At 47.7% G+C, this 72,089-nt stretch overlaps 1 protein-coding gene across 1 annotated transcript; it reads left to right on the top strand.

Moving 5' to 3' along the window:
• The first annotated feature begins 15,448 nt into the window (after positions 1–15,448).
• On the top strand, positions 15,449–57,061 carry LOC141271307 (beta-microseminoprotein-like). Its single transcript, XM_073681421.1, has 4 exons — positions 15,449–15,563; positions 41,062–41,170; positions 50,372–50,477; positions 56,566–57,061. Exons 1-4 carry the CDS (start codon positions 15,543–15,545, stop codon positions 56,690–56,692), a joined length of 363 nt encoding a protein of 120 aa, XP_073537522.1. The 5' UTR covers positions 15,449–15,542; the 3' UTR covers positions 56,693–57,061.
• Positions 57,062–72,089: the final 15,028 nt, after the last annotated feature.

Here is a 72,089-nt window from a genome sequence, read left to right as displayed (position 1 = left end):
GTACTGGAAGCACGTCAACAACTGCATCCTCAAACACAACTCTGCCTCTGACCACAAGTTGTGGTGGCTCTTCAGGTCGCATGGGTGCTAAGCCTTGCATAGCCTGGGCATTTTTTCAGATCGATAAAGATGACCCAACTCGTGTTATCTGTAACATTTGTCAGCAAAAGCTAAGTAGAGGCCAAAAAATACATAGTTTGAGTACTTCATGCATGAACCGGCACATGGACATGAAGCATAAGTTGCAGTGGGAAGCTCACTGTGCTACAATGCGGCCTAGCCGGCCGGGCCAACCACCGTCTGCCACATCTTGTGCATCCGCGGCCTCTTCATCCTCTGTGACTGGGGGACAGCAGTCACACCTGTTTTGGGACGCAGACCTGCCACCTCTTTACCTGCAACAGCCAGCGTGATTGGCAAGTCATCATTTTCTTTGGAGGTGGTAACACCAGCTGGTGTTGAGCGCTGTCCGACATCGATAGCACCACCTTTGGATCAAGGCAACCTAACATGTCTGCCTGCATCTTCCTCACAGACCGGCAGTTTGCCGGGGACACCCTTATCAATCCCGTCTAAGCACAACAGCCAGCCCTCGGTCCCTCAGATGTGGACAAGTAAAAGATCATTTCCTCCTAGCCATGAGAAAGCTAAGAGGTTGAATTTCACCATCTGCAAGCTCTTGGCTACAGAAATGCTGCCTTTCCGCCTGGTGGACACAGAGGATTTTCGAGACCTTATGTCTGTCGCAGTGCACCAGTACCAGATGCACATTCGGCACTACTTCTCAAAGAAAGGTGTGCCTGCGCTCCACCAGCATGTCGCACACAACATCACCGCTTCTTTGAGAAACTCTGTGTGTGACAGGGTGCATTTCACCACAGACACTTGGACGAGTAGGCATGGACAGGGGCGTTACATGTCGCTGACTGGACACTGGGTAACTATGGTGACAGCAGGACAAGGGGCTGCCGTCCAAGTCTTACCGTCCCCACGAGTTGTGCGTCAATCCTCTTTATCTCAAAGTTCCTCCACTGCTTCTGCCTCCTCAACCTCCTCTCGGTCCTCCACCTGCACCCAAAGCCTGTCTGGTCATGCCACAAGCTTTCTAACTGCGCAGAAGGGATCCTGCACACCTCCTTACTATGCTGGAAGTAGGGCTCAACGTCATCAGGTGGTTTTTACTTTGAAATGTCTGGGAAATGTGAGTCACACAGCTGAGGAGTTGTGGTCAGCTCTGGAGAACCAATTTCATGAATGGTTGTCTCCACTGGACCTGAAACCAGGGAAGGCCGTGTGCGACAATGCTGCAAACCTGGGTGCGGCCCTTCGCCGGGGCAATGTCACACACGTGCCTTGTATGGCTCACGTGTTGAACCTGGTTGTCCAGCAATTTTTAGCCCACTATCCAGGACTAGATGGCCTTTTGCAGAGGGCACGGTCGCTGTGTGCTCACTTCCGCCGTTCGCATCCCGCAGCTCAGCGACTTACATCTCTACAGAAGTCGTTGGGCCTGCCACTTCACCGGCTAAAATGCGATGTGCCTACCCAGTGGAATTCAACTCTGCACATGTTGCAGCGACTGTGGCAGCACCGACAAGCCCTGGTGCAATACGTTCTGACGTATTGCCTGGGCCAACGAGATCCAGAGGTGGGGCAAATCACGCTGGAGGAGTGGTCTCAGATCAGGGACCTATGCACCCTTCTGCACAGTTTTGAAATGGCGACGAAGATGTTTAGTGCTGACGATGCCATTATCAGCATGACTATTCCGGTGATTTACATGCTGGAGCACATGTTAAACAGAATTCGGAGTCAGGTGGTGGCACAAGAGGAGATGGAGGAAGTAGAGGAGGAGGAGTTGTATGCGGAAGGGCTAACATCTGCAAGGTCCAGACTGTCGGCAGCACCAAGGCGGCAGGCATGTGAGGGTGGGGGAGATGGTTTTACCAGGGTGCATGGTAGCAGCCAAACTAGTGAGGAAGGTGCAGGAGCCCAGGAAGAAGTGGAGGACGAACTGATGGAAGACTCATCAGATGAGGGAGACCTTGATCACATTTCTGTTGTGCGAGGTTGGGGGGAGAGGACAGAGGAAGGAAGCATGATTGTTACCTCGCCACCAACACAACAGGGACTTGGTGCTCCTGGATGCGCAAGACACATGAGTGCCTTCTTGCTGCACTACCTGCAACATGACCCTCAAATTGTGAGAATTAGAAATAATCCTGACTACTGGGTTGCCACACTGTTAGGTCCCCGATACAAAAGTAAATTTGCAGAAATTATTCCTGCCATAGAAAGGGATGCACGCATGCAGGAGTATCAGCAGAGACTGTTGCAGAATCTTACATGTGCACGTGGTGCACGTAGTGAATCTCACAGTTCCAACTTGCCAACCGTGGGACCGTCGAGTGTTCAGCACTCAAACGGTAACAGAAACACAGTATCTGCTGGTAACATCAATTTTGCGGAATCATTTCACCACTTTTTTTAGCCCATCATTTGCAAGGCCACAGGAGACAAGAAGTCTGACACATAGTCAACGCCTAGAGACGATGGTACAGGAGTATCTCCAAGTAAACATTGAAGCCATGACTGTGTCACTGGACCCTTGCTCTTTTTGGGCTTCCAATCTGGATAAATGGCCGGAGCTCGCCACTTACGCCTTGGAGATCTTGTCATGCCCCGCAGCCAGCGTTCTGTCTGAACGTGTGTTCAGCGCTGCTGGTGGTGTGCTGACAGATAAGCGCACGCGGCTCTCCACTGATAATGTAGACAGACTCACGTTCATAAAGATGAACAAATCATGGATCCGAAACGACCTTTCTACCCCTGTGTCATCCTGGGGAGAGTAAAAGCTTGATGATTGGTTAAAATCACCTCACCAACCGTTTTAAGCTTTCAAATTACTAATCATGTTTATCTGTATCTTGGCTGGAAAATTATTTGGGCTTTGTAGCAGTGTGCAGTACTAATTCTATTAGGCCATCTATACTAAGCTCCACCAGATTTAAAATTACTAATCATGTTTATCTGTATCTTGTCTGGAAAATAATTTGGGCTTTGTAGCAGTGTGCAGTAATGATTCTATTAGGCCATCTATACTAAGCTCCACCAGATTTAAAATTACTAATCATGTTTATCTGTATCTTGGCTGGAAAATAATTTGGGCTTTGTAGCAGTGTGCAGTAATGATTCTATTAGGCCATCTATACTAAGCTCCACCAGATTTAAAATTACTAATCATGTTTATCTGTATCTTGGCTGGAAAATTATTTGGACTTTGTAGCAGTGTGCAGTACTGATTCTATTAGGCCATCTATACTAAACTCCACCAGATTTAAAATTAATAATAATTTTTAGCTGCATCTAGCCCGGAAAAGAATTTTGGGGCTCCTAGATGCGCAAGACACATGAGTGCCTTCTTGCTGCACTACCTGCAACATGACCCTCAGATTGTCAGAATTCGAAGTAATCCTGACTACTGGGTTGCCACACTCTTAGATCCCCCACACTCTTCGATCAACCTTTTCATTTTAATAAAGAACAAAAAAATGGTCATTTTTTAAATTATAAGCATTAGCAGGTTATTAGAAACTGAAATCAAACAGTTTTCAACTCAAAACTTTATTCTAGGTGATGTTACATTTGTTCGAAAGGAGCTTCTGAACTCTCTCGTCCATTGAATTTGTAAGGTTTTGGATGGTTTCTGCTTCAATTGTTTGGCATGAGGACAGAATACCCTCCCAGAGCTGTTGCTTAGATGTGAACTGCCTCCCGCCATCATAGACACTCCTTTTGATGATGCTCCAGAGGTTCTGAATGGGGTTGAGGTTAGGGGAGCATGGGGGTCACACCATAAGTTTGTCCCCTTTTATGCCCATATCAGCCAGAGATGCAGATGTGTTATGTACAGCATGAGACGGTGCATTATCATGCATGAAAATGATCTTGCTGTGGAATACACGGTTCTTCTTCTTGAACCATGGCAGGAAGTGCTGTTTGAGAAACTCCACATACATTATGGAGTTCATCTTTACCCCTTCAGGGATCCTAAAGGGGCCGACAATCTCTCTCCCCATGATTCCAGCCCAAAACATTACTCCACCTCCTCCTTGTTGGCGCTGTAGCCGTGTTTGCGTGGGGTGTCCATCAACCAGCCATCCTCCACTGCATCCATCTGGACCATCGAGTGTTGCACGGCACTCATCCGTGAACAAAACAGTTTTGAAGTCAGTCTTCATGTATTGTTTGGCCCACTGGAGCCGTTTCTGCTTGTGTGCAGTGGATAGAGGAGGTCGACAGGATGGCTTACGCACAGCTGCAAACCTCTGAAGGACCCTGCATCTTGTTGTTCGGGGGACGTTGGAGGCACCAGCAGCTTCAAAAACTTGTCTGCTGCTATGACAAGGCTTTTTTGCCGCTGCTCTTTTAACCTGACGTAATTGCCTATAGGAAAGAGTCCTCAATTTGCCCTTATCAGCACGCACACGTGTGTACTGTGAATCAGCTACATACTTCTTGATTGCCAAGACACTTCATCCTGATCATCGCACAATGTTGATTGTAGTCATGCCTTGACCTAAACACTCCACAATTTGTTGCTTCTCAGCAGCCGACACATCCTTTTTCTTTCCCATTTTGGCAGAAAATGTAGGCTGCTTAATAATGTGGGACAGCCTTCTTAAGTAGTCTTGTCTTTCATTGGACACACCTGCCAAGCTAATTAGCACAGGTGTCTGCAATTGCTTACAGTGATATAAAGAGCCCTGACACACATCACCATCAATGAGTTTAACTGACAAACAAACAAATTCTTCCCTTATCACTCTTAAACACTTTTTGCATAATAATTTGGAACACAGTGTACATGTGCTTTTCCACAAAACACCAGTGGTTCACGTAGTGAATCTTACAGTTCTAACTTGCCAACCGTGGTCTGTATGGAGTTGTTCAATAAAGGGCCCAAAATTAAGATAACATAGACGGGAGAGGTCTCTATGAATAGGAATTCCTAAGTATTTGATACCCTGTGAGGGCCAGGCAAAGGGAAAGTTGGACTGGATGGAATCCTGTATGGATTTGGGGAGGGAGACATCGAGTGCCTCAGACTTCGCTGCACTGATTTTAAAATTTGACCATGTAACAAAGTGATCTATTTCAGCCATAACAGCAGGGATGGATATATGTGATTGAGTGATATATACTAGGACATCATCAGCAAATGCAGAGCACTTGTACTCGGTGCCTCCCACCTCAATCCACCTAATATTGGGGTTATGGCGAATTGATGAGAGCAGGTGCTCCGTCACTAGGATGTATAAGAGAGGGGACAGAGGACATCCCTGCCTTGTCCCATTGGTGATTATGAAAGGTGATGAAAATGTTCTGACGCGCCCCCTGGGCCTTGGGACACCCGGAGCCGGACCCTTTTTGGTGGATGCTGGTGGTTGTAGTCTCCGTGGCGGCGACCCGGTTCTGTGGCTCAGGGCGGTCAAACCAGTGGCGGAACTATTTATGTGGTTTTGATGTTTAAATGTCCGACTACGCCTCCCGTAGATTGCGGTCACAGTGAACCGCCGCTGCAGGGCAGACCGCTGAGGCTGGTGTTGTGGGTGCAGCAGAGCGTAGTATAACTCCCCACTGGAGGAGTATAGCCTCAGGGCAGTGTATGCGGAGGATGGGGGTGATGGTGCAGGGCAGCAGCAGTAACGACACGGAGTCAGTGATGCAGTCCAGGGCCTTTACTCACAGTTCTTATTATCCAGACCACTTCTGCAGGTAACGGCTGCCCACGTCGTACTGTGCTCACCAGGTGAGGGGCTCAGACAACTCCCAGATAACTTTGGAGCACTTCACAGGACCCCCTTTGTGTGTCCTTTGTGTGGCCTTTCTTACCAACGCTTCTGTCTGGCTGCCTCGGGCCTCCTCTTGGTAAACTTGGCACCAGTTTCCCTGACCCTATGTGGTGCCTTCCTAGCGGGTGTAGCGAGGGGCTGCGCCACATAAAATGTCACAGCCTCCGGTTTCTAGCTGAGGGTCGTTTCCCGCCTCCACTAGTTTCGGGGACCGGTCTCCCCCTTTGGCCTGACCCCTCCACGCAGGTGGATTCGGGCGTGCGGTGGCGACTCATCCGTCCGCACCCCTGGGATCCCTTCATTCCTCGTTCCTGGAGCCTTCTCCGCTCCTCTTCCTTCCTTCTCCCTCTTCCAGGCCTGGGCCTCTGTTACTAGGCCCGCCTCCGGAGCAGAGCTCATGCAGAGCCCCTGTTCCCTGCCACTTCTGCTCAGACTTCTCTGCACTGAACTAAGATGGTGCCCACCTTTTATACTCCCTTCTCAATGCACCCAGGAACTGCTTCCTCCCTGCTCCTGCACTACAGGGTTCCCCTTCCTCGGTGTTCCCTCCCCCCACTCCAGCCAGGGACAGGGACTGTCGTGCCCATCTCAGGGGCATATTGGTCGCCCTGCCCCACGGCAATGTGGTGTAATGCATGCAGGTGTCGGGGTCCTGATCCACACTCCATCCTTACCTGAGAGTGAGATATCACACCTCTGAGTGAGGTGCAATACCTCTGTAGCAACCAAGCCCTCAGGGTGCTACAGTTCCATTCATCTTCAGCCTAGGTGACGTACTGCGATACAGGGTCGTGATTTTGGCTATAAAAGGGTCCCCTAGACCCCTACCCCAAGCTTTTTAAGAGAATAATATATGGCGTGCCAGGAGACTCTATGGAATGCTTTCTCAGCATCCAACGAGAGTATCTAATTACAAATTTTTAACTGCATCTAGCCCAGGAAATACTTTGTGCCTAGTAGCAGTGTCTGCTAGTCAGCGGATTATCCCAGCTGTTAAGAAAGCTACACCACCTGTAGTTTGGACACTTAATTTTTTCAAAGGAAATGCTTCGGGACCCCGGGATACTCAGTGAAGAGCATCAGGAAGCACCCCAAGGCATAGGGGCTGGGACTGGCGGTAGGACGCCTTTCGGTGGACCGCCGAGCTCGATCCTTATAAAAGTTTTTTAACTGCAGCAGCTTTAGTGGACGCTACTGGAGCTGGAATTACTCGGCTGCTGGCATGAGACTTGCCCTCCAATAGATCCTTGTAAAAGGATTTAAAGTGTATTCATTCAAATTAGAGAGACAATTTAAATTAAAAAGCTTAGAGCTGCCTCCACCACAGGGGGACTCGCTCGACCCACCAGAGGATAGGCACCAGTATTGGGAGAGGGGGGCTGGCCGTCAGGGTCCACTGCGGCTCTGGCACAAACCCGGCGACACGGAGGTGGCACGGGCAGGAACGGACTGGCCGTGTCGGCTTCTCACTTTTTGGATTTTAGAAGGGCATGACATGCCTATATCTGTGTCTCCCCCTCCTTTTACTCCTCCACCTCTTTTCTTTCGGATGACTATATGTACTTGTCACTTTTCCATGTGTTAGTTATGTCTTCTGAGCAGTTTGTCAGCTTTTGGACACCTTTGAAGGTGTTTTCTATGTGTTTCTATGTGTTTTTGTTTGCCTGCCATTGGTTTTAACGGTGTTCGAAGGTGTTCGACGAACAGTTCGGCGAACACAAGGGTGTTCGACGAACCGAACCGAACTCGAACACTACAGGGGTGGCTCAACACTAGTAATGATCCATTGGTGCAGAAAGCAAATTTTCACAATTATGGTACTGTTCACCTCAAATCAGCTGAAGAACACCTGTGACAATATAGAGCTAAATGTTACACACTTAGCCAATGCAGCTGAATTTTCAGTGATTATGCTTATTTTGCATTCATATTGATTTTCAACACGTCTGTATGTTTATTTAGAGCCTGAAACACAATATATATTGGCTGAATCAACATTCCTGTAAAGCTTCATTCAGGTAGTGGTGAACATACAAATGAAAGTGTGGAGATGATCCATCATGCAGATATTACGTTTGGTAGATCTTCCTCTATTTGCGGCATAGGCCGTTCCTATGACAGTATCCTCGGCAGTCCTTGATGTACTCGATATAAGCACATGGATTTTCTGAGGCCCAAATTGTGTCAGAGAATTGATTTTGATTAATATATATATATAAACACATACATCATCATGCTATCAGTGGGAGTTATTTTTGTATTGCAGATGTGCATCCTATACATAGAACATGGTTTAGCAGTCATTCCGATAAAGACGACTTGAGACCACTGATTGGCCAACCCCAAATACATTAAATTTAAATTGTTCAAGCCCACTGACTGGCGGACATAGAATGTGTGGTGGGGCCTCCCAGTTCTCCCCCTTTGGTTCAGGGGAAGATAAGCAACTGTCAGAGGTGTCTCTGACGCGCCCCCTGGGCCAGTGTTGTTTGGGGGATACCCGGAGCCGGATCAGATGGGGGTTGTAGTCTCCGAGTGGCTGTGACCCGGTCCGTGCCCAGGGTGTCAAACTCAGTGTGTGGCAGTCCTACAGATGTTACTAGATGTTCTTTTATGTCGACTACGCCACCCGTTGATTTGCGGTCAAAAGGCCGCCGCTGCAGCAGGGTCCGCTGAGGCTGTTGGTATGTGTGCAGCTTTGGTAGTATAACCCCCAACGGGAGGGGTATAGCCTCAGGGGGTCAGCCGTGGAGGATGGTGGTTGTGAAGGTGCAGCAAGGAGACTCAGAGGCATAAAATGCAGTTCCAGGGTTTTACTTACTGGTGTTGCTCGGGTCACTGTGTACAGCAGTGACCACCCGAGCCGTGCTGCGTCCACCAGGTCCTGGACTCGGTCAACTCCCAGGCAACTCCGGAGTGTGGTCCTGAGCTCCTTTCTGACTCTCCCTTCTTCTGGCCGTTCCCACCAGGGATCCACCTAAGTCCGGCTCCCTCGGGCCTCTTGTTGGTAAACCCTTGTCTTTGGGTTCCCTGACCCTATTCTTGGTCTGCCTTCCGGGTGGATTTAGTGGGTGGTCGTGGCAGATCCTGCCCACGACCTCCGGTCTCTGGCTGAGGATTAGTGCTGTAGCCTCCACCAGCTTGGGATCCGGTACCCTGTTGCCGACCCTTCACCCTATTAGCTCTCTTATGGGCTCTTGGGGTCCCCTCTTCCTGCGCCTCTGGGTCCCTCTTCCTTCTCCTCTGCTCTGCTTCTCAGGCTCTCAGACAGACTGTCTGACTGACTGACTGTCTGACCCTGATCTAAGATGGTGCCCACCTTATATACTCCCTCTATGTGTGAGCTCAGGTGACCAGCACCCAATGAGCTCCTAGCTTTACCCAGGCTGCTCCCCCTATCTGCCCCTACACTACTGGGATGTTCCACCACCCCTCCCACTCCAGCCAAGGACAGACTCGGTCGTACCTGCACATTTATTAAGTGGGAGTACCGTCGGTCTGTCCCCCGGAAATGGGATGTGTGTAGTGCATGCAGCCTACTAGCTCAGTTCCACACTCCATCCTTACCCGGGAGTGGAATACCACACCTCTGGGTTGAGGTGCAATACCCCTGTAGCAGCCGAATCCTCAGGGTGCTACATCTCCAAGTGCCTTTTTCCGCTCTCACCATTGAAAAGATGAATGCCGAGCAAAGGGGAATGTTCAGATGCCTGGGTTAGTCGGGAGAGACAGAGGTCAGACTGTCAGTTCTCATACTTTGCACTGACGATGGCCAACAGCCCGAAACACCGTGTCTGCAAATTGAGATTCTGATTTGACTTTTATCCTAAGTCATATTGCACGGCTCGTTAAAATGTCGAATGCGACTTGAAGGATTACTGCTTCCAATAGGTGGCCCTATAGAGCTCAAGTCCTCTTTTTCTCTGAAGAGGCAATTTGCATATTCATTTTGATTCAACAAGCTATATTCTAATTTGCATTGAATAGATTTGTGTTTCCTACTGGATAATTACATGTATAAACAATTACATGTCTCGACACAGCCATTTTGTTCCCCAAAACCTGTTCCACAAGTGAAGAGTGGGCAAAGATTTGTGTTACTCACTCTGGGCTGAATGTACAGAATGAATATTCAGACCAATCGCTTATGCTAATTTTATTATGTTATATGACTCAGACTTAAAAGCATTCATAGTAAACTTAGATCACATTTATATAATGTGCAAATATGTGTCAAAACTTTCAGCCTAAAGGACCTCATTCAGGGTTAAACTCCGTTAAACCAACACTTGAAGGAGCATTCTGTACAAATGTGGGGAAAGTTTAAAAAAAGGGAATAGCAGCACTCCCATTAAAAAAAAATGGTGGTATTTATTCGCCCAACATAGCAACTTTTCAGTTCATGTTTGAACCGTTCTCAAATATGGAGATAACAACTTCTGGATGTCCTCATATAAATATGTACCTATAACAGTATATGATTGTGTATATACAGCTCCAAATCCACTGCACGGTTATCGAAAGACATTAGAGAATTTGTCTCAGGCACCTATTTTCGGGAGCACATTGCTCCCCTGCCTCCCAGGTTTCTGCTTGCTGCAGGCTCCTGAAGATTAAAAGTTCGGGCTTTGCAGAATGGCTGAACCACTAGCCCAAACTTCAGAGCATTAGAGAAGTGCAGGAGCACAGAAGAAATCTGGGAAGCTTCAGACCAGTGCTTGCAAGTGCGTTCTACTTGCTTACAAAACTGGCCACGTTTGATGGCAGAAGTGTCAGGTAATCTTCTCTGAAAGCTATAAGATATACAGGTACCTCTCACAAAATTAGAATATCATCAAACTTTAATTTATTTAATTTCTTCAATACAAAAAGTGAAACTCGTATATTATATAGAGTCATTACAAACAGAGTGATCTATTTCAAGTGTTTATTTCTGTTAATGTTGATGATTATGGCTAACAGCCAATGAAAACACAAAAGTCATTATCTCAGTAAATTAGAATACTTTATAATACCAGCTTGAAAAATGTTTTTAAAATCCAAAATGTTGGCCTACTGAAATGTATGTTCAGTAAATGCACTTAATACTTGGTCGGGGCTCCTTGTGCATCAATTACTGCATCAATGCGGCGTGGCATGGAGGCGATCAGCCTGTAGCACTGCTGAGGTGTTATGGAAGCCCAGGTTGCTTTGATAGCAGCCTTCAGCTCGTCTGCATTGTTGGGTTTGGTGTCTCTCATCTTCCTCTTGACAATACCCCATAGATTCTCTATGGGGTTAAGGTCATGCGAGTTTGCTGGCCAATCAAGCGCAGTGATACTGTTGTTTATAAACCAGATATTGGTACTTTTGGCAGTGTGGACAGGTGCCAAGTCCTGCTGGAGAATGACATTTCCATCTCCAAAAAGCTTGTCGGCAGAGGGAAGCATGAAGTGCTCTAAAATTTCCTGGTAGACGGCTGCGCTGACTTTGGTCTTGATAAAACACAGTGGACCTACACCAGCAGATGACATGGCTCCCCAAGCCATCACTGATTGTGGAAACTTCACACTAGACCTCAAGCAGCTTGGATTGTGGCCTCTCCACTCTTCCTCCAGACTCTGGGACCTTGATTTCCAAGTGAAATGTAAAATTTACTTTCATCTGAAAACAACACCTTGGACCACTGAGCTACAGTCCAGGTCTTTTTCTCCTTGGCCCAGGTAAGACGCTTCTGGCGCTGTCTATTGGTCATGAGTGGCTTGACACAAGGAATGCGACACTTGTAGCCCATGTCCTGGATACGTCTGTGTGTGGTGGCTCTTGAAGAAATTACTCCAGCAGCAGTCCACTCCTTATGAATCTCCTCCAAATTTTTGGATGGCCTTTTCTTAACAATCCTTTCAAGGCTGCGGTTATCCCGGTTGCGTGTGCACCTTTTTCTACCACACTTTTTCCTTCCACTCAACTTTCCATTAATATGCTTGGATACTGCACTCTGTGAACATCCAGTTTCTTTAGCAATGACTTTTTGTGGCTTACCCTCCATTTGGAGTGTGTCAATGACTGCCTTCTGAGCATCTGTTAAGTCAGCAGTTTTCCCCATGATTGTGGAGCCTACTGAAACAGACTAAGGGACCTTTTTAAATGCTTAGGAAGTCTTTACAGGTGTTTTTTTGTTAATTATTATAATTTACTGAGATAATGACTTTTGTGTTTTCATTGGCTGTAAGCCATAATCATCAACATTAACAGAAATAAACACTTGAAATAGATCGCTCTGTTTGTAATGACTCTATATACTATAGGAGTTTCCCTTTTTGTATTGAAGAACTGAAATAAATTAACTTTTTGGTGATATTTTAATTTTGTGAGAAGCACCTGTAAGCTACATAAATAAAAATCCCCCCATTCTTGAGTGGAAAAGATTTTTATTGAAGGGAAAAATGAAAAGTCGCTTTTCTTTTAAAAGTACTTGCAATTTTATCAATTTAAATAAAAAAAATAGTCAGCAGGTTTTTGCTACCTCATCTGAGAGCAGCATTATGTAGGGCAGCGCCTCCTGTGTGGTTTCACTGATGCGGACCAATGAAAAACAATACAGTATACCACTCACCTCCAGCAGTTGTGCTGTGGGCACGACACCAAACATACACCAAATATCCACAGGGAGTCCTGCATGCACTTCTGCTGCCAATTTCTGAGGTCCAGACTCTTAACAGAGGAAACTCAGAGTTGCGCCTAAAGTTTGTGACTTTTCAAAGTTTTCATGCCAGAATTCTGGTATGAAAGCTTTGATCTATTGGGTCCATGGTTTTTTCTGCTGCAGTTCTAGCAGAGCTGTACATTGTACAGTGACAGAGAGCTGCTAATCAGTGCTGGGGATGTGGTTGAACTAGGAGTCAAAAAGCAGCTTGGTCTGTACTGATAATCTCCTGCTGATAAAACACTATTTGTACAAAAATAGCAAAACACAACCAAGTAAGTGACATATCACTGGAATCAGGGTCTCTGATCCTACATCATGGTGCTCTCAGATTACATAACAAAAACTTGCTGACAAATTCCCTTCAATAATTTTGTTTAAAAGATACTATGCTGGATCACAATCTAAATTTCCTATCAGTGTGTCTTTGGAGTGTGGGAGAAAAACGAAAAAATCCCACGCAAACACAGCGAGAACATACAAACTCCTTGCAGATGTTGTCCTTGGCGACATTTGAATCCAGGACTTGAGCACTGCAAGGCTGCAGTGGTAACCACTGAGCCACTTTGCTGCCATTATGTTACACCTTTTTTTATAGTCATATACTGTAAATTGAAATCCTGGCATTAATGCATTCACTCAGGAGAGGAAACTTGCCATGGCACTTTTAATGTTTAGGCTATGTTCCCATGTCCAGTAATCATCAGTTCGAACAGATCCAACAGCAATCCTTTAGCTAAACAGTTGTGCAGACACAAGTTTTTTGTCCAGCTAAAAAAAAATTTTTTTAACTGGAACTGTTTTTTTTTAAATTGATGTCTATGGAAAACTGATCAATTAAATAGCCATCCATTTTGTTTCATTTGAAACTGATCCAGTAAGCAAAAAACGGATCCTTTTCAAATGAAAGAAAAACGATTGGCTATTTAACTGATTAGTTTTCCATAGACCTCAATGTTAAAAAAAAACGGCTCCAGTTGATATGTTTTTTTTAGCTGGACATAAAGGTTGTGTGTGCACAACTTTTTTGCTAACGGATTGCTGCTGGATTCGTTCTAACTGATGATTACTGGACATACTAAGGGTCAGATCCCCACCGATCACACAGTAATGACCTTTCCTAAGGATAGGCTATCAATGGATATTCCTGGAAAACCTTTTTACATTTTTTCGGTTGGCTTTGATTATTCTTTAATATACACTGCTCAAAAAAATAAAGGGAGCACTCAAATAACACATCCTAGATCTGAATGAATGAAATATTCTCATTGAATACTTTGTTCTGTACAAAGTTGAATGTGCTGACAACAAAATCACACCAAAATCATCAATGGAAATCAAATTTATTAACCAATGGAGGCCATGGATTTGGAGTCACCCCCAAAATTAAAGTGGAAAAACACACTACAGACTGATCCAACTTTTATCTAATGTCCTTAAAACAAGTCAAATGAGGCTCAGTATTGTGTGTGGCCTCCACGTGCCTGTATGACCTCCCTACAATGTGTGGGCATGCTCCTGATGAGGTTGCTGATGGTCTCCTGTGGGATCTCCTCCCAGACCTGGACTAAAGCATCCGCCAACTCCTGGACAGTCTGTGGTGCAATGTGACGTTGGTGGATGGAGCGAGACATGATGTCCCAGATGTGCTCAATCGAATTCAGGTCTGGGAACGGGCGGGCCAGTCCATAGCTTCAATGCCTTCATCTTGCAGGAACTGCTGACACACTCCAGCCACATGAGGTCTGGCATTGTCCTGCATTAGGAGGAACCCAGGGCCAACTGCACCAGCATATGGTCTCACAAGGGGTCTGAGGATCTCATCTCGGTACCTAATGGCAGTGAGGCTACCTCTGGCGAGCACATGGAGGGCTGTGCGGCCCTCCAAAGAAATGCCACCCCACACCATTACTGACCCACTGCCAAACCGGTAATGCTGAAAGATGTTGCAGTCAGCAGATCGCTCTTCACGGCGTCTCCAGACTCTGTCACGTCTGTCACATGTGATTTGTGTGAACCTGCTTTCATCTGTGAAGAGCACAGGGTGCCAGTGGCGACTTTGCCAATCCTTGTGCTCAGTGGCAAATGCCAAGCATCCTGCACGGTGTTGGGCTGTGAGCACAACCCCCATCTGTGGACGTCGGGCCCTCATACCACCCTCATGGAGTCGGTTTCTAACCATTTGTGCAGACACATGCACATTTGTGGCCTGCCGGAGGTCATTTTGCAGGGCTCTGGCAGTGCTCCTCCTGTTCCTCTTTGCACAAAGGCGGAGGTAGCGGTCCTGCTGCTGGGTTGTTGCCCTCCTATGGCCCCCTCCACGTCTCCTGGTGTACTGGCCTATCCCCTGATAGCGCCTCCAGCCTCTGGACACTACACTACAGCAAACCTTCTTTCCACAGCTCACATTGATGTGCCATCCTGGATGAGCTGTACTACCTATGCAACTTCTGTGGGTTGTAGAGTCGATCTCATGCTACCACGAGTGTGAAAGCACAACCAACATTCAAAAGTGACCAAAACATCAGCCAGAAACCATTGGTACGCAGATGTGGTCTGTGGTCCCCACCTGCAGAACCACTCCTTTATTGAGGGTGTCTTGATAATTGCCAATAATTTCCATCTATTGTCTATTCCATTTTCACAACAGCATGTGAAATTGATTGTCAATCAGTGTTGCTTCCCAGGCGGACAGTTTGATTTCACAGAAGTTTGATTCACTTGGAGTTATATTCTGTTGTTTAAGTGTTCCCTTTATTTTTTTGAGCAGTGTACATTAAAGAAAGAAAGCATGACAAGGTCTCTTAAAGATGGCTCTTTCCATGAGTAATACACAAATTATCACCTACCTCTAAGAATCATAGGCGTGCCATAATTCTGCGTCTTAAAGACACACCTTTTATTTGTTGCTCATAATAACATTATAAATACTATTCACAGTGCTTAACTCAAGTACACAAACCCGTTGCCCTTCTGTAGGATCCTAGTGTCGTCTTTTAGTCATGTACCAGAAATTGGCAATGGTAAGTAATTTCTTTTCCTTTTTTTTTCTCCAAGATAAACTAAAATTATAATGTGTAGCTTCATAAAGAAAGTGCATGAAGATTTAAATACCTGGATCAAGACTTTTGATGATCTTGTGATTTATCAATTATGGTCAAAGTTTGGATTAGGATTTGCTTATTGCATTGGTATATAAATGGTGCTAACTGAAAAGCTTCATGATACGGTTGGTGGGACGGCAAATAGCAAATTGTGTATAGGGGTCACTAATGTGAAAGGGCTTATCGAAAATTTAATATGTCCTAAAGAGGGTCTGTCATTGGTGAAATGTGGGAAGTTTGGGCTCTTCTTTTCTGGCTACTTCCCTGAATATGCTGTTTCTTTGCTTCGTTTTGTTTGTTTTTTTTAACTCCACCATACAGTTTCAGAGATATGGGCCTTCATATTTAGTGCTAATTTTATGGTCTTTACAAAGAGGGTGTGGCTCATGGGGTAATTATGCATCCCCAGAGAGTCCTGTGAGACATGCCGCATTATAAAGACCATAAAGATTAGTAGTAAAAAAGGACCATATCTCTAGAAATGCCAGATTTAAAAAATAACAGCAGCAGGAATATAATAAGAGCAAAAACTGGCCACTGTTGACCTGGTGACTAGTGATGGGCGAGCAGTAAAATGCTCGGGTGCTCGTTGCTCGGGTCAAGTACATTGGAATACTCAACCCGAGCAACGAGCCAAATGTAAGTCTATGGGACACTCAAGCATTTTTCAGGCGGCTCCCCCCGGCGGTCTGCAGAGGGCCTAAAAATTGCCCAAATCGATGGGAACGGTGGTCAAATGGCATGGGACCAGCATGGGGAAGACCCCTGGAAGCATTTCTGACTCCCAGGTCACTGCTGTCAACAACGTTGTCAGAGTATTACGCCACTTTTACGGACTCACAATAAAACATACAAAAACAAAACCAAAACCAAAATGCATTTTCCTGGGAAATATGTTAAGGAACATCCTTTCCAGGGTAATGACTTGTATATAATGCAAAATAAAGAACCAAAAACTAAAATACTTCTCCACACCTTGGGCTATGTTCACACGTAGCGTTTTTGATACTTTTTTCACTTTTGCATTGCTTTCAACCGTGACAAATGCATTCAAGAGGAAATGTAATTTTAACATTTTACAACCTTATCTGGCCATGTGGTGTGTGAGACATGATCAGACACTTCCTGTTTCATTTATGAAGGAGGAACTCTGAAAGTCACAAAGCCTATTTTTATAGGGCCATCAGGCGGCCTTTACTAATCTTAAAGGGCCAGCAGTCGGCCCTCGCTATTCTTAGAGAGCCATCAGCCGGCTATGCTTTGTTGTTCCCATTTCTAAAGATTGGGTCTCCTATACTGTTGTTGCGTATACAGTGAGTGGCAGGTCTGCCCAAAATTTGGACGCACCCCAATACCCCTTTGAAAATTTGGACGCACCCCAATACCCCTTTGAAGACATTTAGAGGCGGGCCTCTTGAAAACAGTGTTCCCATTATTGTATGCAAGGGCTGCCAAAAATTTGGAGGCACTCCAATGCCTCTTAGAAGAGATGTGGACATCAGAGGGCCTCCTGAAAACAATGTTCCCATTATTAGGAAGTGGGTCTCCCATAGTGTTGGCCTATGCAGTGAATGCAAGGGCTGCCAAAAATTGGGAGGCACTCCAATGCCCCTTGGAAAAGACGTGGAGGAGGGTCTCATAAAAAAAATATTCCCATTAGAAAGGAGCTGGTCTCCTTTACTTGTAATGTCCATGCACTAAGTGTATGGGCTGACAAACATTTACCCCTGGGGGGTATACATGAACATGCTGTATAAAAAATTTTTTTTACGAGCATTATAAACACCCTTTAAAAAAGTTATGTGGGTGTTGCATCACGGACCACGGTTACCCTGGTGATATGGTGGTGGAGGATGAGGATGAGAAGAAGGAGGACAAGAGCAAATAGCCAAAATTAGGAAGCGTATACCCATGTTTGGGTGTGAAAAGGTGCATGGGAATACACCTCCCAAAAAAGACACTGGATTTGAGTTTGTTACACTGCTATCATTTGGTGCTGTTGAGAAGTTTGGCCACTCCAGCCCTTGTTCATTTTTATAAGAGTTAGCCTGTCAGCATTTTCAGTTGACAGGCATATGCGCTTATCAGTTATAATTCCACCAGCGGCACTAAAAACCCGCTCTGATAAAACGCAAGCGGCAGGGTAGGCCAGGACCTCCAAGGCGTAGAGAGCCAGTTCATTCCACGTATCCAGCTTGGATACCCAATAATTATAAGGCACAGAAAAATCTTGGAGGATGTTGGTACGGTCGGCAAGGTACTCCCTCAGCATCTTCCCAAACATTGCACTCCTTGTGAGAGTACACCGCGCCTCAGGCCTCGTGTGGTGGGAGGGGCTGAGAAAATTCTCCCAGAACTTTGACAGTGTTCCCCTGCCTCTGCAGGATTGGAGTTATCTCTCTCGCCTGTAGTCCTTGGTTGTCCAACGAACTGTGACCTCTGCCGCCAGTGTTTTCAGATGGAATTTTTTTTAATAGTTCCGCAACAAGGGCTTTCTGGTACTGCCCCATTTTTGTAGACCTGTCCGCCTCAGGAATAAAGTTCTCCTTGAGGCGTGGGTCTAGAAGTGTCACCAACTAGTAATGACTGTCACCCAAAATTTTGAGAATGCTAGGGTCATGGGAAAGGCAGCATAACATAAACTCAGACATGCGTGCCAGACTACTAACAGGCAAGATTTCCATGTCCACACCAAGAGGACGAGTGACTATGCTCTCCTCCTCCTCCTTCTCCTCCTCTTCTCTGTCCTCAGGCCATCCACGCTGAACAGGCGGTATGACAGTTGTGCAGGTAGTACCGTCTATAGCGCAGGAAACTAGCTCCTGTTCTTCTTCCTCCTCCTCCCCTTCCTCATTGTCACCCAATCCACATTGGGATGAGATGAGGCTGGGCTGTGTGTAATCACCCTGTATGGTTCCTTGCTCCATCTCATCATGCTCCACTTGCAATGCATCCTCTTTCATTGTGAGCAGAGCGCGTTTCAGAAGACAGACGCTAATTATGGCGTCATCGCCGCTCACCATCTTGGTGGAGTCCTCAAAGTTTTGGAGGATGATACATATGTCTGACATCCATGTCCACTCCTGAGGTCTTATGTGTGGAGTCTGAACTGAATACCGACGGCCTTGTTGATGCTGGTACTCAACAACTGCCCTCTTCTCTCACAAATCCTTCCCAACATCTGCAGTGTAGAGTTCCAACGCGTGGGGACATCACATACCATTCTGTGAGCCGGAAGCTGCAAACGCTGCTGAAACACGGCAAGGGCGGCAGAAGCTGTAGGTGACTTTCTAAAGTGGGCACATAGGCGGCGTACTTTAATAAGCAGATCCAGCAGCTCCGGGTAAGATTTGAGAAATCACTGAACCACGTGGTTAAGCACATGGGACAGGCATGGTACGTGTGTGAGCTCGCCTCGCCTCAGAGCCGCCACTAGGTTCCAGCCATTGTCACACACGACCATGCCTGGCTGTAGGTTCAGCGGTGTGAGCTACAGATCTGCCTGCTCTTTCAGAGCTGTCCACAACTCTTCAGCATTGTGCATTTTGTCACCTAAGCATATTAGCTTCAGCACAGCCTGTTGCCGCTTGGCCAAGGCAGTGCTTCAGTGCTTCCAGCTTGTGACTGATGTGGTCATTTCAGAGATGGAGGCTCAAGAGGAGGAGGAGGAGGATGAGGTGTGGAAGCTGTAGACTGTGGGGGCAACCCTCATTGACCTAGGGCCCACAATCCTTGGCGTCGGGAGGACGTGTTCCGTCCCAAGGTCCGACTGGGTCCTGGCTTCCACTATGTTAACCCAGTGTGCCGTCAGCGAGATGTACCGTCCCTGCCCACAAGCACTTGTCCATGTGCCCGTGGTTAGGTGGACTTTCCCTGTAACTGCGTTGTTGAGGGCACGGCTAATGTTTTGGGACACGTGCTTGTGTAATACGGGGATGGCACACCGGGAGAAATAGTGAAGGCTGGGGACCGAGTACCGAGGAACGGCCGCCGCAATCAGGTTTCGGAACACTTCCGTCTCCACAAGCCTAAAAGGCAACATTTAGAGCGCAAGCAGTCCAGAAATGTGGGAATTTAGTAGTGTGGTCTGTGGGGCATTGGCTGTGTATTTGCGCTTGCGTTCCAAAGACTGGGGTATGGACAACTGAACGCTGCGGTAGGACAAGGACGTGGACGTACTTCCTGATGCTGCTACTTGAGAGTGTGCAATGACAGGTGCAGGCCAGGAGGCATCTTCGCATGCACCATGGACAGGGGATTGGCTTGCATGCACAACAGCGGAAAAAGCAGTGGTGCCACTGACACTGTTCCTGGACCCTGGGGTTCGGCCCACAAAGTCGGGTGCTTTGCTGTCATGTGCTTGATCATGTTGGTGGTGGTCAGGCTGGTCCTACTGATGCTGGCCTGGCAGGTGGTGCAAATGGCCTTTTTGGGGTTATCGGCAGTGTCTTTAAAAAACAACCAGACTCGGGAAGACCTAACAGTTGTACTGGCAACTTCCTTCGTGTTGGTGTTACGGGGAACAGTTGCTTGCCTTCTTTCTGAGGCCACCACACTGCTTCTTCCTGCATGTTGGAGTACTCTGCCTCCCTTCTCCTGTGTGCTGCCCTCCTTGCTCTGAATGTCCCCTTGCCAGGTTGGGTCAGTTACTATATCATCCATCACCTCGTCTTCCGCTTCCGCACACAGGTCATCCTCCTGACTTTCTGGCAATTGTGTCTCATCATCATCCACCTCTTGTGACACTTTCCCACTGGCGCCTTCGTGTGACCGTGGCTGCTCAAATATTTGGGCATCGCTACATGTGATCTCCTCTTGCCCCGCTTCAAGTGGACCGGGCGAGAGGCCCGAATCTATAAATGGAAAAGTGAACAGCACTTCGGAGTGTCCAAGTGTGGGTTGAGTTGTCTCTGGGCACTCAGCATGGTGGGAGGAAGAAGGTTCAGGGTGAGGAATATGCGGTCCAAACTCACAGCTACTGAGACCTTGACCGTGTGGAAGACAAGGTGGTGGTGGTGGCTAAGTGACTGGAAGCATTATCTGCTATCCAACCAATAACCTTTTCACACTGCACTGTGTTCAATAGTGGTGTTCTGCGGTCCCCTATTAATTGGGACAGGAAGGTTGAGCGAGAAGATGTGGGTGTTTGTTCTGGCACAATTTCAGCTTGCCCACGGCCTCGGCCTCTGCATACACCATCACCATCACGTCCAGTTCCCCGTCCCTTGCCACGTGCCTTGCCCATTTTAAATGGAGGACAATATCTTCCACGCTCACTACAAATGGCTGAATTTGGAGCAAACTTATATGTGATCCATGTGACGGACAAACCACAGTTTTAAATAGCTGGCCTGTAGGTAACTATTTTGATCAGCAAACTGGTGTCAATAGCTTCACTGACACACTGAAACAAATTTTTAATGGAGGCCAGAAATGGTAGTATTTTCAGCGCAATTATATGTGATCCGTGTGACGGACAAACCACAGTTTTAAATAGCTAGATTTTTAGCGCTGTAATATGGAAAGGACCTGGCTGTATTCTGCAGTGCCAACAAGCAAATGGCGCAGAAAAACTGTAATCTCTGGATTGCTTTTTAAGCAAATAATGAGGATGACGATCCCCATAAAAATATTCCTGGCCCCTGAGACCTGGGGCTATTTCTAGAAATATCTAACAGCAGCAGCAGACGAAACTGAAATGGAGCATCTTGTGCTATATGCACTGCAGTCAGCTATATACACTGCCTGCGTGCCAATATACACTGTCTGCCTGATATCTCTGCAGATGGATTAGTCCTCAGAAGGACTGTTTGTTGAGATGGATATGTGTCTCTAATATAGTTTGGTATACCTACACTAACTAGAAACAAGCAAATCTCTCCCTAGCTCAGCAGCACCTCTCCCTACACTATCTGATTCCGGAGTGACTGTGACGAGCATGGTGGTGCCAGGTCTGATATAGACCTGATGACACTTTGCGGCCAGCCAATCACTGTAATGCTACAACCAACATGGCTGCGGTATTACAGTGAGTGGCTGACTATCCCTGCATGTTCATTGGCTCTGTAAAGAGCGCCAAACATGCAGGGAGGGGACACAAGCTCCAGCCGAGCAAGCCCCGGAAATACTCGGCGAGCGCTGAGCATCTAGGGCAGTGAGATGCTCGGGCGAGCACCGAGCAGTAGCGAGCATGCTCGCTTATCACTACTGGTGACATTTCTTCTATAAAGAAGCACTATTATTTCTCCTTTTCATTGTAGACTGCAGACAATTATTAAAGAATAATGTAGAGGTTTTTGTTAGTGATAAGCCAGCACTAAAATGCTCGAGTGATCGGTACTCAAATCGAGCAGGTCGGACGCTCGGATGAGCTTGACTCGAGTAACGAGTACAATGGAAGTCAATGCGAAACTCAAGCATTTTTCCGGGAGACATTAACAGGAGGGATTGGGGACAGAAAAATAGGTGAAATGGATGGAAAGAGCGCTCAAATGGAATGAGAGCAGCATGGGGAAGTCGCCTTGATGCATCTGACTCCCTGGTCACCGCTGGGAACTAATAAATAATTTAAAAAATATATAAATGATGTGGTATCCCGCCCATTTTTCTAGAACCAGGCAAGTTAAAGCAGACAGCTGGGGGCTGATATTATCAGGCTGGGAAGGACCATGGCTATTTGGCCCTTCCCAGACTAAAAATATCAACCCACAGCCCCCCTAGAATTGTCGCATCATTTTAGATGCGCCAATTCTGGCTCTCTTTTCAATTGCCCTGGTGTGGTGGCAATCAGGGTAATATTTTTTGGAGTTGATGTCAACTGTGTAATGTCAGCTGGCATCAAGCCCAGGGGTTAGTAATGGAAAGGTGTCTATCAGACACCCCTATTACTAACCCAGTAATAAAAAATAAAAACACACACAGAGGAAAAAAAAGTTTCTTTGAATAGACTCCCTCACACTATCCCTCATTCACCAAGTAAATTACCGCTATTGACAGGCACTGAGTGCTGATGACAACTCTCATCAGAGCTGCTGTTTTTTTTTAATTACTTGGTTAGTAATGAGGGTGTCTGATTAAACACCTTTCCATTACTAACCCCTGGGCTTGATGCCAGCTGACATTACACAACTGACATCAACCTCAAAATTATTACCCCAATTGCCACTGACTCGCCCCCTGGGCCGCGTGGGGAACCCGGAACCGGGCCTCTGGTGGGATGCTGGGGGTGGTAGTCTCAGTGTGGCGGCGACCCGGTCCGTGCCCAGGGTGGTCAATTCAGTGGCAGTCTTAATGTTGTAACCAATGTCCGACTACGCCACCCGTGGATTGCGGTCAGTGGGGACCGCCGCTGCGCTGCAGACCGCTGAGGCTGATGTAATTTGCGCAGCCGAGTATGGAATAACTCCCCACAGGAGAAGTATTGCCTCAAGGCAGCTAGTGTGGAAGATGGTGGGAGTGATGGTGTGAGCGTCCCAGTACTAATGGTGCTGGTGCGGCGATGAAACACTTGTAATTGCAGTTTCCAATGCTTTACTCACAGTTGTTATTCGGTCAATCCTGCAGGCGATGACGGCCCAAGCCGTGCTGCGTCCACCAGGTGAGGGACTCGGTCAACTCCCAGGCAATTCCAGAGCGTGGCACAGGGCTCCCTTCTCTACCTTTCTCTGGCCGTCCCCACCAGTGACCCACCTTTCTCCAGCTTCCTCGGGCCTTCTGTTGGCGAAACCTATCTCCCGTTTCCCTGACCCTATGCGGTATGCTTTCCTGGTGGATGTAGTGGGGGGTCGCACCAAGATGTGGTGACGACCTCCGGTCTTTGGCTGAGGAATCTGTTGCCTCCACCAATTTGGGTTCCTGTACCCTGCTCTGCCAACCCTTCACCCTGTATCTCCTGGGCATATGGGGTTCCTTCTTTACTCGCGTCTCTGGGCCTTTCTCTGTGTTCCTTGCTTCCTTTCTTACTTTCCTTTCCGTTCCTTCTCCTCTCTCTTTCTGCTGTTTCTGGCCTCCACTCCAGGCCTGCCTCTGGAGCTGGGCCCAGACTGAGCCACAGCTCCCTGTCAGCCCTCTCTGGCTGAACTCCTGACTGAACTGAACACTGTCCTAAGATGGTGCCCACCTTATATACCTCCCTCTATGTGTGAGCCCAGGTGACTAGCAACCAATGGGCTCCTACCTATGCCCAGAGACCCACCCCTATCTGCTACTACACCACTGGGTTTTCCTTCCCCTCCCCACTCCAGACAGGGACAGATGCTGTCGTACCTGCACTCCTGTCTCGTGGGAGCACCGTTGACCTGTCCCTCGGAAATGGGGTGTGTGTGGTGCATGCAGCTAAACGAGTCCTGGTCCACACTCCATCCTTACCCGGGAGTGGAATATCACACCTCTGGTTGAGGTGCAATACCCCTGTAGCAGCCGAGCCCTCGGGGTGCTACACCACCACACCAGGGCACTCAGGAAGAGCCAAGCAAAGTGCCAGAATTGGTGCATCTAATGTAATGCGCTAATTCTGGGGCAGTTGCAGGCTGGTATTTTTAAACTTGAAAGGGGCCAATATCCTTGGACCTTCCCAGCCTGTTAACATCAGCCCCCAGCTGTCTGCTTTATCTTGGATGGTTATCAAAAATAGGAGGAACCCCATGTCATTTTTTAAAATTATTTATTTAATAGGTTTAAAAAAAGTTAAAAACATCCTTTAGTGACACATGAAAGGCACTAAAGGGTGCAACTTTATAATATCTAGCCATCCTGCATAAAAAGTCTAATGGTAAAAATTAGTGTTGAGCGAGCACTAAAATGCTCGGGTGCTCGAAGCTCGGGCCGAGCTCGCCGTGATACTCGGGTGCTCGACCCGAGCAACGAGCCCAATGTTAGTCTATGGGAGACTCGAGCATTTTTGCGGTGGCACCCCCGGCAGTCTTTTAAAAGCCTAACAAGTGCCCAAAACGATAGTGACAGTGCTCAAATGACATGGGGACAGCATGGGGATCGCCCCAGGAAGCATTTCTGACCCCCAGGTCACTGCTGTCAACAACGTGGTCAGAGGTATTAAGCCACTTTTACAGGCTCACAATAAAACGAAAGTGAAACTTTTTTCCTGTGAAATATGTTAAGGAACATCCTTTCCAGGGAAAAGACTTGTGTATAAGTTAAAATAAATGACCAAAAACAAAAATACTCCTCCACACCTTCGGCTATATTCACAAGTAGCATTTTTTATGCGTTTTTGCACTTTTGTATTGCTTTCAACTATGACAAATGCATTCACCGGGAAATGTCATTTCAACATTTTACAACCTTATCTGGCCATGTGCTGTGTGACACATGCATAAAGTGCTGAAAAGACATGGGAACAGCATGGGGAAGACCCCTGGAAGCATCTCTGACTCCCAGGTCACTGTCTAAAAGTGTGCCCATCATAAGTGATCCTTGCCGCATCAGAAGATGCAGACTTGCAACTATCCCCATGCAAGTTCTAGTCCCAGGGCAGTGTTCCTTGCAATACAAGCGCAAGTATGCAGCCTGCCACCCACCCACCCCCAGGCTGCAATACCATACTGCTTGCTTGCTTGAACTTGAAATTGGGCCTTTTAGGCATGTGGAGGCGGAATCTGGCCACCACGTCATGGCTGTGTTGGCGGCCTGGAATCCATACTCAGTCCCCAGCCGCCCGGCGGCCGGGTGTCCATACTCAGTCCCCAGCCGCCCCGCGGCCGAGTGTCCACACGGTCCCCAGCCGCCTGGGGGCAGTCGGGTGTCCATAAACGGTCCCTAGCCGCCCCCATTTCTCCTTGGAACATCCCCCCACACACTTTTCTTAGCCTGGCCTGCTTTAGGCAGCATTGGACGAGCCCACCAGAGAACCAGACTCCTCCGGTGGGCCCTGACTTCTCCATCGGTGGAGTTGAGAGTGCCAAGGTGAGGAGCATGATGATGATGACAGAAGTTAGCATCTGCTATGTTTTCTTTTAATGCAAGTGTAAGTGTGCAGCCTGCCACCCACCCACCCCCAGACTGCAATTCATACTGCTAGCTTGCACTTGAAATGGGGCCTTTTAGTTTAGAGGAGGCCGAAGCTGGCCACTACCTCATGGCTGCTTCGGCAGCGAGGTATCCATACTCAGTCCCCAGCCGCCCCTATTTGTCCTGGTGTGCCTTATACATAAGATTAAGCGCGTATACCAAAACATTACCTGTGCCCTCCCCAGTGCATTTAGTGGGAAGGAGAGCCTATTCCGCTGTAGTGTGTGCATGCCAAACCCCTGTTCATGGTACATGCAAAGATGCCTCCCACCTTGCACCTGTCGTTGCAGACTTGCAACTATCCCCATTCAAGTCCTTGTCCCAGGACAGTGTTCAATTGTACCTCTCCCATTCCTTGCAATGCAAGCGCAAGTATGCAGCCTGCCACCCACCCACCCCCAGGCTGCAATACCATACTGCTTGCTTGCACTTTAAATTGGGCCTTTTAGGCATGTGGAGGCGGAATCTGGCCACCACGCCATGGCTGTGTCGGCGGCCTGGTATCCATACTCAGTCCCCAGCCACCTGGTGGCCGGGTGTCCCCGCCTGCTCCCCAGCCTCCAGGGGGTGGTCGGGTGTCCATACTCGGTCCCCAGCCACCCCTATTTGTACCGGTAACCTTTCCCACACTTTTCTTAGCCTGGCCTGCTTTAGGGCAGCATTGGCCGCGCCCACCGGACTATCAGACTCCTCCGGTGGGCCCTGGCTTCTCCATCAGGGGAGTTGAGAGTGCCAAGGTGAGGAGCATGATGAGGATGATAGAAGTTAGCATCTGCTTTGTTTTGTTGTAATGCAAGCGCATGTACGTAGTAGCGGCTAGGCCTGAGGAGGTCAGCGTTTTGGCGCATATCCTACCTCCTCCGAGGATTGCTGGATGTTTTCCTGCTACTATCCAAGTTCTATGACTCCCTTTAAAACAAAGCTTCAGGTGATAAATGATGGATGAGGTAGTGGCAAAGGAGAAAGAGCAGGAGGAACAGGGACCATTCACATCAATATCAGGCCAGTCAACCAGATATGTCTTGTAGGATATGTTTCTGTAACAAAAGGAGCGGTTCGGCTACACAGTTATAGGGCATACAGTGAGTGCAATGCCTACCAAAAATTTTGAGGCACTCCAATGCCCCTTGGAAATGACATGGAGGTCAGAGGGCCTTAACTAAACCTTTTTTTCCATTTATAGCAACTGGGTCTCCTGTGCACTGTTGGCCTAAGCAGTGAATGGAATGCTTTCCAAAAATTATGAGGTACTGCAATGCCCCTTACAAGAGCCTTGTGTGGCACCCCAGGGGTCTGGTCACCACAGTAATAGAGATTACGTCGGAGAGCAAGTGGGAGGTTTCCTGGTCAGGATCCCTTAAACATGCAACATCCTCCTGCCCCAGTCCTGGGAGGGGAGAATTCTGCCCTTATAAACTGGATCTGGGGTGGGGTTGAGTGAGTCAGAGAACAGTCAGAGTCAGAGTGAGAGCAAGGGAAAGTAACAGCAAGGAGCTCTGTAGGAGCTAGGAGCTAAAGACGAGGGACTGGAAGCTGAGCAGAGCTCGCCCTGGCAGAAGACAATAGGAACCAGACACAGGAGTCCGAAGCTGTGAGGACTTATATATCCAGCAGCAGAAACCAGCCGGCAGGGGATTTCAGGTCCTCTGGCCATAGAAGCCCGGAGGCTCAGTCACAAGCAAGGGACCAGCACCGCCGTCGTGGAGCGGAGGCTAACAGAAGGCCTCAAGTCACCAGCAATACGGGTGAGCACTACACGGTACACTCAGGGACGTGGGCTACTTCTACCCGCTTACAGCAAGGTAGCCAGGAAGAGTGCAGACAGACGGGGAGGCCTACAACTCCACCTGGCCAGGGGAACTCCTGCTTGCTCACAGACTGACCAGGCCTCTTATGCTAGCCAGTACTCCCGGGAGGGTCTACCTTATAATCATCAGTAAAGACCCTGAACTGCACTGCAAAGACTCTGAGTCATTCCTGCTGCGCTCGTGCACCACCACCCCCATCATCCACACTCATTGCCCTGAGGCTATACTCCTCCCGAGGGGAGTTATCCCATTTTATGCTGCGCACACAACACCAGCCTCAGCGGTCTGCCTCGCAGCGGTGGTACTCCCTGACCGCAATCCACGGGTGGCGCAGTCGGACAATTAACCTCAAAACCTAAGAAAGATTGCCACTGGTTTGACCAGCCTGAGCCACGGGACCGGGTCACCGCCACGGAGACTACAGACCCCAGAGACCCGGCACCGGGTATCCCACACACGTGTACACACGGCCCAGGGGGCGCGTCACATGCAGTACAGCATATTACAAACATAAGTCCCATTATTGGGGAGTGGGTGTCCCATAGTATTTGCTTATGCCTTGCAAGCAAAAGCTGCCAAAAATTAGGACGGAGCAACTTGCAATGCCCCTTACAAGAGCCATGCAGTACAGCATATTACAAACATAAGTCCCATTATTGGGGAGTGGGTCTCCCATAGTATTTGCTTATGCTTTCCCAGCAAAAGCTGCCAAAAATTAGGACAGAGCAACTTGCAATGCCCCTTACAAGAGCCATGCAGTACAGCATATTACAAACATAAGTCCCATTATTGGGGAGTGGGTCTCCCATAGTATTTGCTTATGCTTTCCCAGCAAAAGCTGCCAAAAATTAGGACGGAGCAACTTGCAATGCCCCTTACAAGAGCCATACAGTACAGCATATTACAAACATAAGTCCCATTATTGGGGAGTGGGTCTCCCATAGTATTTGCTTATGCTTTCCCAGCAAAAGCTGCCAAAAATTAGGATGGAGCAACTTGCAATGCCCCTTACAAGAGCCATGCAGTACAGCATATTACAAACATAAGTCCCATTATTGGGGAGTGGGTCTCCCATAGTATTTGCTTATGCTTTCCCAGCAAAAGCTGCCAAAAATTAGGATGGAGCAACTTGCAATGCCCCTTACAAGAGCCATGCAGTACAGCATATTACAAACATAAGTCCCATTATTGGGGAGTGGGTGTCCCATGGTATTTGCTTATGCTTTCCCAGCAAAAGCTGCCAAAAATTAGGACGGAGGAACTTGCAATGCTGGCACCCTGGTGGTATAGTGGTGGTGGAGGCTGAGGAGAAGGAGAAGAAGATTAAACAGCCGAAACGAGGAAGCGTATACCCATGTGTGGGTGTGAAGCAGTGCATGTGAATACACCTCCCGAAATAACACAGTGGATTTGACTTTATGTTACTCTGCTGTCATTTGGTGGTGATGAGAAGTCTGGCCCAATCCAGCCCTTGTTCATTTTGATAAGGGTCAGCTTGTCAGCATTGTCAGTTGACAGGCGAGTGCGCTTATCAGTTATAATTCCCCCAGCGGCACTAAAAACACGCTCCGATAACACGCTAGCGGCGGCGCAGGCCAGGACCTCCAAGGCGTACAGAGCGAGTTCATTCCAAATGTCCAGCTTGGATACCCAATAATTAAAAGGCACAGAGGAATCACGGAGGACGCTGGTACGATCGGCAAGGTACTCCCTCACCATCTTTTGAAACTTTCCACTCCTTGTGAGAGTACCCCGCGCCTCAGGGCCTGTAAGCTGGGCGGGTGTCAGAAAACTGTCCCAGAACGTTGACAGTGTTCCCCTGCCTCTGCTGGATTGGAGTTGCATCTCTCTCGCCTGTACGCCTTGGTTGGGCAACGAACTGTGACCTCTGCCGCTAGCGTGTTCAGATGGGAATTTTTTTAAGAGTTCTGCAGCAAGGGCATTCTGGTATTGCCCCATTTTTGTAGACCTCTCCACCTCAGGAATAAGAGAGTGAAAGTTCTCCTTGTAGCGGGGGTCTGCAAGTGTCTCCAACCAGTAATGACTGTCACCCAACATTTTGACAACGCGAGGGTCACGGTTAAGGCAGCGTAACATAAAGTCAGCCATGCGTGCCAGACTAGTAACGGGCAAGATTTCCATGTCCTCACCAAGATGACGACTGACCATGCTCTCCTCCTCCTCCTCTTCCTCCTCCCCCCTGTCCTCAGGCCACCCACGCTGAACCGACGGTATGACACTTGTACAGGTACTACCGTCTACAACACATGATAGCAGCTCCTGTTCTTCCTCCTCCTCCTCCTCCTCTCCCTCATTGTCCCCCAATGTACGTTGGGATGAGATGAGGCTGGGCTGTGTGTAATCGCCCGCTATGGCTTCTTGATCCATCTCATCATACTCTGGCTGCAATGCCTCCTCTTTAATTCTCTGCAGAGAGCGTTGCAAAAGACAGACAAGTGGGATGCTGACACTAATGATGGCGTCATCGCCACTCACCATCTTGGTGGCCTCCTCAAAGTTTGTCAGGATGGTACATATGTCAGACATCCAGGTCCACTCCTGAGGTCTTATGTGTGGAGTCTGACCTGAATATCGACGGCCTTGTTGCAGCTGGTACTCCATAACTGCTCTCTTCTGCTCACAAATCCTTTGCAACATGTGGAGGGTAGAGTTCCAACGTGTGGGGACATCACACACCAGTCGGTGTGCCAGAAGCTGCAAACGCTGCTGCAACACAGCAAGGGCGGCGGAAGCTGTAGCCGACTTGCGAAAATGAGCTGACAGACGGCGTACTTTCACGAGCAGATCTGGCAACTCGGGGTACGATTTAAGAAACCGCTGAACCACGAGGTTAAGCACATGAGCCAGGCATGGTACGTGTGTGATCTCACCTCGCCTCAGAGCCGCCACCAGGTTACGGCCATTGTCACACACGACCATGCCGGGATGTAGGTTCAGCGGTCTCAGCCACAGATCTGCCTGCTCTTTCACAGCTGTCCACAACTCACAAGCAGTGTGAGGTTTATCACCTAAGCTTATGAGTTTCAGCACAGCCTGTTGCCGCTTGGCGGAGGCAGTACTGCAATGCTTCCAGCTTGTAACTGATGTGGTGATATCTGAGATGGAGGCTGAACATGAGGAGGAGGAGGAGGATGCGCAGGAGCTGTACACTGTGGGGGTAACTCTGACTAACATAGGACCCGCAATCCTCGGTGTGGGGAGGATGTGTTCCGTCCCAAGGTCCGACTGGGTCCCGGCTTCCACTATGTTTACCCAGTGTGCCGTCAGAGAGATGTACCGTCCCTGGCCACAAGCACTTGTCCACGTGTCCGTTGTCAGGTGGACTCTCCCAGTAACTGCGTTGTTGAGGGCACGGCAGATGCATTGGAACACGTGCTTGTGTAGTGCGGGGATGGCACACCGGGCAAAATAGTGTCGGCTGGGGACCGAGTACCGAGGGACGGCCACCGCCATAAGATTGCGGAAGGATTCCGTCTCCACCAGCCTAAAAGGCAGCATTTCCAATGCAAGCAGTCATGAAATGTGCGAATTTAGGACTGTGGCCTGTGGGGCGTTAGCTGCGAATTTCCGCTTTCATTCAAAGGTCTGGGATATGGACAATTGAACGCTGCGGTGGGACGTTGGACGTTGATGCTGTTTCTTGAGAAACTGCCATAACAAGTGAAGACTGAGAGGAGGGGGCATCTTTACATGCAGTATGGACAGGGGATTGCCTTGCACACACAACAGGGGGTTGTATTGCACGCACAACAGTGGAAGAAGCAGTGGTGACACCCGCTGACACTGGTCGTGGACCCTGGGTTTCGCCCCACAAAGTCGGGTGCTTTGCTGCCATGTGCCTGATCATGCTGGGGGTGGTCAGGCTGGTAGTTTTGTCACCCCTGCTATTGCTGGCATGGCAGGTGGAACATATGGCCTTTTTGGGGTTATCAGCAGAGTCTTTAAAAAAATTCCAGACTCTGGAAGACCTACCGCTTGTACTGGCAACGTCCCTCGTGTTGGTGTTACGGGGAACAGTTGCCTGCCTTCTGTCTGTGGCCACTCCCCCTGTGTGCTGCTGGCCTCACTCTGCATGTCCTCCTTCCACGTTGGGTCAGTTACTAGATCATCCACCACCTCCTCCCCTTCCACTTGCGCACCACGATCCTCCTCCTCACTTCCTGGCAATTGTGTCTCGTCATCGTTCACCTCTTGTGACAGATTGCCAACGTCGACTTCCTGTGGCCGTGGCTGTTCAAATATTTGGGCATCGCAACATGGGATCTCCTCTTCCACCACTTCAAGCGTATCAGGCGAGGGGCCCAAATATGGAAATGGACCAGTGAACAGCTCTTCAGAGTGTCCAAGTGTGGGATCACTTGCTGTCTGACGACACTCGGCATGGTGGGAGGAAGGAGAATCAGGGTGAGGAGGAGTATGCGATCGAGACTCACGGCTACTAAGAGTTGACCGTGTGGAAGACAGACCGGAGGTGGTGGTGCCCAGGTAACTGGAAGTATTGTCTGCTATCCAATTAATAACCTGTTCACACTGATCAGTTCGCAATACTGGTGTTGTTCTGTGCTTCCCTAGTAATTCGGTCAAGAAGTGGGAGCGAGAAGATGTGGCTGTTGGTTGTGGCACATTTTCACCTTGGCCACGGCCCCGTCCTCTGCATGAACCATCACCAGAACGTCCACTTCCACGTCCCTTGCCACGCGCCTTGCCCATTGTAAATGAAGTAAAATAGCTTACACTTGCACTATCAATGGAAAAAGGGTAATAAAGAGTAGATTAGAACCGTGGAAGAGGAAAACCACAGTTATTGTTTACTGGGGTATACCACACTTTTTTAAATAGAGATATTTGCGGCTGAACAGTGAGCGACACACTCAAACTGCTTTTTTTTTAGATACCAAAGGCCCAAAACTGGATAGTACAGCGATTTGATACGTGGAACTGCGAAACCACACTGGGATGTCGGGCCTACACAAGACTATTTTCAACAGATATATTTTTGTGTCACAACAGTCAGGAGACACTACTGTTTTTCTTTACGGAAAAAACTACCAAAACCTGAATAATAGAGATTTTTTACCGTGGAACAGCAAAACCACAGTTATAATTTACTGGTGTATACCAGGCTTTTTAAAATATATATATATTTGCGGCTGAACAGTGAGCGACACACTCAAACTGTTTTTTTTAGATACAAATGGCCCAAAAGTGGATAATACAGAGGTTTGTACCGTGGAACTGCAAAACCACACTTGTATTTCTCGGGCCTACACCAGACTATTTTCAACAGATATATTTGTGTCTGAAAAATCAGGGAGACACTATTTTTTTTTTTTTTACAGCAAAAAATGCAAAAGCAGGATAATAGAGATTTTTTACCATGGAACAGCAAAAGCACACTTCTGTCTCTCTGGCCTACACCAGACTATTTTCAACAGATATATTTGTGTCTGAAAAATCAGGGAGACACTATTATTATTTTTATACAGCAAAAAATGCCAAAAACAGGATAATAGAGATGTTTTACCGTGGAACATCAAAACCACAGTAATAATTTACTGGTGTATACCAGGCTTTTTAAAATATATATATATTTGCGGCTGAACAGTGAGCGACACACTCAAACTGTTTTTTTTAGATACAAATGGCCCAAAAGTGGATAATAAAGAGGTTTGTACCGTGGAACTGCAAAACCACACTTGTATTTCTCGGGCCTACACCAGACTATTTTCAACAGATATATTTGTGTCTGAAAAATCAGGGAGACACAATTTTTTTTTTTTTACAGCAAAAAATGCAAAAAGCAGGATAATAGAGATTTTTTACCGTGGAACAGCAAAAGCACACTTCTGTCTCTCTGGCCTACACCAGACTATTTTCAACAGATATATTTGTGCCTGAAAAATCAGGGAGACACTTATTATTTTTATACAGCAAAAAATGCCAAAAACAGGATAATAGAGATGTTTTACCGTGGAAAATCAAAACCACAGTAATAATTTACTGGTGTATACCAGGCTTTTTAAAATATATATATATTTGCGGCTGAACAGTGAGCGACACACTCAAACTGTTTTTTTTAGATAGAAATGGCCCAAAAGTGGATAATACAGAGGTTTGTACTGTGGAACTGCAAAACCACACTTGTATTTCTCGGGCCAACACCAGACTATTTTCAACAGATATATTTGTGTCTGAAAAATCAGGGAGACACTATTATTATTTTTATACAGCAAAAAATGCCAAAAACAGGATAATAGAGATGTTTTACAATGGAACATCAAAACCACAGTAATAATTTACTGGTGTATACCAGGCTTTTTAAAATATATATATATTTGCGGCTGAACAGTGAGCGACACACTCAAACTGTTTTTTTTTAGATACAAATGGCCCAAAAGTGGATAATACAGAGGTTTGTACCGTGGAACTGCAAAACCACACTTGTATTTCTCGGGCCTACACCAGACTATTTTCAACAGATATATTTGTGTCTGAAAAATCAGGGAGACACAATTTTTTTTTTTTTTACAGCAAAAAATGCAAAAGCAGGATAATAGAGATTTTTTACCGTGGAACAGCAAAAGCACACTTCTGTCTCTCTGGCCTACACCAGACTATTTTCAACAGATATATTTGTGTCTGAAAAATCAGGGAGACACTATTATTATTTTTATACAGCAAAAAATGCCAAAAACAGGATAATAGAGATGTTTTACCGTGGAACATCAAAACCACAGTAATAATTTACTGGTGTATACCAGGCTTTTTAAAATATATATATATTTGCGGCTGAACAGTGAGCGACACACTCAAACTGTTTTTTTTAGATAGAAATGGCCCAAAAGTGGATAATACAGAGGTTTGTACCGTGGAACTGCAAAACCACACTTCTGTCTCTCTGGCCTACACCAGACTATTTTCTACAGATATATTTGTGTCTGAAAAATCAGGGAGACACTATTATTATTTTTATACAGCAAAAAATGCCAAAAACAGGATAATAGAGATGTTTTACCATGGAACATCAAAACCACAGTAATAATTTACTGGTGTATACCAGGCTTTTTAAAATATATATATATTTGCGGCTGAACAGTGAGCGACACACTCAAACTGTTTTTTTTAGATAGAAATGGCCCAAAAGTGGATAATACAGAGGTTTGTACCGTGGAACTGCAAAACCACACTTCTGTCTCTCTGGCCTACACCAGACTATTTTCTACAGATATATTTGTGTCTGAAAAATCAGGGAGACACTATTATTATTTTTATACAGCAAAAAATGCCAAAAACAGGATAATAGAGATGTTTTACCGTGGAACATCAAAACCACAGTAATAATTTACTGGTGTATACCAGGCTTTTTAAAATATATATATATTTGCGGCTGAACAGTGAGCGACACACTCAAACTGTTTTTTTTAGATACAAATGGCCCAAAAGTGGATAATACAGAGGTTTGTACCATGGAACTGCAAAACCACACTTGTATTTATCGGGCCTACACCAGACTATTTTCAACAGATATATTTGTGTCTGAAAAATCAGGGAGACACAATTTTTTTTTTTTTACAGCAAAAAATGCAAAAAGCAGGATAATAGAGATTTTTACCGTGGAACAGCAAAAGCACACTTCTGTCTCTCTGGCCTACACCAGACTATTTTCAACAGATATATTTGTGCCTGAAAAATCAGGGAGACACTTATTATTTTTATACAGCAAAAAATGCCAAAAACAGGATAATAGAGATGTTTTACCGTGGAAAATCAAAACCACAGTAATAATTTACTGGTGTATACCAGGCTTTTTAAAATATATATATATTTGCGGCTGAACAGTGAGCGACACACTCAAACTGTTTTTTTTAGATACAAATGGCCCATAGAACTGCAAAACCACACTTCTATTTCTCTGGCCTACACCAGACTATTTTCAACAGATATATTTGTGTCTGAAAAATCAGAGGCACACTTTTTTTTTGGGGGGGGGGCACCAAAAGGTTAATAAGATGTGTATTTGTACATTGTGAAGGAGGAAAAAAAAAGAGGATTTAGATTAAAAAAAAGGATTTTTCCTGGCCCCCGGGACCTGGAGCTAAGTCCAGCAATTTCAGCAACAGGAGCAGCACACAGGACTGTAATGCAGCGTTTGCTGGCATAACCACTGCGTCTCCTATACAGCCTGCCTGCCTGCCTGATATACCTGGGATGGATATTAGTCCTGAGAAGGACTGTTTGTTTGATCTGGCAGCCTTTACAGACCCTACACTAACTATTTTGCAGGATATATCTCTCCCTAAATCAGCAGCGCTGTCCCTACACTGTCTGATCTGGAGCGACTGTGTCCAAGATGGCAGCGCCCGGTTTTAAATACTCGAGGTGACGCTGTGCGGCCAGCCAATCACTGTAATGCCCACAAACAACATGGCTGTGGCATTACAGTGACTGGCTGGCAATCCCTGCATGTTCATTGGCTCTGTAAAGAGCGCCAAACATGCAGGGCGGAGACCCGAGCTCCCGCCCGAGTAACCCGGAAATGCTCGGTGCTCGCCGAACATCCCGAGTAGCGTGATGCTCGGGCGAGTACCGAGCAGTGTCGAGCATGTTCGCTCAACACTAGTAAAAATCTATTCACACTTCCTGTTCTGTAGAGCTGAAGAGTTTACTTTGCAGTAGTCATCTCAGTAACATCACAGACAAATTACTGTTATTGTGAGCAGTTAAGCAAGTTGAAGATGAAATGATCACTAAAAGGGCTCAAGTTACAGTATATGTGACACATTTCCTTTGTATTTTAGGCAAAAAAATATATATTTTTTCATCTTTTACATTTTAATAATTACAAAAAGGAAAAGGAGCCGATGAAAAAGTTTGGGCACCCTGCATGGTTAGTGCCTACTAGCACCCCTTTTGAAAATATCACAGCTTGTAAATCCTTTTTGTAGCTAGCCAAGAGTCATTTGAATTCTTGTTTGAGGGATTTTCATCCATTCTTCCTTGGAAAATTCTCCTAGTTCTGTGAGATTCCAGGGTCGTCTTGCATGCACTGCTAGTTTGAGGTCTAGCTACAAATTTTCAATGATGTTTAGGTCAGGAGACTGTGAAGGCCATTGTAAAGCCTTCAGCTTGTGCCTTTTGAGGTAGTTTCTGCTGGGGGGGCGGTCTGGCGGTGAACCAGTACGGGGGGGTAGTGGAAGAACCCATGCAGTTAGGGGGTGCCTCTGCATCGTACATTTACCCAGAGATCCGCAAAAAGAAGGGCGTGTGTTTTTTTTTGTGGAAAAAGGGGACGTTTTATTGGGGCCTGTCCTTCGATTCCTAAGCGAAAGGAAACTCGATTAACCCTTGGTATTCTGGAGTTGGATAAGCAAGACGTACATTTATCATCAACCTGCAGTTCCCGGTTTGTCCTGACAGCAAAGGTGGTGCTAGAGAACAAGACTGAGAAAATGTATGTGTTTGTTCACAGTGGAGCTGGAGTCAGCATGGTTGATGCTGAGTTTGTGAGAACTCATGGTCTTGCTTGCTGTACTTTAGCTAAGCCCATTCCCATCTTCGCTATCGACTCAGCGCCACTTGCACAGAGAGCGTTGACTCAGATAGTACATGGTGTAAAATTGAGGGTGGGTTCTGTCCATTTTGAGATAATTTCTTGCCATGTCCTGGACGGTCTTCCCACCCCAATTGTGTTGGGTCTACCCTGGTTCGTTAAACATAATCCATTGGTGGATTGGCAAGCCAAGGAGATCATTGAGCGGGGAGATTACTGCCATGACAACTGTTTAAATATTTCACTTTCAGCAGTCTCTACAGAGACCTTACCTTCATTTTTGTCTGGTTTTGAGGACTTTTTTTTGAGAGGGGGTGTCAGGATTTGCCTCCTCATCGTGCATATGACTATCCTATTAACCTGAACCCTGGAGCTAAACTACCGAAGTCCAGACAGTATAATCTTTCTGGCCCTGAGAGACAAGCCATGAAGGACTTCATTGCGGAAATTCTGGAGAAGGGACATATCAGACCCTCATCTTCGTCTGTGGTGACGAGGTTCTTCTTCGTGAAGAAAAAAAATGGCAGTCTACATCCCTGTTTAGATTTCCGGGAATTAAATCAAATTACCATCCGGGATCCATACCCTCTTCCTCTGATTCCAGATTTGTTCAGCCAGGTTGTGAGAGCTAAGGTGTTCTCCAAGTTGGATTTAAGAGGAGCCTATAATCTACTTAGAATCAGAAAGGGGGATGAATGGAAAACAGCGTTCAATACCCTGAAGAGCATTTCGAGAGTCTGGTTATGCCTTTCAGTCTGACCAGTGCACCTGCGGTGTTCCAGCATTTCATTAATAATATTTTCCAGGTTTGTGGTGGTCTATCTGGTTTACTCACCTGATGTTGAGACACATCGGGGGCATGTTAGACAGGTGCTTAAGAGATAAACTATATGCCAAACTAGAAAAGTATGTTTTCGGCGTCCAGGAGGTGCAGTTTTTGGGGTACCAGTTGTCATCTTCGGGTTTTTGGATGGATCCGGAGAAGATCCGTGCTGTCCTTGATTGGGACCATCCCGAGAACCTGAAGGCTCTAAAACGTTTTCTGGGCTTAACTAATTTTTACCGGAAATTAATCGAAAAGTATTCAGTAATTGTAAAACCCCCTCACTCACATGACAAGGAAGGGGTCTGATTTTTACAAATGGTCGGATGCTGCCCTGCAGGCTTTTTCCTCTCTAAAGAGCTGTTTTGCCACGGCACCTATACTCATTCAACCTGATGCTTCCCAATCCTTTATTCTGGAAGTTGATGCATCGGAGGTGGCAGTTGGGGCTGTGTTGTCTCAGGGTTCGTCCCCTGGTAAATGGCGTCCGTGCTCTTTCTTTTCTAAGAAATTATCTTCGGCTGAGAGAAAGTATGACGTGGGTAATAGGGACCTTTTGGCAATTAAATTGGGGTTCAAAAATGGTAACATTGGTTGGAAGGGGCTGTCCATCCTATTACTGTTATCACTGACCATAAGAACCTGTCATATCTTCAATCGGCTAAACGTCTCAACCCTAGGCAAGCTAGATGGTCCCTGTTTTTTTACTAGGTTCAATTTTGTTGTCATGTTCCGTCCAGGGGTCAAAAATGTCAAGGCTGATGCTTTGTCCCGGAGATTCCCTGGTGGTGGTGGTGACCATGAGAACCCTGCCTCGATTTTACAGAAGGGGGGAGTCATTTCGGCATTGTACCCTGAACTGGAGGGTGAGGTGTTGGAGGCTCAGGGGGACGCCCCTGGCTCCTGCCCTTCAGGAAGGTTATTTGTACCATCTAATCTGCGCCGCAAAGTAATTAAGAAACATCACAACTCTGCTTGTTGGTCATCCAGGTGGTAAGGCAACTGCGGACCTTCTTTCTCGTCGTTTTTGGTGGCCTGGGTTGCATCGGGATGTGGCTGAACACATATCTGTTTGCAGTATTTGCATTGGGATGTGGTTGAACACGTATCTGTTTGTAGTATTTGCATGCGTTCTAAAGTATCGCATACCCGTCCGTCTGGTACTCTTCTTCAGTTACCTATTCCTAGTAGGCCATGGACACACTTGTCTATGGATTTTATTACTGACCTACCGGTATCTGCAAGCAAAACTGTGGTTTTGGTGGTTGTAGATAGGATCAGTAAAATGGTTCACTTCATCGCATTATCGGCACTTCCGAACACTCTTGCTCAGGTGTTTATAAATAAGATCGTGAAGTTTCACGGGGTTCCCTCCGATGTGGTGTCAGATAGGGGGACCCAGTTTGTTTCCAAGTTCTGGAATGAGTTCTGTTCTCGACTGGGGTTGCAGCTGTACTTTTCCTCTGCCTTTCATCCTCAGTTGAATGGACAGACCGAGCGCGTTAATCAGAATTTGGAGACTTACCCAAGGTGTTTTGTCTCCGAAAATCAGTAGGATTGGGCATCCTACGTACGGCTGGCAAAATTTGCTATTAACGATCATCGTCAAGAATCTACCGGCAGGTCACCGTTCTTTGGTGCATACAGTTACCATCCACAGTTTGGTACTTTTAGTGGAGGAGGGGTTTAGGGAGGAGGAAAGTTTTGCTTTGTCGCTCTCCTCGGTGTGGCAGGGGTTTCTGAGTGATTTGAAAATCATGGGAGACCGGTACAAACGAATGGCTGACAGGAGATGCTTGCCAGGTCCGGACCTGAATGTGAATGACTTTGTTTGCTTGGTTGTCTACCAGGAATATCAAGTTGAAGGTTCCTTCTTGGAAGCTGGGACCAAGATTTATTGGTCCCTATAAAATAACCGCCGTCATAAACCCACCAGCATTTCGTCTTAAGCTACCTCAGGCCCTTAAGATCCACAATGTCTTTCACAGGTCTCTGCTCAAGAAATATGTTGAACCTCTTGAGCCTCTCCCCTACCGCCAGCCCCAATAATGATTGATGGTAATCTGGAGTTTCAGATTTCGAGGATTGTAGATTCTCGTCTCAATGTCGTTGCCTGCAATATTTAGTGCACTGGAAGGGTTATGGTCCAGAGGAAAGGATGTGGATTTCAGCATCAGAGGTGAATGCCCCCAGACTGGTTCCACACGTCTTATCCTGAGAAACCTGGTCCAGTGTGTCCGGAATCCACTCGTAGAAGGGGGTGTACTGTCATGGGTGTGTCAGATGTAACCGACAGTTGCTCTGCATCTGGCTGCGTTTGGCTTTGCAGAAGCCTTCTTAATCCTTCTCACTTTTGGACCCATAAGCCACCTCCCTCTGATTGACACACCCTGGTCTGGGTGTTTATAAACTCTCAGTTTGCTTCAGGGAGTCACCGGTGATATTCTCATTTTCCCTGAAGGCTTGTAGCTATAGCAGTTGGCTAGCTTTCTCTCTGGTGCCCTTGGAGGATGTTTGGTGTTATCTCTCTGGTGTCTGATCAAGCTAAGTTTTCCCCCTATGTTTGTCTCCCTTGTCTTTAGTTTGTAGTGGAAATTGACCAGTGCTCATCCCCCCTCCCTATCAAGGGCCTAGCTCTAGGGATACACAGGGCTTAGGTTTCCTGCTTGGCGATTGGTGTAGAACCAATATAGGGACGGTAGGGTAGGCAGGGTGTTATTAGATCTGCCAGGGGGTCTCCACTCCCCTTTTCCCTAGTGTCTGGGCTTCTTTCCCCTCATCCCTTTTGTGTTGCACTTAGTCTTTCCCACACTGCGCGTGACACTAGGGTGGAGATTTGGTGAACACCCGTCCCGCCCAACTCTTACAATAAACCTGGCCCTGTCATGGCTGATTAACTCCTCTCAGCACATATCATGCTTACCAGTGACCCTCTTACAGTGTACATACACAGATAAATGTATATCACCGAGAAGGAGCACCCACTGGATTTCAAAGCTTAGGAATGTAAATGAATAAACTCAATAAAATTATTTATCAGTCTTCTCAATATTTCCTGCTCTATACTGTAACATGATGTAACATGATGCCCAAACACGTTGTTCAATGTAATATGTTCACTTTAAATGTCACAAGTGTCTGTTATTTTGCAGTCTTAAAAATCTTTCCCTCTTTTACTTAATTTTTCAGAGCAGCCTGGTGACTTTTGTACTGGGTTACAGCTTCCTGGTGACTTTATCCAATGGAGTTTGTGTAAACAGAGAATCAAGACTTTCAAGTTCAGGTGAAAAACCTGATGGTAAATATTAAAGAGATGTTTACCTAGATATATGGTTAAGGCTTGGAATATTTGTCCATACAAAACACCATTGGTGCTACATTGCCAACCAGTGTCCTAGATCACACATTGGATGGTAGCAAAACTGTCCTGTTCTATGTCTGGATTTACACACTGCCATCTTGCAAGGTTTACCTAGTGATTTTCCTAAACATATTATAGATCATAAAAATATGACACTGAAATTGAAAAAAAATAGTTGGGTGCCCCAAGACTAGTTGTGTACCCATTTATGTTGTTAAATCTCTCATTTATGGTAGATTTCTACCTCTATGTTGATAGAGAGCTGTATCAGTTTTCCTTCCCGTTGGCATTTTGAAATGCAAATATGACCAAACAAACAAAAATGCAGGGCATGTATATGTTCAAATTAAAAAACTATTTTTTTGAAGGACAGGCAAGAAAGGCATATAGAGTTAAGTGAAAAATAATAGCAGTCAAACATCACTAATGTAGTTAATTACTGTTTTTGCCTGACAGCGGCATTTAAAATAGGTCTACCCATTGGCGCCTGTGTCACATGACCGCGGGACGCCGATGGGTTGGTATGACAACCCAAGGTCTGCAGGAGACCCCTGTGGTTATCATAGCCGATCTGCTATGAGCGCCGCCCAGCGGTCAGCGTTCATAGCAGATGAGAACTTTTGTTACACACAGCAGGGCTGAAACTCTGCTATGTGTACCACAGGCAATCAGAAGATTGCAGGTTGTAGGCTCCTATGGAGACTTCTGAAGCATGTGAAAAGTAGGGAAAAAAAGTTATGGGTCTGGGAAGAAGGGGAGCAAAAAATGGAAAATCGCAAGTTCATGCAGGGTTAAGACCAAATTCTGTTATAAATTTCAGTAAATTCATCATGTCTTGGTTGCCAGTGCCCCTCCTGCTAAATCTACCTACTTTCCCGAAAAGTGGTTAGTGTCATAAACAGAAAAAAAGCAAATGGGGTGAATGCCAAAATTAGCCTTAGAATTAGTAGCTCTTTATGAATTCCCTCCACTGGCTTCAGTGACTGTTGGGTTTAACCAGTCGGTTGCAGCTTACCACCACAGATTGCCAAACACAACTCTATGGATTGCACAAGAACAAGGTATACCTATAATGTACTTACACAGTAACTTAGCTTTTGAGTGATTTTTTTTATATGTTTTAGTCCCCATTGTGTTGCACAGATCGGGGGGTGTCAGGGCCCTGAGACACCCACCAATTGCTCAAAAGACCTCTTGAAAGTGTGCAGCTCAAAAGACAGTAGCACACAGCTCCTGCGTGAACGCGCACACACTGAAGAGTATGGATGTAGTAGAAAGTCATTTTCTACTGCAAGCATACTCCAGAACGTGTGCATGCTCAGGCAGGAGCTGTGTGCCACTGTCTTCTGAGCTGCACACTTCTAAGAGGCCTCTTCAGCAATTAATAGGGGTCTTAGGAGACTGACACCCACTAATCTGCTCAGAATAAAAAAGTCTAAAACTTAAAAAAAATCTCCCAAAAGTTTAGTGATTCTTTAAACGGTTTACTCCTATCTTTGCCCTTTATAATTAGTGTCAGGGATTCACTCGATCTCGAATACTGACAGAGACCACCCACTGTGATCTCTTGAAACAGCTCTCTGCTGCCCTGAATCGTCCGGACAATTGCAGGATTGGGCGACGAACAATGTAGGAGGCTGCAGGCTGTTCTCACTAAGTAGTTATCAGCAAGCTTGCAGTGAGAAAATGGGGATGCCCTGGGGATGAGAGAGAGTTCTTTTGAAGCTAGTAGCTGCATCCTTCTCACCTAGTACCTGTACAGTACAGAACAAAAAAACAAAAAAGTGTGAAACAACTGAACATATGTCTTATATTCTAGGTTCTTCAAAGTAGCCACCTTTTGCTTTGATGACTGCTTTGCACACTCTTGGCATTCTCTTGATGAGCTTCAAGAGGTAGTCACTGGAAATGGTTTTCACTTCACAGGTGTGCCCTGACAGGTTTAATAAGTGAGATTTCTTGCCTTATAAATGGGGTTGGGACCATCAGTTGTGTTGTGCAGAAGTCAGGTGGACACACAGCTGATAGTCCTATTGAATAGACTGTTAGAATTTGTATTATGGCAAGAAAAAAGCAGCTAAGTAAAGAAAAACGAGTGGCCATCATTACTTTAAGAAATGAAGGTCAGTCAGTCCGAAAAATTGGGCAAACTTTGAATGTGTCCCCAAAGAAAATGGCTCACATAAGGACCGTCCCAGGAAAGGAAGACCAAGAGTCACCTCTGCTTCTGAGGATAAGTTTATCCGAGTCACCAGCCTCAGAAATCGCAGGTTAACAGCAGCTCAGATTAGAGACCAGGTCAATGCCACACAGAGTTCTAGCAGCAGACACATCTCTACAACAACTGTTAAGAGGAGACTTTGTGCAGCAGGCCTTCATGGTAAAATAGCTGCTAGGAAAACACTGCTAAGGACAGGCAACAAGCAGAAGAGACTTGTTTGGGCTAAAGAACACAAGGAATGGACATTAGACCAGTGGAAATCTGTGCTTTGGTCTGATGAGTCCAAATTTGAGATCTTTGGTTCCAACCACTGTGTCTTTGTGCGACGCAGAAAAGGTGAACGGATGGACTCTACATGCCTGGTTCCCACCGTGAAGCATGGAGGAGAAGGTGTGATGGTGTGGGGGTGCTTTGCTGGTGACACTGTTGGGGATTTATTCAAAATTGAAGGCATACCGAACCAGCATGGCTACCACAGCATCTTGCAGCAGCATGCTATTCCATCCGGTTTGCGTTTAGTTGGATCATCATTTATTTTTCAACAGGACAATGACCCCAAACACACCTCCAGGCCGTGTAAGGGCTGTGTAAGACCAAGAAGGAGAGTGATGGGGTGCTACGCCAGATGACCTGGCCTCCACAGTCACCAGATCTGAACCCAATCGAGATGGTTTGGGGTGAGCTGGACCGCAGAGTGAAGGCAAAAGGGCCAACAAGTGCTAAGCATCTCTGGGAACTCCTTCAAGATTGTTGGAAGACCATTTCCGGTGACTACCTCTTGAAGCTCATCAAGAGAATGCCAAGAGTGTGCAAAGCAGTCATCAAAGCAAAAGGTGGCTACTTTGAAGAACCTAGAATATAAGACATATTTTGGCTGAGTGCCCACGTAGCGTTTTTCAAGCATTTATGCTGCGGAATTTCCGCAGCATAAACGCTTGTGAAACGCTAGGTAATCCGCCCCCCATGGTCCCCAAGGGGATTCCGCATGTTCTATGCACATGCTGCGGATTTTTCCGCAGCGTTTATGCTGCATACAAAAATCCGCAGCATGTCATTTAATTTTGCGGAAGTGTGACACCCCAGGGGTCTGGTTGCCACAGTGATAGAGATATTACGTCTGAGAGCAGGTGGGAGGTCTCTTGGTCAGGAATCCTATGCATGCCACACCTCCTGCACAGTCCTGGGAGGGGAAGAACTTCCCCTATATAAAACTGGGGCTGAGGCAGGGTGAGGGAGTAGAGAAGAAGTAGAGAAAAGAAGCAGATATAGGAACAGAACATCAGGAGCTCTGTGGGAGCAGTGTTACAAGGAGTCAGGGGCTGGCAGCTGCAGAGCTCGCCCTGACTGAGAAGATTTCTTACCGGACCCGGAGTCCGAGGCTGTGGGGACTAACTCCTACCCAGCAGCAGAATCCGTCAGGCAGGGGATTCCAGGTCCTCTGGCCAAGAAACCCGAAGGCACGGTCACACGCATGGGACCAGCACCGCCGTCGTGGAGCGGAAGCTACTAGAAGGCCCCGAGTCACCGGCCATACGGGTGAGCACCACACGGTACACTCAGGGACGTGGGCTACTTATACCCGCCTCTAGCAAGGTAGCCAGAAGAGTACAGTTAGTTTGGGAGGCCTACAACTCCGCCTGGCCAGGGGAGATCCCATCTGCTCAAGGACTGACCAGGCCCCAATCGCTAGCCAGTACTCCGGGAGGGTCTATCTTTGTCACCAGTAAAGACCCTGAACTACACCGTACCGTCTCCGAGTGGTTCCTGCTACCCCCATCATCCACGTCGGCTGCCCTGAGGCCATACCCCTCCCGTTGGGGGTTATACTATCACGCTGCACAATCCTACCACCGGCCTCAGCGGTCTGCCCTGCAGCAGCAGCTCCTTAGCTGCACTCAACGGGTGGCGTAGTCGTCCAACATCTACCGCTGATACATCGCTGCTCAGTTTGACTCCCTGGGCACGGACCGGGTCACCGCCACGAGACTACAACCCTCAAGAGATCCGGCTCCGGGTAAGCTCCCGCGTGCGCAACGCAGCGCGACACAGGCCCTGGGGCGCGTCAACTTTGGCGTAGTCGGCAGGATTACAGCCAGCCCTTTATCCTCTACACCAACGCAAGTAACATCGGGCTAGGAGCCGTGTTGTCCCAGATCCAGCAGGGGAAGGAGCGAGTAATCGCTTACGCCAGCCGAAAACTGCGACCCACCGAAAGAAACCCTGAGAATTACAGCTCATTTAAGCTAGAGTTCCTGGCAGTGGTGTGGGCAGTCACCGAACGCTTTAAGCACTACCTCGCTTCTTCCCGGTTCGTCGTGTACACGGATAACAACCCGTTGACACACCTGGACACGGCAAGACTCGGTGCCCTAGAGCAGAGATGGATGGCCCGCCTGTCCAACTATGAGTTCACCATCAAATACCGGGCAGGACGCTCCAATACCAACGCGGACGCCCTGTCCAGGATGCCAAACCTACCGGACGTAGGAGAAGATCCAGAGGGACTGGAAGAAGTCGAACTCCCCGCGTTTCACCGTCATGGGACTATCCAGTATTCCCATCGGGTAAGGAGTAAGCAAGGCGCTACGCTTAACCCCTTACCTCACTACAACTGGGCGGAAACGCAAGACAGTGACCCTGCCGTCCGGCTGGTGAAGGAGATGCTGACTCGGCCAGAGGCTCGCCTTGACCCAGACGCTCCGGAGGAAGCCAAGCAACTGTGGGCAGAAAAGAGTAGACTGTTCCTTTACAAGGGGAAGTTGTGCCGCAGGATGGTTAACTCCCGGACGCATGAACTAATCTGGCAAGTAGTGGTGCCACGACGAGACGCAGCCATGGTGATGGAGGCATACCACGATGGAGCTGGGCATTTCGGATGGAAGAAGCTGGAGTTCCTGCTGCGCGGGCGGTTCCATTGGGTAGGCATGAGGGGAACCATCGAGAGGTGGTGCAGAGACTGTGGCCCGTGCAACCTGAGGAGGAAGGACCGTGCCAGCCAGAAGACTCCCCTGCAGTCCATCGTCACCCGGCAGCCGTTGGAACTGGTAGCCTTGGATCATGTAAAACTGACCCCAAGCAGAAGTGGCTACGTCTACGCGTTAACCATCGTGGATCATTACTCCCGGTTCTTGGTTGTCGTCCCCGTCAAGGACTTAACGGCTCAAACAGCAGCTAGAGCCTTCCAGCAGCACTTCTGCCGTCCACACGGGTACCCGGACCAAGTGCTGACGGACCAGGGACCTGCCTTTGAAGCGGAGGTCTTCCAGGAATTCTGCAATCTGTATGGCTGCCGGAAGATAAGGACGACACCCTATCATCCGCAAACTAATGGACTTTGTGAGAAAATGAACCAGGTGGTAATGGATCTTCTGAAAACGTTGCCCCTGGAAGAATGCAGTCTGTGGCCTGAGAAGCTGCCCGATCTGGTGGACCTATACAACCACATCCCCGTAGGTTCCACCAACTGTACCCCGGCTTACCTAATGAGGGCGAGACCTGGTAAGTTACCTGTTGACCTGGAAATGGGAGTCCTGACACCCGAGGACACTTCACCAGAAGCAGACTGGGACACAGAGAGGCAGCAGCAGTACGGGAAAGTACAGGAGAGCGTGGAGCGAAGTCTCTGTCAGGCTAGGGAGAGACAAGAGAAAACTTACAACCAGTATGCTCCCGCTGTTCCCCTGGTGCCCGGAGAGCAGGTCTTGAAGAGGAAAAGACGGCTCCACAAGTTGGACGACCAGTGGGAGAAGGACCCGTACACCGTACTGCCCTCAAGCCACGAGAACCCGAAGGTCTGTACCATCAGTAAAGACGGAGGGGAGACCACAGCCATTGTATCCCGGGATCACCTGAAGAAGTGTCCTGAACAGCTACGGAACCCTGAAGAGGAACAAGAAGACCATCGACCCGTAGAGGAAAGGGAAGATATGGTTAGTACTGTGCTCGGAGACTTCCCTCGGTCTTGGACTCAAGTCAATGGTGCAGTTGTGGTACCCGTACTCACCTTCCTCCAACCAGCATCCCAAGCACCTACGGAGCAACAGGTAGAGCTGGAAGAACAGCCGGTCCAGGAGGCAGAAGACCCCACACCAGCAGATCAGGAGGATCAACCCTCTGCTTGCAGTGAGCCTGCCATATCCCTAGTGAGCCAAAGGGCCCATAGACAGCTGCCCAATTTACCCTTGACAGCTCCTACACCCTGTAGTTCAGGGCCAGACAGTCAGCTCCGTAGGTCCACTAGGGCCACTAGAGGCCAGTTACCCGCACGTTGGAGGATTTGAAGTGTATAAATTGTTTTATTTGTGGTTACCTGTTTTTCTTGTTGCTTGTGTATAATTATGTGTTTCTAGTTGTTTATAGGAGTCTTTGGTGGATTTACCGGGAATCCTGTGTACATAGTTGGAGCGTAACCCAGGACGGACTGAAGACTGTTAAGGACTCGGGGCAGGACAGACCCCTACCTGGTTACGTCTCCCTGTTTTGGTGAAATGGACACCTTGCTTTCTTCAAAGACTGCACCCGGTTACGGACATGCCGTGACCACCTTTATGTGTTTCTTTATTGTATTGTTATTGTTATATCTTGTTATGTTTTTCTAAAATATGTTTAGTCCCGGAGTACTAAAATTCACTAGGGGGGAATGTGACACCCCAGGGGTCTGGTTGCCACAGTGATAGAGATATTACGTCTGAGAGCAGGTGGGAGGTCTCTTGGTCAGGAATCCTATCCATGCCACACCTCCTGCACAGTCCTGGGAGGGGAAGAACTTCCCCTATATAAAACTGGGGCTGAGGCAGGGTGAGGGAGTAGAGAAGAAGTAGAGACAGAGAAAAGAAGCAGATATAGGAACAGAACATCAGGAGCTCTGTGGGAGCAGTGTTACAAGGAGTCAGGGGCTGGCAGCTGCAGAGCTCGCCCTGACTGAGAAGATTTCTTACCGGACCCGGAGTCCGAGGCTGTGGGGACTAACTCCTACCCAGCAGCAGAATCCGTCAGGCAGGGGATTCCAGGTCCTCTGGCCAAGAAACCCGAAGGCACGGTCACACGCATGGAACCAGCACCGCCGTCGTGGAGCGGAAGCTACTAGAAGGCCCCGAGTCACCGGCCATACGGGTGAGCACCACACGGTACACTCAGGGACGTGGGCTACTTATACCCGCCTCTAGCAAGGTAGCCAGAAGAGTACAGTTAGTTTGGGAGGCCTACAACTCCGCCTGGCCAGGGGAGATCCCATGTGCTCAAGGACTGACCAGGCCCCAATCGCTAGCCAGTACTCCGGGAGGGTCTATCTTTGTCACCAGTAAAGACCCTGAACTACACCGTACCGTCTCCGAGTGGTTCCTGCTACCCCCATCATCCACGTCGGCTGCCCTAAGGCCATACCCCTCCCGTTGGGGGTTATACTATCATGCTGCACAATCCTACCACCGGCCTCAGCGGTCTGCCCTGCAGCAGCAGCTCCTTAGCTGCACTCAACGGGTGGCGTAGTCGTCCAACATCTACCGCTGATACATCGCCGCTCAGTTTGACTCCCTGGGCACGGACCGGGTCACCGCCACGAGACTACAACCCTCAAGAGATCCGGCTCCGGGTAAGCTCCCGCGTGCGCAACGCAGCGCGACACAGGCCCTGGGGCGCGTCAGAAGCGCAGCGGAACTCCCACCATTGACTTGCATTGAGACGCATAGAAACCGCGACTGTACATTTTTACAAGCGGCTTCTATGCGTCTCTATGTGCGGATGGTACCCAGTTCTGGAGGAGAGGAGACTCTCATCCAGACCTGGGTACCATTCTACCTGTAAAAAAAGAATAAAATAGCAAATAAAGTTTATATTCACCTGTCCGGCGGCTTCTCTCTGAATGCCGGCATCGCTTGAGGACCTGCGGTGACGTCACAGTCATGTGACCGCAGGCCCTTCACCGCTCTGTCTCGCGATATGTCGGCATCCAGGAACCAGACAGGAACGAGCGCTGCAGCCACGCCGGGACATCAGGGGTGAGTATAGCTTTATTTGTTTTCATTTTACGGTTCACACTATATAAATCCATGCTGTTTGCATGGATACAGTGTGACCTAGTTGTCAAGCACTTTCCAAGTGATGCTATCGCCTGGAAAGCGCTTGTCAATCTGCATGCGGAAACGCATGTGAATCCGCATGTGGATCCGCATGTATTCTGCAGGAAAAACGCATGCACAATCTGCATGCGTTTTTTCTGCCAGGGAGATGCAGAAATGCTGCATAAATTTTCTGGTTCATTTCTGCATCGTGGGCACATAGCCTTTCAGTTGTTTCACACTTTTTTGTTAAGTATATAATTCCACGTGTGTTAATTCATAGTTTTGATGCCTTCAGTGTGAATGTACAATTTTCAAAGTCATGAAAATACATAAAAATCTTTAAATGAGAAGGTGTGTCCAAACTTTTGGTCTGTACTGTACATTTATCACAGGTCTCTGCTACTACTACTACAGTGGTATGCTAATTAGAATGGACACTGAGCTTGCCACATCTCCTGTGTACAGCGATTTGCATGGAGAGCTTCTTTTACTCTGACAGATGATCGATAAGGGAGGGGAGGGGTTTGGTTTGGGAGAAAGTCTTAAAATTTATATGACACTTAGGGTGGCTTAAGAAAAAAAAACTATACTTATCTCTCAGATAGACACTGCTCCTATATTCACTCACTACTATTGGGGGAGTTCGACTTAACCAAAAGCCACAACTTTCTCTTTCTGTCCGAACAGTTTCTTCTAATTGCGGCCCAAGTAAGGGCAAGATAATATTCAGCAAAAATTATTCATTACTCATTAGAGGATCTGAATGTCAATGGGAAACTAAGGTTTATGGCCAGTTTTTCTCCAGGATTCAACTGGTGAAATATTGCCACTCATTCCAATGATCTTCTTTGACCATAGGGTGCATGGATGAAGACATCAAAAGAGCAATAAATTCAACATGGTTTAAGGATGAATGCTTAAATTGTACTTGTGACTCACATGGCGAGATTAACTGCTGCAGCAGGTAAGGCTGTATGTACGCATTCATAAATAAGTAAAGATGAGTTGTGGACTACAATCATGACCAAAGGTTTTGAGACTGAAATACATTTTGGTTTTCACAAAGTTTGTTGTTTCAGTGTTTTTTTTACAGGTTTTAGTCATATGTTTCTATGGTTACTTATATACAATTATAAGCATTTCATATATTTTTAAACTTTTATTGACAAATACAAGTTTATACAAGGACTCAATATTTATAGTGGTTACCCCTATTTTTAAAGACTTCTACAATTGCCCTGGCAGCCGGATATCAGCTTCTGGGTCAAATCCTGACTTATGCCAGCTCATTCGTGTCTAATCAGTGCTTGGAGTTTATCACAATTTCTGTGTTTTTGTTTATTCTATCGCTTTTTGATGGTATGTGCACACGTTCAAGATTTGAAGCAGAAATTTCCTGAGCGTTTTTGCCTCTCTGGGTATGTGCACACGATGCAGAAATGAAGCAGAAAATGTCTGCATCATTTCTGCATCTCCCTGGCAGAAAAAACGCATGCAGATTGTGCATGCGTTTTTCCTGCAGAATACATGCGGATTCACATGCGTTTCCGCATGCTGATTGACAAGCGCTTTCCAGGCGATTTTAGCATCACCTGGAAAGTGCTTGACAACTAGGTCACACCATATAAATCCATGCAAACAGCAGGGATTTATATAGTGTGACCCGAGAGAGTGTATATACTTACCTCCGATGGCCTGCACTGTCCTGCTCAATCCGTTCTCCCGGCAACTTTGAATTGAAAGACCTTCCCACGTCAGCGTCACGTGACCCGTCACATGACTCTGACGTCAGCGCAGGTCCTACAACTCACTGCAAAGTGCCAGGAACCAAGCAGGAGCGCTGCGCGGGCCGACAGAAGGTAAATATACATTTATTTTTTATTTTATTCTTTTTTTACAGCTGTTTTAATGGTACCTGGGTGTGGATGAGACTCTCCTCTCCTCCACACCCGGGTACCATCCGCACATTAGAACGCGCCAATAACGCAAGTACAAATGCAGTCTTGCGGTATTGGCGCGTTCTAATGCAAGTCAATGGCGGCGAAAACGCCGCGTTTACGCAAAATTTATTGACATGCTGCGGATTTTTGAGCGCAGCGTTTACGCTGCGGAAAAATCCGCATCATGGGCACAGCACATGCGGATTTCAATTGGGGAACATTGCTGCCCTTCTACCATGCGTTTTTAATGCGTTTCCGCGGCGTTTACGCAGCTGCAAAAACGCAGCGGAAACGCATTAAATACGCATCATGTGAACTCAGCCTCTCTGGCAGAAAAAAACGCATGCGGATTTACATGCGTTTTTGACGCGTTTTTACATGCGTTTTTTTAAGCGTTTTTGTACATCAATGAATGCTTTTTGGAGCTAAATAAAGTTATTTGGTGGGACATTGCTTAAGCCCTTGGATTACCATAAGAACTGGGGTGAGTATATTGGTTCATTTAAATGATTAAAGAATGGGTCTGTTGTATTTCAAATAAAGTGTTTACACTGTGTCTGTGTGTTTCTTTACTTTAATTAAAGTTTGGTCATGAAAAGGTCTGATTGACACCTTGACATCACCAAACAAAAGAGCTGGGTGTCAGTTAGTCCCATTTACCCAATCTAAATTAGCATTTCTATTCATGTAATTTATGTGACTGCTGTGAGCAGTTATTATTACCCTGGGAAGGTGCCATTAGGCAAACATGGTCCTTGGCCATTAAATAACATCTCACAGCTGGTTCGTTAGTCACTACGTCCCCACAAACAGCAACAAGCAGAGCTTTTGACGCAAAGTATTTATGTTGCGTCCAAAACATGGTGTTCTAATGCCGCACTTTTGTTGTCAGTAGATGTGAATCCACCGCATATAATGACACTTCAATCGGTCAAAATCAGCAGTGGAGACTAGCATGTCCGCTACAGAAATTGATACGTTGCGGGTGAGTTTGGGTACATGGCCACGATCAGGAGCCACTGCAGGTTTCATGCTGCGTGTTTATACAGCGTCAAATCCGCAGTGTCCAGATGTTACATTATAGTGGATGGGATCTCTAGAAATCCCACGTCCACTATGCGTGCACCAGAGGCTGCGAATCACTCGTGGACACTGACATGCAGCGCATTTTTCAGGACCGCAGCATGTCAAATTCTCTTGTGGAGTCGCTAGTCTCCACAACAGAAATTTGACCACTAGAATGTATTGAATGCGGTAAATCCGCATGGTTCAGTGAACACATGTGGATTTACTTGCGTTCAATAGAATGCAACGTTTTGAACGCAGCAAAAATTTGTGTCCAAAGCAGTGCTATGTCTGATTTATGGGTACAGAGCCTAAAATAAAAAAAAAAATGGTGTGGGCTCACACGTCATTTTTATAACCAGCAGAGGGAAAGCCGACCGTTGGGGGCTGATATGAGTAGCTGCAGAAGGGGCCGTTAGCCAACAATGTTCCCTGGCTATTAATATCAGCCCACAGCTGTTTGTTTAGCCTTTACTGACTAGATTACAGGGGGGCCCCACACAAAAAATTGACATGGAGTCCCCCTATAAAATCTAACCAGCAAAGGCTAAACTTGACAGCTGCTGGCTGATGTTAATAGCCAGGGAAAGGGCCATGGAAACTAGGCCCCTCAGCAGTCTCAGAAATGGCGCATCCATAAGATGTGCCAAATCTGGCGCTTAGCCTCGCTCTTCCCACTGCCCTGTAGCAGTGGCAATGGGGTAATGGATGGGGTTAGGGCTCACGTCAGCCTTGTATTGGTGGCTGACGTGAAGCCCAGGTTAGTAATGGAGGGTGTCTATAAGACGCCCCCATTACTAACTGCGAAGTAAAGTGGTCACCGCTTTTTCAGTAAAAGACACGGCCAGAATAAAATATTTTAATGAAATAAAACACACACGGTTCTACAATTTTTTTTATTACACACCTTTGCGAAGCACTCAATCTCCTGAAAAAAAAACATAAAATAAAAAACAACCGTATCCCTCACCTGTCCGCTGTCAACGATGCAGTCCACGATCACCGCCGAGTGTCCTACGACGATCCAGGTCACTTCTACAGCTGTGACATCAGAAATCAGTGATGTCACAGCTGTAGAATACAGCACTGTATACTGATAGGTGTAAAATCACCCCCTGTCAGTATACAGGCTGCAGGAGGTCACTGGGGTTCATCAGCTGAAGATCATTTGATAAGCCCCAGTGAGCTAGACACCGTGGGAACATTCTTGCGATCATGTGATTGCTGACATCATCGATCAGCTGATGGTCGCGTGACCATCAAGTGATCGGTGACGTCAGCGTAGGTCCTGGCAGCGTAGTACACTGCTGGGAACGAGCCCCCTCCCGGCAGTGTACCGCTGGCCACCGAGCTGAAGACATCGCTGCCGGGGACCAGTAGGACACCGGGGGCCGCCACACAGGTGAGTATACAGGTGTTGTTGGTTTTTTTTACTTTTTCTTTTCTTTTTTTTTGACTGCTTTTTGCTGCTATTCAGTGCAAGTCAATGGGCGCGAATTTGCAGCTGGATCTCGCTAGAAATGGTCCTGCTGCGGTTTTTGCCGCAATGGTAATCCGGAGCAGAAATTTCCGTATCATGTGCACAGCACATGCGGATTACCAATGCTATACATTCCAGACCTATTAACAAGCTGTTTTAATGCGTTTCCACAGAGGAAAAAACGCTGCGGAAACGCATTAACACCGCATCATGTGCACATAGCCTGAGAATTGACCACAGGTTCTCAATGAGATTGAAATCTGAGCAGTTTCCTGGCCATGGACCCAAAATTTCAATGTTATATTACTTTTGCCTTGCTCCACCATGCTGGAAAAAAAAACATTTTTCAGAAGCAAATTGCTCCTGGATCATTGGCAGAAGTTCTTCAGATATTGTGAGCCCACTCACTAGGATGAAAAGCAATCCTACATATGAATGGTCTCGGGATGCTTTACTGTTGGCATGACACAGGACTCATGGTAGCACTCACCTTTTGTTCTCCGGACAATTATTCTTCCAGATGTCCCAAACAGACCGAAGGCGGCTTCATCAGAGAAAATAACTTTGCAGGAACTAAGGGATTGGGCTTCAGAGGACTGAGATAAAGTTATTTTCTCTGCTGAAGCCCATTTCAGTTTGTTTGGAACATCTACAATAATGATTGTCCGGAGAAGATAAGGTGAGCACTGTTATGAGCCCTGTGTCATGTCAACAGTAAATCCTCCTGAGACCATTAATTTGTGGGGCTACTTTTCCTCCATTAAGTGAGCTCACTATCACTTTTGCCTAAGAACACTGCCGTGAAAAAAGATGGGATCTAAACATCCTACAACAGTAAATTCTCCCAACGATCCAAGAAAAATTTGGTGATGAGCAATGCCTTTTCCAGCATAATGGGACACCATGTCACAAGACAAAAGTGATAATTAAGTGGCTCGGTGAACAAAACATTGACATTTTGAGTCCATGGCCAGAAAACTTCCCAGATCTCAATCCCATTGAGAACCTGTAGTCAATCCTCAAAGAGCATCAGGACAAACAAAAAAAGAGAAATTGTGATAAACTCCAAGCAATGATTAGGCAAGAATAGTCTGCCATTAGTGACATTACCATGGCTAAGCCCACCCATCAAACTAATGAAAAACTGCACCACTTTAGTGACGCAACTTACTCCAAAAATGTACTCCAGTCGCTGACTTGAGTACATTTCTGGCGCATGCCAGTTAAGAGATGCACATAATTCATTAAGTGCTGTGCACCTCTTAATGAATTAGGTGCATTGTACTCCAGCGAGCCAGTTAATTAAAACTGGTGTGCACAAAGGACACTAAGGCTGTGTGCCCACTATGCGTTTTTTAAGCGTTTCTGCAGCGGCAATTCCATTGCAGAAACGCTTAAAAAAATGCTTCGTAGAAGGTCTGCCATGTTCCCCAATGATAATCCGTATGTGCTGTGCACATGCTGCGGAAGTCTGCAGCACTACCAATTATTTTGCGGAAGCGCGGCGTTTTCGCCGCCATTGACTTGCATTGGAACCCATGGAATCCGCATCACTGCATCTGCAGATGCGGAATCCATGCGTTTCAATGTGCGGATGGTACCCGGGTTTGGAAAAGAGGAGACTCTCCTCCGGACCCGGGTACCATAGTACCTGTAAAAAGAAGAATAAAATAAAAAATATACATTATACTTACCTTCTGATGGCCCCCCCGGTGTCCTTAGCAATGCGTCTCGGCTTGCCGGCAGCGATGGTCTGAAAAGGACCTGCCATGATGTCATTTAGCCATGTGACAGGTCACGCGACCGCTGATGTCGGCAGGTCCTTTAGTCTCCCGCGAGCTGCCGGCAAGCCAGGACGCATCGGATAAAGACACTGGGGGCCATCAGAAGGTAAGTATATATTTATTTTTTATTTTTTACCATTCTTTCGGTCACACTATATAAATCCATGCCGGTTGCATGGATTTAAATAGTGTGACCAAGTTGTCAAGCACTTTCCAAGTGATGCTAAAATCGCTTGGAAAGCGCTTGTCAACCCACATGCAGAAATGCATGTGAAAAACGCTTCACATCCGCATGTCCCTGGCAGGAAAAACGCATGTATAATCCGCATGTACAATCCGCATGTACAATCCGTATGTGTTTTTTCTGCCAGGGAGATGCAGAAACGCTCAGGAAAAATCCTGAGCATTTCTGCATCGTGGGCACATAGCCTAAATGTATTTAATCTTCACCCTCCAAGCTTTACGGACAGCTGCAGCTTGTATAGAACAGAATGAGATCTTATCAGCAGCAGGGAAGAGGCGTGACACTGCGGAGCTTGTCAATCAGGCAGGGTAGGCAAATTTTCAGCAGCAGTAGGAAGGAAGGACTATGAAAAGCTGTTAATCAGATTAAGATGAGTTTAAGCTTTCAAAAGCACCATTTTCACATGGCTTTTCAAAGTAAGTACAGTTACGGTTCTGTTATAAGTAGTTTAGCAATTAGTACAGATATCCCCAAGAAAAGCAGTATGTTGCTTGAAATTCTAAGATTACATGACTCACTAACCATTCATTTCTTCATAGGATGATGAAGCCAGTCCTGAATGACCCGACAGCTTGTAAAGCCACTCTGAATAAATCTTCTTGCACATACATTATTAGCAGAAGAGACAACTCTACTGGACCATGTGAGACCATGGCTTTAATGTGACTCGGTGATCACAAGAAACATCAAGGTCAAGCTGATTTATATTCAGAAGTATTTTTTTGGCCAGTTGTATATTGAATAAATGTGACCTATTACACAGCTATCAGAGCAGCATTGCACTTACCTGCATTGTACTGTATATGTGAACTGCAACTTTTTTACAGTGGTTTATTAAATGTCGTACAAGTTGTCCTAGACTGTGCACCATCTATAATAAATATAACAGTTTAAAAGTTCTTCCTTATTGGATTTAAATTGGTGCTTGAAAGTTTGTAAACCCGTCAGAATTTTCTGTATTTCTGCATGAATTTGACCTAAAATACATCAGATTTTCACACAGTCATAAAAGTAGATACAGAGAACCAAATAAAACAAATGAATCAAAAATATTAGACTATTCATATAATTTTAAAATAATGAAAATGATCCAATATCACATGCCTATCAGTGGCAAAAGTATGTGAACCTTTGCTTTTCGTATCTGGTGTGACCCGCTTGTGCAGCAATAAGTGAATCTAGATGCTGCTGATAAGTGTTGATTTGTCCTGTGCATAGGCTTGGAGGAATTTCAGCTTGTTCCGTCCTATAAAACAGCTTCAACTTTTATGTTGGTAGGTTTGCTCCCATGAACTTCTCATTTTTTGTCCTTCTACAACATTTCTATTGGATTAGGGTCAGTGCTTTGGCTTGACTATTCCAAAACTTTAAAGGGGTCGTCCGGCCTCAAACTACAAGTCTGCAGTCACTATGTGACAGCAGACTTGTTGAACCTCACTCAGCTCACACTGTGAGGATTCCCTAGAGCCGGGAATGGGTGGTCATGTGACTACAAGTATGCGATATGCATATGTAGCACCCCGAGGACTCGGCTGCTACAGGGGTATTGCACCTCGATCGAGAGGTGTGGTATTCCACTCCCGGGTAAGGATGGAGTGTGGAACAGAGCTCAGATAGCTGCATGCACTACACTCACCCCATTTCCGGGGGACAGAACAACGGTACTCCCACTAGGAAGATGTGCAGGTACGACAGCGTCTGTCCCCGGCTGGAGTGGGGAGGGGGGAGGAATATCCCTGTAGTGTAGGAGCAGATAGGGGAGGTACTCTGGGTATGGCTAGGAGCCCATTGGGTGCTAGTCACCTGGGCTCACACATAGAGGGAGTATAAGAGGTGGGCACCATCTTGAGACAGGGTCTGTTCGGTGCAGAAAGGAGTTCAGCCAGAGAGGGCTGACAGGGAGCTGTGGCTCCGGCTGGGCCCAGCTCCAGGGCCAGGCCTGAAGCAGAGAGAAGGAGGCAGAAAGGCCCAGAGACGCAAGGAGAGAGGGAACCCTGAGATCCCACAGGAGAACGAAAAGGGTGAAGGGTTGGCAGAGAAGGGTACCGGATCCCAAACTGGTAGAGGCTAATCATCCTCAGCCAGGAACCGGAGGTCGTGGTCAAGCTTTGGCACGACCCTCACCACATCCACCAGGAAGGCACACCACGCATAGGGCCAGGGAAGCCAGGAAAGGTTTCACCACCAAGAGGCCCGAGGGAGCCGGACATAGGTGGGTCCCTGGTGAGAACGGCCAGTAGGAAGGAAGAGAGGGGAGCTCTGGACCACGCTCTGGAACTACCTGGGAGTTGGCCGAGTCCCTGACCTGGTGGACGCAGCATGACTCGGGTGGTCCTTACTGTGCACAAGCGACCGGGTAAAGAACAGTGAGTAAAGCTTTTGAAACTGCACTTCAAGCCTCCGTGTTTCGTGGTCACACCTGCACCTTCAGTACTGGGACACCCGCACCATCACTCCCCTCGTCCAACTCACAATAGCTGCCCTGAGGCCATGCCCCTCCCGTTGGGGGTTATACCATCCACGCTGCACAATCCTACCACCGGCCTCAGCGGTCTGCCCTGCAGCGGCAGCTCCATAGCTGCATTCAACGGGTGGCGTAGTCGAACAATACAGTATCATCTGCCAAACACTGCCTCCTAGTTTGACACCCTGGGCACGGACCGGGTCACCGCCACGAGGACTACTACTCCTATTCAGATCCGGCTCCGGGTAACCCTTGAACATGGCCCAGGGGGTGCGTCACATACTCCTGGCCACAATCTGACTAGATTGGTGAGGACTCATTCAATAGTCTTGTGCTGAGCGAGGCTGCAGCAATCTAGTCAGATTGTGGCAGGGAGTAAGCATATCACATACTTGCATTCACATGACCGCTGCCCTCAGCCTGGGCAAATCCATACAGTGTGCAGTATATGCGACGTGAGGATTCACAAGTCTGCAGTCACCACAAATGACTGCAGACTTGTAGTTTAACTCCAGACAACCCCTTGTAACATGCGGGGGAAACCCCACCCACAGCCCATCAATCAGGGGGAAGCGCATAACTGAGTCATGCCCGGCTGCAGCCGGAACTAGACGTGGCATCAGCGGATGCCAGAGCCGGCTGCAGCCAGGGGTCACGTGATGCCTGTGAGCGGTCAGCAATAGCGCCGCTCACAGGCAAGATGCACAGCAGAAGGTATTACAAAAACACTTATCTCCACTGTTTAAATACATTGGGGCATTTTATAAAGTAGTGGACAACCTCATTAAGTGCTTAGGGAGCCAGTGTCTGACTTCAATCCTTGACCTGGAAGTTACAAACATCTCATAGTAATGTCTCACACATGCACAGAGACCTTCCAGCAATGAAGGAAAAAGGTAAACCCAGAGAGAGAGAAAAGCTGAAGGTAAACAGCACTTAAAGAGGTTGTCCACTACTTTTAAATTGATGGCCTATCCTTAGGATAGACTACCAATGTCTGATCGGCCGGGGTCCTACACCCAGCACCCCTGACGATCAGCTGTCATCGATGCCGCCGGCAGGAAGTGCTTACTTGCTGAGCTTGGCCGTCTACTTGTAGTGGCTGCCAAGGGGTACTGCATATCCACCTCCTATTGATTAGAATAGGAGGCAGATGTGTAGTACTAAGCCTTGGCCACTACAAGTAGACAGCCAAGCTTGGCAAGTAAATACTTACAGCTGGTGGCCGCCGCCACCGGTGACAGCTGATCGGCAGGGGTGCCGGGTGTTGAACCCTTATCCGATCAAACATTGACAGCCTATCCTGAGGATAAGCCATCAATTCAAAAGTAGTGAACAACCTCTTTAATCTCTAGCAACCTGATAAGGGTGTAAAGTCACTGCTGGCTCAAAAAAATAAATAAATATATATATAATATAACATTAATTAAAGATTTCCCCTGACCCACTCCTATTTATCACAGGACACTGAAACTTGACATGTGTAATGATACAAGTCTCCTCTATAGGTTATGTGCCAATTTGCATCTCAGAACTGATAACGGTCTTGATTTTACAGGTACTGAAGTGGTGTGAGGTTTGATAATGGACCCAGTGGAAAACAGAGCAGTCATCAAGTTCCTTTACTTGAAAGGCCGCACACCAGAGGGGACGTTCGATGTTATGAAAGAGGTTTATGGTGATGATTCCTCATCATATGATGTAGTCAAGAACCGGCATTGTCAATTGAAATGTGGTCGGACTTCGGTGCAAACAGCTCCAATTCCAGGGCGACCCCACTCTGCTATTGATGAACACACCATCCAGCAAGTGGAGGTCGCCATTTTGGAAAATCGCCAAGTAACCATTCGCCACCTAGCCCAAAATGTAAAGATTAGTGTGGGGTCCATGGAAAAAAATCATCCAAGACCATCTCAACATGCATAAGGTATCCGCTCGCTGGGTTACCCGGCTGCTCACATCTTTCCAGAGGCAGGAATAAGTCGAATGCTCTCAGGCTCTATTGACGATGTACCATGGAAACCAGGAGGACTTTTTCAACAGACTGATCACACAGGATGAAAGCTGGGTCCATCACTATGAACCTGAGACTAAAGTCCAATCGATGCAATGGAAGCATCATGACTCATAGCCTCCAAAGAAGGCATGTGCCCAACCCTCGGCAGGCAAGGTCATGCTCACAGTATTTTGGGACCAGCACGGAGTAGTATTGATGGATTCCCTAGCAAAGAGTACCATGATCACTAGGGCATACTATGCTTCACTGCTGCTGAAATAGAGGGAGGCCATCAAAACCAAGAGACATGGCATGCTCACCAAAGGTGTCCGCCTTCTGCAAGACAATGCACCAGTTCACAACTCACATGTTGCCCAAATGGAAGCATGTTCCTGTGGCTTTAAAATTCTACCGCAACCCCCTTATTCATCAGACCTCACACCATCGGACTTCCACCTCTTTCCAAAAATAAAGTTATTTTTGAAGGGCAAGCATTTTCCAGAGGATAAGACTCTGGTTTCCGAAGTTACACTGTGGCTTTTGGAGCAACCTGTCGACTTCTACAAGCGAGGTGTTTACAATTGCTTAAAGAGTGGGAGAATTGTGTGTCCTTAGGTGGCACCTATGTAGAGAAGGACTAATAACTGTGCCGAGTTTAATTGCTCTCAGTCCACAGGAAGTCGGTCACGGAAAATCTTTAATGAACGCCGCTCGTATGATTCCATGAAGATGGAGGGAGCTAGAGACCGAGCTCCTCCCTCTCCCTATCTAGATCATAAAATTTTATGAGTAGCAGCTGTCATCTCCTAACTCAGAAATGGGGATGAGATATATATGACTCGCCCCCTGGGCCGAGGGGCACCCGGAACCGGGCTTCTGGGGGTTGTAGTCTCCGTGGCGGTGACCCGGTCCCGTGGCTCAGGGTGGTCAGGCCACTGGCGGTCTTTTGTGGTGGCTTTTATGATTTAATGTCCGACTACGCCACCCGTGGATTGCGGTCAGGGTGTACCGCCGCTGCGAGGCAGACCACTGAGGCTGGTGTGGGATGCGCAGCAAATAATGGGATAACTCCCCAAGGGAAGAGTATAGCCTCAGGGCAGGGGATGTAGATGATGGGAGTGATGGTGCACGGGCGTCCCAGAACTAGTAGTGCTGTATGCGGTGAGAAAGCAGAAACGACTCAGAGTCTTTGCAGTGCAGTTCAGGGTCTTTACTGGTGACAATAAGGCAGACCCTCCCGGGAGTACTGGCTAGCATAAGGGGCCTGGTCAGTCTGTGAACAAACAGGAGTTCCCCTGGCCAGGTGGAGTTGTAGGCCTCCCCATCTATCTGCACTCTTCCTGGCTACCTTGCTGTAAGCGGGTAGAGGTAGCCTACGTCCCTGAGTATACCGTGTGGTGCTCACCCGTATGGCTGGTGACTTGGGGCCTTCTGATAGCCTCCGCTCCTCGATGGCGGTGCTGGTCCCTTCCTCGTGACTGAGCCTCCGGGCTTCTATGGCCAGAGGACCTGAAATCCCCTGCCGGCGGGTTTCTGCTGTTGGGTGTATAAGTCCCCACAGCCTCGGACTCCTGTGTCCGGATCTCGGTGTCTTCTGCCAGGATGAACTCTGCTCAGCTCAAGTCCCTGGTCTTCAGCTCCTGCTCCTACAGAGCTCCTAGCTGTTGCTTTCCCTGTCTTACTCTTTCTGCTCTAACCCCGCCCCAGATCCAGTTTATATAGGGCAGGTCCCTCCCCTATCTGGACTGGGACAGGAGGTATTGCATGTTCAAGGGCTCCTGACCAGGGAACCTCCCACTTGCTCTCAGACGTAATATTTCTATTACTGTGGCAACCAGACCCCTGGGGTGCCACATTCCCCCCTAGTGAACTTTAGTACTCCGGGACTAAACACATTTTTGAAACATAATAACAGGGTATAAACAATAATACAATAACATATGTACAAGAAGTTTTAGTCTTTAGAGGTCACGGCGCGTCTGTGACCGGGTGTCCATGTCACCCAACAAGGTGACGTTTTAGAACAGAGTAGGGGACCTGTCCAAAGCAAACCCCAAACGTTGGCCCTGGGCATGGCTGCCAGGCGAAGGGAACTACTTTGGACCACACCAGACAGGTTTTTCTTCCGTGGCCGTTTTCGCAAGAGGCACAAGGTGCAACTATTTACATTTTAGTTCCGGTTACTCAGTGTCCATAACCTGTCAGTCCAAATAAACCTGCAGGGTAACTAGAGAAACAATCAGTAAACAGGCAACAAAAACATCAATTTACAGGTAAATTCACTTTACATTTTAGAATCTCCAGCGAGCGGGCATCTGTCCTCTAGTGCTCCTGGTGGACCTACGTAATCCACTATCTAGTTCTGCACTACAGGGTGTAGGAGGTGTTGTGGGTAGGCCTGGCAGCTTTCTGCGTACTCTTTGGCTTACTAGGGGCACGGCAGGCTCACTACTAGCAGAGGGTCGATTCTCCTGGGCTGCTGGTATGGATTCTTCTGCCTCCTGGGCCGGCTGCTCTTCTGACACTCCCTGTTCTTCTGTAGGCCCTTGAGGGGCTGGCTGGAGAAAGGTGAGGACGGGTACCACGACTGCATTGTTGATCTGAGTCCAGGACCGGGGAAAGTCTCCGAGTACAGTACTGATCATTTCTTACCTTTCCTCTGCGGGTTGAGGGTTCTCTTGATCTTCGTCAGGGCTTTGCAGCTGCTCGGGACACTTTTTCAGGTGGTCTCTGGAGACAATGACTGTGGTCTCTCCTCCATCCTTACTGATGACACAGACTTTTGGGTTCTCATGGCTCGAGGGCAGTACGGTGTATGGGTCCTTCTCCCACTGGTCGTCCAACTTGTGGAGCCGCCTCTTTCTCTTCAAGACCTGCTCTTCAGGTACCAGGGGAACAGCGGGAGCATACAGGTTATAAGCCTTCTCTTGCCTTTCTCTTGCTTGAGACAGACTTCGCTCGACGCTCTCCTGTACTTTCCGATACTGCTGCTGCCGTTCTGTATCCCAGTCTGCCTCTGGCGAGGTGTCCTCAGGTGTCAGGACTCCCATATCCAGGTCAATAGGCAGCTTACCAGGTCTTGCTCTCATTAGGTAAGCCGGGGTACAGTTGGTGGAACCTACGGGGATGTAATTATACAAGTCCACCAAATCAGGCAGTTCTTCAGGCCACAGACTGCGTTCTTCCAGGGGCAACGTTTTTAGCAGGTCTATCACCACCTGGTTAATTTTCTCACATAGTCCGTTGGTCTGAGGGTGATAGGGCGTTGTTCTTATCTTCCTGCAGCCATACAGATTGCAGAACTCTTGGAAGACCTCCGCTTCGAAGGCTGGTCCTTGGTCCGTCAGCACTTGCTCCGGATACCCGTGTGGACGGCAGAAGTGCAGCTGGAAGGCCCTGGCTGCTGTTTGGGCCGTTAAGTCCTTGACAGGGACCACCACCAGGAACCGGGAGTAGTGATCTACGATGGTGAGGGTGTAGACGTACCCAGATTTGCTTGGAGCCAGTTTCACATGGTCCAGGGCTACCAGTTCCAGTGGCTGCCTGGTGATGATGGGCTGCAGGGGAGTCTTCTGGCTGGCACTGTCTCTTCTTCTTAGGCTGCACGGGCCACAGTCTCTGCGCCACCTCTCGATGGCTCCTCTCATGCTTACCCAGTAGAACCGTTCACGCAACAAGAACTCCAGCTTCTTCCATCTGAAGAGTCCTGCTCCGTCGTGGTATGCCTCCAGAACCATAGTCGCGTCTCGTCTTGGGACCACTACCTGCCAGGTCAGCTCATGTGTTCTAGAGTTGACCATTCTCCGGCACAGCTTCTCCTTGTAAAGAAACAGCTTGCTTTTCTCCTTCCACAGTTGCTTGGTCTCCTCCGGAGCGTCTGGGTCAAGACGGGCATCAGCCTGTGTCAGCATTTCCTTCACCAGACGGACTGCGGGATCACTGTCTTGTGTCTCCGCCCAGCTGTAGTGGGGTAAGGGATTGAACGTAGCAGAGTGCCTGTCCCTCACACGGTGGGAATACAGGGTAATCCCATGACGGTGGAACACAGGGAGTTCGACTTCTTCCAGTTCTTCTGGATCTTCCCCTACGTCCGGTAAGTTTGGCATTCTGGACAGGGCATCCGCGTTGGCATTTGAGCGTCCCGCCCGGTATTTGATGGTGAATTCATAGTTGGACAGGCGGGCCATCCATCTCTGCTCCAGGGCACCAAGTTCTGCAGTGTCCAGGTGTGTCAACGGGTTGTTATCCGTGTACACGGTGAACTTGGAAGAGGCAAGGTAATGCTTGAAAAGTTCGGTCACTGCCCACACCACTGCCAGGAACTCTAGCTTGAATGAGCTATAATTCTCAGGGTTTCTCTCTGTGGGCCATAGTTTTCGGCTGGCGTAAGCGATTACCCGTTCTTTCCCCTGCTGGATCTGGGACAATACGGCTCCTAGCCCGATGTTACTCGAGTCCGTGTAGAGGATAAAGGGCTGGCCGTAGTCAGGGTACGCCAGGATTTCATCCCCCGTGAGGGCCATCTTCAGCTGGCGGAAGGAATCCTCTTCCAGCTTTTCCCACCTGAAGGGCGGCTTCTGGTTTTTGGCCTTCCTGGATTGACCTATCAGGAGGTGCTGCATAGGGGCTGCCATTTTGGTGAAACCGGGAATGAATCTTCGGTAGTAGCCTACCAACCCGAGGAACTGCCGCACTTCCTTTATGCTGGAGGTTCTTGGCCAGTCTTTAATCACGGTGATCTTATCGGGGTCGGGAGCCACTCGGTCAGCACTCACCACGTATCCCAGGTACTGCACCTTTGGTTTCAGGAGGTGACACTTGGAGGGTTTCACCTTTAGGCCGTAGCTTGCCAGGGCGTCAACACTTCTGCCAGGTGTTTCAGATGGTCCTCGTAGGTTTTGGAATAGACGATGACATCATCCAGGTATAACAGGACCGTCTCGAAATTCCGGTGTCCCAGACAGCATTCCATCAACCGCTGGAAGGTTCCTGGTGCGTTGCAGAGCCCGAACGGCATACAGTTGAATTCGCTGAGACCCATCGGGGTGGTGAATGCGGTCTTCTCTTTGTCTGCCTCTGCTACAGGAACCTGCCAGTACCCGCTAGTGAGATCCAAAGTGGAGAAGAAGTTAGAAGATTTTAATGCAGCTAAAGATTCTTCTATTCTAGGTAATGGGTACGCATCTTTGTGTGTGATACGGTTGACCTTTCTGTAGTCTACACACATTCTCATTGTGTTGTCCTTCTTTTTCACTAGAACTAGTGGAGCTGCCCAGGGGCTACAGCTGTCCCTGCTTACCCCAGCCTCCTTCATGTCAAGCAACATCCCCTTTGCATGCTGATAGTGTGCAGGGGGTACAGGTCGGTATCTTTCCTTTATGGGCGGATGGTCTCCTGTGGGGATGTGATGTTCTACCCCCTTTACTCGCCCGAAGTCTAGCAGGTGTTTACTAAAGACCCTCTCGTACTCCTGAACCACCCGATACACTCCCTGTTTTTGGTGTGAGGGAGTGGAGTTAGTACCCAAATGCAGTTGCTGACACCAGTCCTCCATTTGTTTCTTAGAGCCGTTACCTTCCTCTGGTTGAGATGGAGGCAAGGGTTCTATGGCCTTTACAGAATTTTGGTTTATGTTGAACAATTTGGCTAGCGTGGCATACCGGGGCAGGTATACTTCCCTCTCCCCGATATTTATGATGCGGACGGGCACCCTCCCATGGCGTACATCGACCACCCCCCGTGCTGTCAAAATGGTGGGCCTACTGTCTGAGTAGACGGGTTCTACCATTGCTTGGTAGTCTCTACCTCTTAGACCAATAGCTGCCCAGCACCAGATCATCATCTCACTTTTCGGGGGCATGGCAATAGGGAACGGGTCACACATTCTCACGCTACCTATCTCACCACCAGATAGTTCCACTTGTTGCCGCTTCATCAGTGCCCGGATCTCTTTTTGGAGAACACGCTGCTGGCTGGAACTGGTGTTCTTGGCAACCTGCTGTAAAATGAGAATCACCTCTGCAAGACAATTTTCAATCACGTTAGTCCCCAAGGTTATTTTAGGGTGACTCTCTGACGGTTAATGTCCACAATAATTAGTCCTTGTGCCGCCAGTTCGACTTTACCGACCTTAATGGTCACCTCTTTGAATCCCACCTGCGGCACGGGCTGACCATTGCTGGCGATGATACTCAGGTCGTCATCTAGGTAGCGGGTTATGTCCGAGTCATTCCAGTACCGCTTGAAGAGCACGTACGGGATGGTGGTCACCTGTGACCCAGTGTCTAGTAGGGCACTCATAGGAATGCCATCCAGTACCACAGGCAAGACCGGACGCCCCCCTACGTATTTATCACGCCAGTTCGATGGGCCTGATGACCTTATGCCTGGGGGTTGGCCCTCTACCCCAGGTTGTGCCCGTTTAAATGACAGTACCTTGCCATGTGTCCGGGTTGATTGCAGCGGCGGCAGATGGGTTGTCCGTCCTCGTTGTATCTGTCGCTGGGCCTTCCTCTGGACGTTGGGATCCTCCTCTGTCGGCGCCACGGGACTTCCTCCGGTCCGGATGCCAGCTGGATCTTTCCTGGAGGAGAGACCTGTAAAGACTGCACAGTTCTGGTTAGCGCGCCTACGCTTTTGGTTAGCTCTTGGACCTGATGGTGCAGGTCCGTAGCCGGGTTGTTATCCAAAGCCTGCCCACCAGCTCCTACAGACTCTGTAGACAAGGGCGCCGCCTCCTGGTGATAGGTAATAGCAGGGCGCCGGTGGGTTACAGCGCTACCCGGTGCCGGTTCTCGGAGCACCCGGATGGCCCTGTCTTTGAACTTTGCAAAGTCTAAACCAGGGTTCTGTAAGGCCATTGCACGTAACTGGGTTCGGTGGGCGTTGGACAGCAGACCCTCAATGAATTGCTCAGTTAACAGTTCATCTGCATTCCACACACTGTCAGGGTCTGCCTGTTTAATGGCTCCCAGGGCCTCTAGCAAATTCAAAGCATAGTCTCTTATACTGTCTTGGGCCCGCTGCTTACACCCATAAAATTTCATTTTGATCTCTGCTGAGGTGCGGGTATCAAAAGTGTCCCTCAGACGGGCTAAGATCTCCTTCACGGTCTCCTTGTCCCTGACTGACCAGGACTTTACTTCACGTTGGGCTGCGCCGGTTAGCTGGCCTACCAATATGTTCACTTTTTGTCCCTCCGTCAGGGGGTATACTTTAAACAGGCTGTACAGTCTCTCTTTAAAGTCGCTTAGGGTATGCGACTCCCCTGAGTACTGGGGCAGCCAGGCCGCTCCGGGGATATAAGGCATCGTAAATGGCATTACTGCGGCAGCGGCCGCGCTGGTGGTAGAGGGTCCCTCCGTATCCTTCATCTTCCTCCCCCCTAGTTAAGTGTGGCCTACCTTCTGTTGCTTCTTCTCCGTAGGCCGCGGCTCCGCAGACGATCGTCAGGGTGCAGGACCTTTCGTCGCGCTCTGGTGATGTCAGCGTCGCTCTCTCTCCCTTCCAGGACCTTGGGCAGCGTCGGTGCATAGGGCGGAGCTTCAGATCTCGCGCGCTTTCGGTGTCCACGCCCCTCTTCTTCTCGTGCGGCGCCCTGAAGATGGCGTCCGATGGTGGGAAAACGACTGCAGATGGCGGGAACCGACTGAAGATGGCGGGAAACGGCTCCGGATGGCGGGGACCTTCACCACGACAGGTATGACAGTCTTTTGAAGGCACGCAGTACCCGGTGGTTGCGGGCACGAAATCCTGCCGACTACGCCAAAGCTGACTCGCCCCCTGGGCCGAGGGGCACCCGGAACCGGGCTTCTGGGGGTTGTAGTCTCCGTGGCGGTGACCCGGTCCCGTGGCTCAGGGTGGTCAGGCCAATGGCGGTCTTTTGTGGGGGCTTTTATGATTTAATGTCCGACTACGCCACCCGTGGATTGCGGTCAGGGTGTACCGCCGCTGCGAGGCAGACCGCTGAGGCTGGTGTGGGATGCGCAGCAAATAATGGGATAACTCCCCACGGGAAGAGTATAGCCTCAGGGCAGGGGATGTAGATGATGGGAGTGATGGTGCACGGGATTCCCAGTACTAGTAGTGCTGTATGCGGTGAGAAAGCAGAAACGACTGAGTCTTTGCAGTGCAGTTCAGGGTCTTTACTGGTGACAATAAGGCAGACCCTCCTGGGAGTACTGGCTAGCATAAGGGGCCTGGTCAGTCTGTGAACAAACAGGAGTTCCCCTGGCAAGGTGGAGTTGTAGGCCTCCCCGTCTATCTGCACTCTTCCTGGCTACCTTGCTGTAAGCGGGTAGAGGTAGCCCACGTCCCTGAGTATACCGTGTGGTGCTCACCCGTATGGCTGGTGACTTGGGGCCTTCTGATAGCCTCCGCTCCTCGATGGCGGTGCTGGTCCCTTCCTCGTGACTGAGCCTCCAGGCTTCTATGGCCAGAGGACCTGAAATCCCCTGCCGGCGGGTTTCTGCTGTTGGGTGTATAAGTCCCCACACCCCTCGGACTCCTGTGTCCAGATCTCGGTGTCTTCTGCCAGGACGAACTCTGCTCAGCTCAAGTCCCTGGTCTTCAGCTCCTGCTCCTACAGAGCTCCTAGCTGTTGCTTTCCCTGTCTCACTCTTTCTGCTCTAACCCCGCCCCAGATCCAGTTTATATAGGGTAGGTCCCTCCCCTATCTGGACTGGGACAGGAGGTGTTGCATGCTCAAGGGCTCCTGACCAGGGAACCTCCCACTTGCTCTCAGACGTAATATTTCTATTACTGTGGCAACCAGACCCCTGGGGTGTCACATATACATACACACAGTGAAGGAATTAATTATTTGATCCCTTGCTGTTTTTGTAAGTTTGCCCACTGACAAAGACATGAACAGTTTATAATTTTAAGGGTAGGTTAATTTTAACACCTGTATAAAAGACTCCTGTCCACAGAATCAATTAATCAGTCAGACTCAAACCTCTACAACTTGGGCAAGACCAAAGAGCTTTCTAAGGATGTCAGGGACAACATCATAGACCTGCACAAAGCTGGAATGGACTACAAAACCATAGGAAAGACGCTGGGTGAGAAGGAAACAACTATTGGTGCAATAGCAAGAAAATGGAAGAAATACAAAATGACTGCCAATTGACTTTGATCTGGGGCACCATGCACAATCTCACCTCGTGGGATATCCTTGATCATGAGGAAGGTGAGAGATCAGCCTAAAACTACACAAGGGGAAATTGTCAATGATTTCAAGGCAGCTGAGACCACAGTCACCAAAAAAAACAATGGTAACACATTATGCCTTAAAGGTTTAAAATCTTGCAGTGCCCGCAAGGTCCCCCTGCTCAAAAAGGCACATGTGCAGGCCCGTCTGAAGTTTGCCAATAAACACCTGGATGATTCTGTGAGTTATTGGGAGAAGGTGCTGTGGTCAGATGCGACAGAAATTAAGCTCTTTGGCATTAACTCAACTCGCCGTGTTTGGAGGAAGAGAAATGGTGCCTATGACCCAAAGAACACCATCCCCACTGTCAAGCATGGAGGTGGAAACATTGTTTTGGGGGTGTTTCTCTGCTAAGGGCACAGGACTATTTCACTTCATCAATGGGAGAATGGATGGGGCCATGTACCGTAAAATCCTGAGTGACAACCTCCTTCCCTCCGCCAGGACATTAAAAATGGGTTGTGGCTGGGTCTTCCAGCAAAACAATGACCCAAAACATACAGTCAAGGCAACAAAGGAGTGGCTCAAAAATAAACACATTAAGGTCATGGAGTGGCCTAGCCAGTCTCCAGACATTAATCCCATAGAAAACTTATGGAGAGAGTTGAAGCTCTGAGTTGCCAAGAGACAGCCTCAAAATTTTAATGATTTAGAGATCTTCTGAAAACAGGAGTGTACCAAAATTCCTCCTGACACGTGCGTAAACCTCATCATCAACTACAAAAAAAATTCTGACTGCTGTGCTTGCCAACAAGGGTTTTGCCACCAAGTATTAAGTGTTGCTTGCCAGAAGAATCAAATACTTATTTCTTACTGCAAAATGTATCTAATTTATACAATGTGATTTTCTTTATTTTTTGGGGGGGATATTCTATCGCTCAATGTTAAAATTAACCTACCCTTAAAATTATAGGCTATTCATGTCTTTGTCAGTGGGCAAACTTACAAAAACAGCAAGGGATCAAATAACTATTTTCTTCACTATGTGATATATATATACACTGTGTGTGTGTGTGTGTGTGTGTGTACATACATACACATACATACACACATATACATACATACACACACACAGTATATATACTCATATATATAGGGAGAAAAGTGCGAACAGTCACAGCAATCTGAGATACATGCAAGGCGACTGTCTACCCCTGTCTCCTAATATGTCAGGAACATAGCAGTGCAACTTTGGAAAGCCAGCTCTAGTGTGCCAACCATACATGAAGATGTGCCAGCCCAAAGATTAGTGCCTTGAGTGATCCATACAGAAGGAAAATAGGAATTATTCCTACCGTTAATTTACGTTTCCCGGAGTCCATCAAGACAGCACGACATGAGGAGTTCCTCTGATCCTCTAGGGACAGGAAACACATGAGAGGTTAAACGCCCCCCCCATCCCCACCTCACCCTCACTGTTTGTGCCGATCACTACACCAGGATGGATGCAACTCTATTTTATTACACTTAAACCAATGTTACATTTACATTAGCATCAAGAGTAGGGGAGGAAATATAACGGTGCTGTCATGATGGACTCCTGGAAATGTAATTAACAGTAGTAATAATTCCTATTTTACCAGTTCGTCCATCATGACAGCACGACAGGAGTAATACCAAATCAAATGATTATTAGGGCGGGACTACTGCTTGAAGGACTTTACAACCATAAGCTAGCTTTTGGCTGGACAGTACATCCAATTTATAGTGTTTGCTAAAGGTGGATATAATAGACCAAGTGCTGCTTGGCAGATTTGGTCTACCGATGCTCCTGCCTTTTCGGCCCAGGACACGGAAATTGCCCTAGTGGAATGAGCTCTTATGGTAATTGGCGGGTCTTTTCCCTCTGACTTGTATGCAAGGGTGATAGTTTTAGTTAACTATCTTGCTAAAGTTGGTTTGGAGGCTTTATTTGCCTTTGTTTGCTCCTGAGTACTGTAGGAACAAATTCGAGTTCTGCCTCCAGGGAGCTGAGACTTCCACATAGCGAACCACCGACCTTTTGACATCCAGGGTATGAAACGACTTTTTCTTGTCGTTTTTCGGAAATTAGCAGCAAGACTGTAGAATTACTTCCTGATTTAAAATTGCATTGGCTACCACTTTGGGGAGAAAAGAGGGATCCAATCTGAAAATGAACCTGTCGTCTAGGATCTTGAAGTAAGGGTCCAGTACCGAGAGCGCTTGGATCTCCCCTACCCGCTTTGCCGCGGTGACCGCTACCAAAAAAGCTGATTTCATGGAGAGGAGATCCGCCCATGCTTGCTCTAAAGGTTCAAACGGAGGTTTACATAAGGCTTTTAACACTAGATTCAGGTCCCATAGAGGTACATAGACCGCCCTGACGTCGGCAGGCGCGTGCCCCCTCACATGACTAAATGACGTCATGGCA

Source organism: Phyllobates terribilis, unplaced genomic scaffold, assembly GCF_046119375.1.
Source record: "Phyllobates terribilis strain yellow unplaced genomic scaffold, ASM4611937v1 Scaffold_5__5_contigs__length_657084704, whole genome shotgun sequence".
Taxonomy (NCBI): domain Eukaryota; kingdom Metazoa; phylum Chordata; class Amphibia; order Anura; family Dendrobatidae; genus Phyllobates; species Phyllobates terribilis.
This window is presented reverse-complemented; position numbering and strand designations above follow the sequence as displayed.

Bases quoted from the DNA above. Each gene is read 5' to 3' on its own strand.
- LOC141271307 (XM_073681421.1), top strand. From the start codon at position 15,543: ATGTACCAGAAATTGGCAATG. The intron at 41,171-50,371 runs GTAAATATTAAA...CTTTGACCATAG, and splicing joins TTCAGGTGAAAAACCTGATG to GGTGCATGGATGAAGACATC. The intron at 50,478-56,565 runs GTAAGGCTGTAT...ATTTCTTCATAG, and splicing joins GAGATTAACTGCTGCAGCAG to GATGATGAAGCCAGTCCTGA.